General features: G+C 44.7%; 3 protein-coding genes across 9 annotated transcripts in view; 1 reads left to right on the top strand and 2 right to left on the bottom strand.

Annotated features, from left to right (window-relative positions):
• The first annotated feature begins 24,466 nt into the window (after window positions 1–24,466).
• Window positions 24,467–34,480, top strand: LOC129336479 (uncharacterized). 7 transcript variants are annotated; one of them, XM_054989604.1, is made up of 7 exons: window positions 24,467–24,612; window positions 25,498–25,573; window positions 28,118–28,342; window positions 28,529–28,667; window positions 29,105–29,247; window positions 29,572–29,624; window positions 31,607–34,480. In XM_054989604.1, the coding sequence occupies exons 3-7, from the start codon at window positions 28,131–28,133 to the stop codon at window positions 32,392–32,394; spliced, it is 1,335 nt and encodes a 444-aa protein (XP_054845579.1). In that variant the 5' UTR covers window positions 24,467–24,612; window positions 25,498–25,573; window positions 28,118–28,130; the 3' UTR covers window positions 32,395–34,480. The 7 variants fall into 7 exon arrangements, with proteins under 7 accessions (XP_054845579.1, XP_054845568.1, XP_054845601.1 ...); XM_054989626.1 differs by lacking the exon at window positions 24,467–24,612 and adding an exon at window positions 24,620–24,723; XM_054989620.1 differs by lacking the exon at window positions 24,467–24,612 and adding an exon at window positions 24,620–25,002.
• Window positions 34,481–36,432: 1,952 nt separating this feature from the next.
• On the bottom strand, window positions 36,433–37,455 carry LOC129325228 (lysophosphatidic acid receptor 6-like). The gene has a single exon (XM_054972849.1). It carries the CDS (start codon window positions 37,453–37,455, stop codon window positions 36,433–36,435), a length of 1,023 nt encoding a protein of 340 aa, XP_054828824.1.
• A 6,938-nt stretch (window positions 37,456–44,393) lies between these two features.
• Window positions 44,394–55,520, bottom strand: part of LOC129336472 (beta-galactoside alpha-2,6-sialyltransferase 1-like) — a 14,709-nt gene continuing 3,582 nt past the window's right edge. The window contains exons 3-6 of the mRNA XM_054989580.1: window positions 53,899–53,996; window positions 48,990–49,091; window positions 46,371–46,545; window positions 44,394–45,037 (exon numbers count right to left, since the gene is read on the bottom strand). Of these exons, the coding sequence (XP_054845555.1) occupies window positions 44,784–45,037; window positions 46,371–46,545; window positions 48,990–49,091; window positions 53,899–53,996 (629 nt within the window). The 3' untranslated portion in view covers window positions 44,394–44,783. The remainder of the gene's footprint in view (window positions 45,038–46,370; window positions 46,546–48,989; window positions 49,092–53,898; window positions 53,997–55,520) is intronic.

Raw genomic sequence — 55,520 nt, 5'->3', positions numbered from 1 at the left:
TTCACCACTGGCAAAGTTGCCAGTGGTGTCCCATCCAGGGCAGGGAGCTGGATCCCAACATCTGGCAGCCCCCATCCCAGCTGCAGGACCTCTGTCTTCACCAGGTTCAGTTTCAGCCTGCTCTGTTTCAACCATGCCGTCAGAGCCTCCAAAGCTCTGGCCAGATTGTCTGGGGCCGTGTCTGCCCGGCCATCCATCAACAGAAAAAGCTGGGTGTCATCCGCGTATTGATGACAGCCCAGCCCAAACCTCCGCACCAACTGGGCGAGGGGGCGCATGTAGATGTTAAATAACATCGGGGAGAGTATCGCCCCTTGCGGAACCCTGCACACCAAAGGGTGACGGGCGATAGATCTCCCCCGAGCGCCACCCTCTGTCCCTGACCCTGGAGAAAGGAGATCAGCCACTGTAAGGCTGTCCCCCTAATCCCCACGTCGGTGAGGCGGCTGGCCAACAAATCATAGTCGACCGTGTCAAACACTGCTGTGAGATCGAGTAACACAAGCAGCGCCAACCCACCTTGATCCAGATGCCTGCGAAGTGTGCAGTACTAGGCTTTGTACTGGACTTCTGCCATGTGGTACTCGATATCTCTGCACAGTCTGCTAAGTTGGAAATGCTGAACCATATTTTAAAAAGTCTTAGATGTGATAACCTAAAGCCTGGCTTTTGTGAGTGAGCCCTATCCTTGATGTGAATGTGTTGTAAAATGTCCTTATACATTCTGAATGGGGAATGCTCAGTAACAGAATGTTCATGAGCAGTGTAACTTCTGAGAAGACAGTGAAAGGTCATCTTGGTTAAGAGAATAATAATCATAATAACATTCGCTTTATATACTGCCCTTCAGGATGACTTAACACCCACTCAGAGCGGTTTACAAAGTATGTTATCATTATCCCCACAACAAAACACCCTGTGAGGTGGGTGGGGCTGAGAGAGGCTAAGAGCTGTGACTTAACCAAGGTCACCCAGGTGGCTTCAAGTGGAGGAGTGAGGAATCAAACCTGGTTCCCCAGATTAGAGTCCTGCGCTCTTAACCACTACACCAAACTGTACTAGTCTCTAGAAGAGGGAGCTGTATGCGTTTAAGAGCAAGATGGTAACATCCTGCAGCTTAGTGGCGGAGCATCCACTTTGCAGGCAAAAGGTTCCAAATTCAGTCTTCAGTATTTCCAGTTAAGACAGGATCAGGTAGCCAGTGATATGAAAGTCTTCCGCTTGAAAACACGGAGATCTGCTGATCATCAAAGTAAAACTAACCTCAATAGACCAGTGGTCAGACCAGAGTGTAAATGTAGGCCAGTAGTTTGAAATCTGAGTAGGAATCAGAAACAGAACACATCTGAGCAGAAATCACTTGATAGAGGGGGTAAGCTGAAGAAAAGGGCAGAGAGTAAACCAGTGGGGAATGAGGGTTAACAAAGTATGCACCTTTAAACCATTCTGGCTGGAAACGTGGAAAGTTCTTAATTTTGGACCAGGAGTTGTACAAGCCAGACACTCTACAAGGAAATTGTGGCAAAGTGAGGCTGACCATTCTTGACTTCATAACTCAGGTGAGAGTTCAGAATGTTGACTGCCTCTCCCACCTTATTGATGGAGACAATCGTGCTATCAGCCACATAAGGGCGTTATCACATTAGCCTCTTTTTGGCTCATGCAGCATTCTACCTTAAACCTCTGCAGAAGTTTGAGAAATTGCAGCCATGGTCAAGCATATAAAAGGATTAAAAAGTGCAACATCCCGTGGGGCCAATCTCTTTTTGTAACCTTTTGTAAAAGTAAAAAGCTAGACAGCAAATTTGCAAAAAGATAGCATGTTACTGAAATGCCTGTCTTTAACACTGGTATTTATTAATATTTAAAGTTCAATAATCTATTACTGTAGAAATGATTTTGCCTAGAACTTATGTACTATATGTACTGTTTACTTGTAAATTAAAAAAATTAAAACACTCCCATCCCCCTGGAGGAACCACGTTTATCATGCCCAGGATAAGTACACTGTTGTGTAAAAGCAGGGGTATCCAGTTGTCCACACAGAGCTTTTGCCGTCAGTGTCAGTAACCCTGTCAATGAGAGGTAACAATCTCTTAGCGAGTTGCATGGCAAAGCAAGGATTTGAACCCAAGTCCTAGTTTTAGACTGGGTCCATGAGAGCTAACAGACAGAGCTATTAAAGCTGGCAGAGCAAAAAGCAACTGTTTCAATAATTGGGAAAATAGGCCCAGTAGCTCAATCCTGCTGTGCTTGGCACTTTTCCATTATGGTTGTGAAGTCCAAGATTAGCAACAAAGCTTTGACTTTTTGATATCTGAACATTCACTTTTTCTTTGCAGAAGGAAAAAGGAAAAAGAAATGAGGGAGGACAGAAGCTTCGGGTTTGGGGACAGATCACAGTGGCTTCTTTAACTGGCTTGCCCAAAAATATTGAATCCTATTGTACACCCATCACATATAAAAGTATGTGCCTATCTTTCCATATTTTGTCAAATATGTGGACAGATATTGGCCACGAATGTGTTACAAGCTATTGGGGATTAGGTAAAATCATTCAAACAACTTAAAACAATAGTGCTCTAATGTTGATGCTGGATGGTGTGCAATGGAAGGAAAAATGTATTCGAGTCTTGTATTGTATCACATTCCTTATTTCACATACTTTGGGTCTGTTCAAGTGGGTAGCTGCGTTGGTCTGCAGTAGAAGAGCAAGATCTGAGTCCAGTAGCACCTTGAAGACCAACAAGATTTCCAGTGTATAAGCTTTCGAGAGTCAAACTCCCTCCATCAGTTATACTTCTCTAAGTCCACTGCTGGTCTCAAAACTTTCTCATATCTTGGGTCTTTCCCCCAAAAGGATAGATGTAAGATCATGTATCATACAGAAATCGCTCTATATAAATAAGAGATCTGGGTTTTGTCTTTTATTCATTGCGGTGTTCGCAAAATATTGTATTCATATCATGGTGTTTGATTATCTTTTTTTGATTGCACGGCATGTTTTAGTATAATAAACCCCTTTTTGATTATACCACATATCTGCTACCATCTCCAGCTTTGAGAAGTCCATTTAGAGTTGGCTGGAGGGAAGGGTTGTACTGGAGATAAGCCTGGAGCAACAATTTTAAGCCATCCCATTTTTTTAATGGTACCATCAAGAAGGGGCTATGATTTGGTCTTCTTGCTTCTATATGGTCTCCCTTAGCATGCAGAACTTGGTATACTACTTTATATAGTTATCTAGTGTTTCTAAGAAGATTTTTGCACATCAATTTATACATTGCATAATTGAGATGCCACATAATATATCTGGAGGGTCTGAGTTTCCCATTCCTCTTTTATCAGAAAGGTGTCTATTGGTACCATCGTAAGCAGAGTGGCATCTTTCTAAATCCACTGAAGTAGATGGATTTAGAAGGGAATAACTCTGCTTAGGATTGCACTGTAAGACTTGAGGAGAAGAATCTTAGGTCTAAAAATAATGTTCTATTATTGGCTGATTGCGCACACATTGGATAATGCACTTTCAATGCACATTATCAATCGTTTGAGATGGATTTTTTGTTCTGCACACAAAAAAATCCGTTCCAAATGATCTATAAAGAGGATTGGAAGTGCATTATCCAACGTGTGCGGAATCACTCATTGTCTGCCATTTTTTCCTATGGTGTGTAGTAATATTGGTATATTTTGAAAAGGAAACAATGTTTTTAGGAGAATCATTTTAATTATACAGATTATGGTTAGGTTGCTTTAACATGCATGTTTTACTCTGGTCTGACATCCAAAAGTGGAGAGGTGTTTTTTGTAGAGCAAGATTCAGGTCCAGTAGCAGCTTTTTTGGTAGCATCTCCACAACCTTGTCATCTACTTTCCGGGGTATCTACAGCTTTGCTCTGATCGTTCCTAAACCTTCTATGATACAATCTCTTTAGGAAGAGCGCAGCTTGAGTATGTTTGTACACCATGTGGATGGCATGGGGCACATGTCAAAGGACTTTCCCTTGCTGGTGCCGATTTCCTTCTTTAGCTCAAAACTGTATTTTCTCCCCATACCACCAGAGGGCTCTTTCAGACTTTAAAAAAGAAATTAGTAATTGCTAGATTGCCTTAGTGTTATATCAACAAATCAGTTCTCTTTTTTCTTACAAAAAGTTAAACCTCTAACCCTTTTCATTGGGCAGATTAGAATTCTCCAACTGTCATGCAGATTGTTGTTTCAGTAGTTTATCAAAGATCATTTTTCTCTTTTTTAATATACAGGTGATTTATAGTTTTATACTTTGCTGGATTAATCGCTAGATTGTTTTGTCTTCCCTGCATTTTCCAAAATGTTGCAGTGTGTTTTGTAGAAAAGCCAAGAGTTTCGCCATTTCCCCTTGATAAAAATATACCCACCATGTAGATTTGATCTGTGCCTGGCTACGGATGACCTTGGAGAAGTTTTTGGAGTGTAGAAGTGCCACTCTCCTGGCCTCCCCTGCTGCTGTGTTTTGCATCTTGTAGGACTTTGGGTTGAGATTTGCGTGGGATATGTGCCAATGATCCTGCAATAGAAGATTACTTGTGTATTCCTCTCAGATGGGTAGCCATCTTGGTCTGCACTGGGCAGGGGGTTGGACTAGATGGTCTGTATGGCCCCTTCCAACTCTATGATTCTATGAGTTCTATGAGCCTAGCCTACCTCACAGGGTTGTTGTGAGGATAAAATGAAGGAGAGGGGAATGGTGTAAGCTGCTTTGGGTCCCCATTGGGGAGGAAAGGTGGGGTATAAATGAAGTAAATAAATAAATAAATGCTTCCTTTTCAATCCCCTCCCCCATCAGTGAAGAAAGGCCTGCCCAATCTGGGTTCTGGATTCTGTCTACAGAAGCCTATCAGAATGCAATAGTCAATAGCTGGGTGTTTCTCACATCAGAGGGACTTCTTATTTTTCCCACAAGATGAGAAAACGTATTGATCAAGAAATAACAGGATTTTCCTAGCCTAGATGTCTTTACCAACAGCAGTTCATCTCCAAGAATGTCAGCCCTTCCTAAAATGAAACTGGGTTCTCCTGCACTCCTCCATAACAGAACACGACCCAGCTCAACTCAGCATTAACTAAACATCTTAAAAGTAGAAACCCCTCAAATCAATATTAATACATGAGAAGCACAGGAAAAAAAATTAGCACAAATATATCAACCTTGGGGAATCAGATTCCCTCAAAGACTTCTGGAAGATAGGTGTTGCAGGTCACTGGAAGACCATCAAATGTTAAGATGGAATTTCCTAGGAAAAGGAGTTCAATGACTGGGTGCCACCACAGAGAAGACTCTGCCCACAAGGCTCACCTCCTGCAGAGGTATAATGCAGAGAAGACCAATCCCAGAAAATCTAAAAGTATGAGTGGGTGGCTATGGGCCACCTGGGTAGGATAGTGATGATACTCTGAACCCCGCCCCCAACACATTATTCCTTGTTTATCAGTCAATCACAGAGAGGCTACTAACTCACCATATAAATTGGGATCAGTACAGTGCAGTTTGTTACAGCCCCCTCTGCAGCATAACTCATTCCCTGGGCAATCGAAGTGATTCTTACAGGTATCTCTGCAAAAACCCAGCAATGGAAATGCAGGATTCAATTCTGGGCAGGGATCAAAATCTATAAAGACAGAAGGACAGAGAATACACACATTAAAAAAAAACCCTGCACTACAGCTGCCAGTGTAATTGCAGAGGCATTTCAGGAGCAATATAGCAGCCACACAGCAGTGTTTCCCCTAATTTTCTCCCTCAGCCCCTGCAGCCACCATTCCCCCAACACACACAGCTTAAAGGGTTTTAAAAGAAAATCAGTAATTGGCAGATCACTATACCATTATGGCAATCTACTGCAAGATTTCCTTTTGTTTTAAAGTCTCTAGCCCTTGTCATTGCAGAGTTAAAAACAGAAATGTGCTTCCTATACCTTTCCCCTTACAGCTCTGGAATAAAAAGGGCTAGAGATGTACTTTAAGAAGAAGGAAGGAAGGAAGAAGCTTGGAACTGGTACATGGTTGCTGTAGCTCATTTAACACTATAAAATCCGTCAATTACTTTTTTTAAAAAGCACCCCCCCCAGCCCTGCTGTGGAGGCAGGAATGCTTTTCGCAGCGGCTGAGGTAAGGAAAATGGTGCTAATATGGGCAGGACTGCAAATGCACGTCTTCCCATTCTCAAAGTGTCCAAATTGTTGTTGTTGTTGTTTATTTATAGTCTTGTCGTTCTCACTGCAAGCGAATAAAATATAATCAATAGCTAGGACATTCACAGAGCAAACATACAATATGATCAACAGTTCGGACATTCAATGTAAACAAATACAACAGGGTTTGGTAGCTGCAAATTTAAAAACTAGCACATAGATGGCATTTTTACTGTGAACTTTCCAAAAAAGCTTATACTAAACCAGGTTTAGGGAAGATCTCAGCAAAGGAGGACGAAACACAGTAGCAGGATCAATAGAGGCCAATAGAAAATGACATCGTGGGGATTCTCCCCTAAACAGCACTGCTGTTTTAAAAGGCAGAAGAAAATAGTTACGTGGAAACAGTCCTGGTGAGTGGGCCCCTTGGAGTTCTGGTGGGACGAGGACTCGGGGGATTGAAAGCTAAGGTAAAGAACGTCTTCACCTTCTTCTTCACTGAGGTGGTGAATGCCCCAAAGGAACATCATACCCAGGGCTTTTTTTCTGGGAAAAGAGGTGGCGGAACTCAGTGGGTTGCCATCGGAGAAAATGGTCACATGGCTGGTGGCCCTGCCCCCTGATCTCCAGACAGAGGGGAGCTTAGATTGCCCTCCACACTAAACTCCCCTCTGTCTGGAGATCAGGGGGCGGGGCCACCAGCCATGTGACCATTTTCAAGCGGTTCCGGACCTCCGTTCCCCTGCGTTCCCCCTGAAAAAAAGCCCTGATCCTACCCATAGGTATACTGATGGGATCTAAGCAGACCGCAAGTGCCTTGGCATCACTGTGGAGTGTGGACATATGAAGGAAATCATCAATTTGTTAAATGGCAGGTCTTATCCTTGCTTTAATGTTCACGGCTGCCTGGAGTAACAGTGAACTGGGGATTGGACAGAGGTCATCTTGTGTGTGTGTGTGTGTGTGTGTGTGCGCGTGCGTGCGTGCGTGCGTGCGTGTGTGTGATGGACAGGTCCTTTATTAGACTCAAGGGGCCTCTTAATCTTTGCCGGGCTGGAGATCAGTTAAATCGCCCTTTCCAGTGGCTGACAAACCCCAAGAGTATCCTAACAGCCCTTGGAATGTTTCCTGGTTGGTACAAACTCCTGTTGAGTGATGGCCTGGATGGTAGGGTTGCCAGCTTCAAGTTGGGAAATTCCTGGAGATCTGGGGGGTGAAACCTGGAGAAAGTGGGGTATGGGGAGGGAAAGGACCTTGATATGGCATAATTCCATAGAGTCCACCCCCAAAGTAGCCATTTTCTCCAGGTGAACTGATCTCTGTGGCCTGGAGACCAGTTGTAATTCCAGGAGATCTCCAGCCACTACCTGGAGGCTGGTAACCCTACTGGATGGTGAGATGATCCCTCTCTAGTTTTCTCTACTTGGACTCCTTTTGGCTGCCTGGTTCACTGGGGAGTCTGGGACACCAAAGGAGAGACAGGGATGATGGCGAGAAGGGAAGGAAGACTCTTTACTGGCCAGAAAGGAGTAATTGGGTCTAGGCCAATGTTTTCTTGCAAGGTGTATGATAAAGTATGCTTTCAAGAACTGTCTGTCTTTAAAGCTCCCATAGCAGAACTCACAAGCATACTAGGAAATAGCCAGAAGTCTGAACACCCCAGAACAAAACCCATCTTCCTAAATGCAAAAACATGGTGAAACTATTTATACTTTTTGAACTTGAATTGCCAAGACTGATGCCTGATTCCTCTGAAAATACTGTAATAGAATGGGCTTCATAACACAGGGAATTTTAAATCTAGTGATTTTAAATCCAGCAGTTTATTGGAATTAGGTTAATTGATTGCCCCAGTTAAAAGGTGGGGTAATTTATGGGGTTGCCAACAGGCCCGGGGGAAAATGCCCAGTCCCTTTAATAGGGGCTTAAAAGGATGTTACTTATCATTTCCCCCCCGGCCTGTTGGCAACCCTACTAATTTTAGACTGGCCTCCGTGGTCTCCCGCCTTCACCTTTTATGGTGACGTATATGTCCAAATGCAAAGGCTTTGTGCCCCCTGCGAAGTCTATGGGCCCTGGGCCTGGACGCCTGCCCCGAAGTCTGGCCCTGACAAAACCACAGGACTGTACTCACTGTCAGGCTCACTGTCCGCTAAAGACAGCTCAGGGCAGAGGCTGAGAAGCCGCATAAGGAGGAAGGAGAACTCCAGACGCATTGCGCAGCCAGCCAGGAGGAGCCAAGGCTTAAAAACCTCGATATGTTGGGATTTAAACCAGTTGGGGTCAGGGCTACTTCCCACGCCTCCCATCTTGCAGTCCGTAAAGGCAGGTGCTGTTCTTGCCGGGAGCAACCAAATGTGCTTATGACTATTTTACCTGGAACAGTACATCCAGTCTGGAAAAGGGTATGGTGGGTGGGTGGACAGTGGGCGTGTTCGGTAGGTTATGTCTGAGAGACAGTGACTGACCCATGGTCAGCCAGCAAGCAGAATGCTTGCGCGTGCAGCCCCCACCCCCATGGGGCAAATAACACCCCCAAGGTTGTTTCAGGTTGAAGAAACGGTGCTGGGGGCAAGGCAGAATGCCTCCTCCCCATGCGCTGCAGTCCCAGCTGAACTGAGCCCTGCGGCTCAGTTTCCCACAGAGAACTCGCATCTGTCATCTTACTGCAAGTTCTCGCGGTGATCACATGATGGATGTAACCTGTAGTTTGGCCCTTCGTGTGCCCTCCCCGAGGAAGGGAATTCTATTGCACCTCTGTGCTGAGACTGAATAGTGTGTTTTCAGTCTGAAAACTGTTTCCCTATTCTATGATTGCATGCGCTGGCAGAGTTTTTTAATGCTGGGTTTCAATTAACAACTTTTGCAGTGAAATCCTAAGCAAAATAGTAAAGAGTCCAGTAGCATCGTTAAGAATAACCAACTTTATTGTAGCGTAAGCTTTTGAGAACCACAGCTTTCTGCGTCAGATGCATCTGACGAAGAGAGCTGTGGTTCTCAAAAGCTTGTGCCACAATAAAGTTGGTTAGTCTTAAAGGTGCTACTGGACTCTTTACTATTTTACAACTACATAATAACATGGCTAATTCCTCTGGATCCTAAGCAAAGTTACTCCAGTCTAAGCAACTCTGCTTAGAATTTCACAGTTAATGCGTGGTTTTTTATTATGTTTTATTTTGTATTCAGGCAGGTTTGTTTTGCTTTGGGCAGGTTCCCTGGAGAGACAGCATAAAAAAATTCTAAATAAATTAGAAATAATTCAATCACTTAGAAGAGGCGTTTAAAAGAAAACAAGCCATTTTTTGGAATTCTCTTGCCAGTAGGTACCACCTTTCCAAATTACCACTACATAGCCTCATGCCCAGTCTTCTGGCCCTGTTGCAGACATGACTTGTCCTGGTGACTCATGGTCACATGTGCTTCCCACTGGATAGGGTCTGACCCCCAGAGTGTGGCCTCTCATGCAACTGACTCACATCCCATAACCTGTACTGCCTGTCCCCAAAGCCTGGCATCTCTTCCATAGGGCCAGGCCATACTTCCCAGATCAGAACAGCATTAAAATGAGACCTTATGACAATACACAAAGCTTGTCTCACAGGGGTAGGGAGAATCAGATCAACCATCCTTTAGTACTTATGGACCTCTGAGTAATGACAATGAAAGAACCTGGATGAGGTGAAATCTGCTCTGGGTCAGCTGTACCATCAAGAATGGGGCTGAAGCAGTAACGTCAGTGGTCACAGCTGTGAAACAGAAGGAAGATTCTAGTTGTAAATGCCTGAGTGTATGTGAGTGAAAGAATGGAGAGCAAGAGATACATGCACTGTGATTCAAAACCAGCCAAAAGTTTCTCTTCAGGTCTCTTCCACATCAACAGTTTGGAAAGGAAAACAAAAGAACATTTACAGATGCTGGTTGTTGTGGATTTTCCGGGCTGTATAGCCGTGGTCTTGGCATTGTAGTTCCTGATGTTTCACCAGCAGCTGTGACTGGCATCTTCAGAGGTGTAGCACCCGTGCTACACCTCTGAAGGTGCCAGTCACAGCTGCTGGCGAAACGTCAGGAACTACAATGCCAAGACCACGGTTATACAGCCCGGAAAATCCACAACCACCATCGTTCTCTGGCCGTGAAAGCATTCGACAATACATTTACAGATGCTGTTGGACGGTAGCAAACAGCAATAGTGAAGAAGGGGGAAGGAACTGGGGAAAATCTGATCTTTTTTTGTCCACAAACAGACGTTTTGGTGCAAAGTCATGTTACCGTAAAAGTCCTTGATTGTTCCTGCACAGAGATTTCACTCCAGTTTAACATCCAAATTCAAGCAATTTTTTTTTTTGGAACCAACACTGCCCCCTAATTACTCTCCTTTCAGGTTTTCCTCATGTTTTGCTGTGATCTTTCTCAAACCTGATTTACTATTATCTTTTTGGAAAGATTGCTGAAAAAGTGCTTTGGTGTTCACACAAGATCTGATTGCTCTTCAAAATGGTAGGAGCCATCTATAGTCTACACAAGTGAAAAATGAAATAATCTGAAAATCTGTCCCATGGCACTCTTCACTCTGGTTTATGATAAAGAGGAAATGATTGAAAATAAAAATGGCCAATATTGTAATGACCATAGAATCATAGGGTTGTAAGGGTCCTCTAGGGTCATCTAGTCTAACCCCCTGCACAATGCAGGAAATTCACAACTACTCCCCCACTGACTGCCCCAGTGACCCCCTATTCCATGCCCAAAAGATGGCAAAACACCTCCACGATCCCTAGCCAAACTGGCCTGTGGAAAATTGCTACCTGACCCCAAGGTGGCGATCAGCATTACCCTGAGCATTTAAGAAGGCAAGAACTGAGCACTGATATTACCCATTCTGCCCTCCCCCTCATGATCTGCCCAGATTCACAGAATCAGCATTGCTGTCAGATGGCCATCTAGACTCTGCTTAAAAACCTCCAAAGAAGGAGAGCCCACCACCTCCTGAGGAAGCCTGTTCCACTAAGGGACTGCTCTGTCAGGAAGTTCTTCCTAATGTTTAACCAAAAGCTCTTTTGATTTAATTTCAACCCATTGGTTCTGGTCCAACCTTCTGGGGCAGTGGAAAACAACTCCACACCATCCTCTATATGACAGCCCTTCAAGTACTTGAAGATGGTTATCATATCACCTCTCAGTTGTTTCCTCTCCAGGCTAAACATTCCGAGCTCCTTCAACCTTTCCTCATAGGACTTGGTCTCCAGACCCCTCACCATCTTTGTTGTGCTCCTCTGGACATGTTCCAGCTTGTTTATATCCTTCTTAAATTGTTGTGCACAAAACTGAACACAATACTCTAGGTGAGGTCTAACCAGAGCAGAGTAGAGAGATACAATCACTTCTCGTGATCTGGACACTATTCTTCTGTTTATACAGCCCAAAACCACATTTGCCTTTTTAGCTACCATGTCACACAGCTGACTCATGTTCAGTGTATGGTCTACTAAGATCCATAGATCCATTTGGCACATAATACTGCCAAGACAAGTCTCCCCCATCCTATAATTATGCATTTGATTTTTCCTCCCTAAATGCAGAACTTTGCATTTATCTCTGTTGAAATTCATTTTATTTGTTTTAGCCCAGTTTTCCAGCCTGTCAAGATCATCCTGTATCCTTACTCTGTCTTTGACCGTATTTGCCACCCCTCCCAACTTAGTATCATCTGCACATTTAATAAGCATTCCCTATATTCCTTCATCCAAATCATTTATAAAAATGTTGAACAAAGTAGGTCCCAGGACTGATCCCTGAGGAACTCCACTTGTCACTCTTCTCCAAGAGGATGAGGAACCATTAACTAGCACTCTTTAGGTGCGATCTGTCAACCAGTTACAGATCCACCTAATAGTAATAGGATCCAAACCACATTTTACCAATTTGTTGACAAGGATATTATGTGGAACTTTATCAAAAGCCTTACTGAAATCGAGATAAACTATGTCTACAGCATTTCCCTGATCCAGCAAGGTAGTAACTTTCTCAAAAAAAAAGAGATCAGGTTAGTCTGACACGACCTGTTCTTGATAAACCCATGCTGGCTCTTAGTAATCACAGCCATCCATTCTAAACGCTCAAGGACTGAGTGTTTTTTTTTCAAATTGTATTTTATTTAAGTTTTTCAATTTTTTTATAATACAACATCTGGAAATTATTAACAGAAAATATTCAACTTCAATTTTAAACAAATTAATAGTGTACTTTTCAGTAACAGCCAACAACTATCAATGTTGACAAGAACATTAACATTAATTAAAACAAATAAAATGATGTAACAATTATTGAAAACACATCTCTGATTTGCAGTGACCAGGTTATAAATTGCCTAGTGGTGTAAGGGTCAGATAACGCTTTTGTAAATAAAACTGTGTAATATTTAAAGATAGGCCAAGGAATAGTATAAGTCTTGTTTCACCTTGTTGTTAGACCATTGTTCATCTTTGGTTAAATAATCAAGTACTGGTAGCCATTGCTCAAGAAAACAAGACTTATGTTTCGGGTTTTCTCTCTGTGCCAGCTGGTCAGAAATCTTCTGCATGACAAAATGATCCTATATGCGACTTCTCCAGTTATTTATGGATGGGATTGATTTTTGTTTCCAGAAGGAAGCTATTGATAATTTCGCTAGTGCCAGAAGTGAGAATACAATATTAAGGCTAGAAGTAGGAATCCCAGGATTTTCCCAATAGCTTAATAATATTACTTCTGGAGACTTAGGTATCACATAACTTGTTATGACCTCAATTTCCTTAATTATTTTATCCCAAAAAGAACTGATGTATTTACATTCCCACCAGCAATGAAAATATGTGCCCAGCTGGCCGCATTGCTTCCAACAGGTGGCTGACTGAGATTGATTGACATGATGGAGCTTGATTGGGGTCATATACCAATGTGAAATCAGTTTTATGGTTTGCATCTTGATGTTTATTATATTTGTACGGAAATTATTTGAGTTCCAAATCATGTTCCATGTATCATTTGAAGGGTCAATTTTGCATTCCTTGAACCAAATATTTTGATAAGACAAAATGTTGCATTCCGCCTCTCCTCCGGAAGAGGCGGAATGCAACTGCCCAATCTGAGACTTTACCATGATGCAATCTGCCTAGTTTGGTTGAAAGAGTGGATGACATTAAAGAATAAGAAACTATTAGCCCTAGAGGGATATAAAAAAATTTTTTGGATGGCACGCATACCTATGGCATGACAAAGTAAAGGTCAACTCGATGTTCCTGCACCATTTTGTACGGAGAAGTTTATATATAATCTGGAAGAAGTACAGAATTTACTTACAAGAAGGAACTCCCTTGTGGGTGGTTCCATATGAGGTGATAGATCCGAGAGCTGTTGATAATGAACAACAATGTTTAACGTATAAAGAAATAACTAAAACTGAAGCATCTAAACTTAGAATAAAGACGCAAGAGGAACTATCACCTAATTACGACTGGTTCCAGTATAGACAGATCAGAGACTTATAATTCGGACTCTGTAAAGGGAGGTATACGAATAGAGAATTCGGAACTAGAGCAGACCCTTCTTAAAGAAGACAAGAAAAGAATATCCAAGGTATACCAAGTACTGTTGAAATGGTATACCGAGGACGAGACAGTTAAAACACAGATGGTGAAATGGGCTATAAATTTTAATAAAGAAATAACAATGGAGGCATGGGAATACTTGTGGAAAACTACAATGAAGACAACGACATGTACTAATATTAAAGAGAACATTTACAAAATGATCTATCGTTGGTACATGACACCAAAGAAGATTGCGCTAGGGAATTTGAACACTTCTAATAAATGCTGGAAATGTAAGAAGCATGAGGGCTCCCTCTATCATATGTGGTGGTCATGTGAGGTAGCCAGGCAGTACTGGGGGGAAATAATAAGAGAAATGAGTGAAATTTTACAGTTTCAAATAAATAAGAACCCAGAACTCCTGCTACTAAACTTGGGAATGGAGGGAATTCCAGCCCATCATAGGACGTTAATATTTTATATGACAGCAGCAGCTAGACTTTTGTATGCGCAAAAATGGAAAGTACGAGAAGTGCCAACTATTGAAGATTGGATCTACAAATTGCTGTATATGGCAGAGATGGACAAGATGACAAGAAAACTGAGAAATCTGGACTCAGGGCAGTTTAACACAGATTGGGAGAAGCTGAAACAATATTTGGAGAAGAAATGGGAGGAAAACTGTGGCAGTTTGAGAACTACTGAAGTATAATAAAAGTATAATAGAGGGGGGTGACTTTACCGGGGGAGGAAGAGATAAATGTGAATTTATAAGCAGTTAGATTAACAGATTGATATATATATAGATATATATAGGTTAATAGATAGAATATTGACAGAAAATAATTAATGATAAGGTTTAAATATAAGGATTGAGTAACCAACAATATTTTCTTTCTTTGATAAGATTTATATAATGCACCAAACTGAATGTACAGAAGAGTCAAATTGATTGACTATGTGATGAGCTATATAGAATTACCACAAAAAGATAGAATGAGTAATATATAGAGAATAAGTCAAATTGTTTGATTTAAATGTAAGATTTTTATGGTTTATGATATATAGGTTTATGATATATAGAAATATTTAAAACTGGAAAATGGGATAAATTGTTTATCCAAGATGGAAACAAAGACTTACAGTTTGGGTATATAACAAGAAAAGTAGTTAAGGATGTACTGCTTAATATAATGGAGAATGTATATCTGTTTTAGATAGAGGAAGTTAATAGAAGTAAGGGAAAAGGGACAAAGGGTGGGAAAGCTGTTGGAAGTCAACAAAAGGGGGGGAAAGGGAGGGGGTTAGAAATGAAAATTTGGGGAAAATTGAATGTAAATGTAAAAATAACGGATTCTAACCCAATAAAAAATTTTTCAAAAAAAACCAAAAACAAAATGTTGCATTTTTGTTTTTCTTCCAATAGAATTGAATTGATCTTAGACAGGATACCCTTCTGTCTTACTGATCTTTCTTTTAAGATTCTTTCAAAGCTTGTTAGTGGCTGTTTGCCCCTTTTCCAGCCATGCCTTCGGCCTGTGGTGGCAGGGGGCAGCTGCATCCTGCACCGTGATATCATCATGCAGGCCTGGGAGCATGCGCATGCTTTGCATGCATGCGAGGGAGAGCAAAAAACTTTGCCGCAATACTTGACTTGCCCAGGGCACTCTCAACCCATGCTACGCCACTGGTGAGACGGGATGCGGCTGCCTCCCCAATCTTGCCACTCACCAATATGCTACTTACTGGTTTAACAAGGTTGAACTGTTAAGAGAATGTGTTACTCCAAGGTGATCCTATTCTTAACCATGGAGTTAATAAATCTTAAAAGGGATTCTAGATCCTGGAATGACCAAGGTCCACCGTGTGCTCTGTGTTTGTGTTCCAAAAGGTTACTCGTTACACAAGAAGATCTGACTGCTCTTTAAAAAGGTAGGGGTGGGAGTTCTGATGCTCAGGAGGAAACATGAGATTTGCTCATTCTGTCTTTCAGAAAGAGAAATGCTTCTGAGAATCAGGCACATTACTCCAGGTGTGTCCTACCTCCACATGGAGCTCTTGCCTGCCACCAAAAAACCCACATAGGTTTTTATTTTTTGCTTCCTGCATGGCATTGTTGTGCTTTTGCTAACTGTCCCTGTTTTCCATGGCTCTGCTGGGTTTCCCCCCAAACCTGCTTTGGTACAATCTTTCCTGAAAAATTGTTCCAGTTCTGATACCCCTTTCACAGACCATTCCCCCCTCCCCTCCACCTCTGCAGGCTTTTTGACATTTTTGAGAATTATGATCAGTAGAAAAGTGGGTACAGTGTCAAAACTAAAATTATTACATTTTTTAAACTGGCAAAAAGCCCACCAATAGTGGCGGTGGGTAGATGTCGGGCCCAAGAGGAATATGGAGTTTCGGCCCGTGCAGAGGCTCCACTGCAAATGAGAGCAAAATGGGAATCTCCTCTCTGCCATATCTATTTCAAGCCCTGCTTCGCTGTACTTCATCCCCTCCAAGCAGTGGTACCCAGCTAGGCCGCCAACTCACCACAGAGTTGGGGATCAATACAGTTTGCGTGGCCACAGCCAGTGTCACAGCATATTCCAACTCCTGGACAAACTGAGTGTGCACCATACAGGTTATTGCAAAAATCCAGTATTGGTTTCATCCAGAGCAAGCAGGGATCCAACTCTATAAAGGAAGAACGGCACAGCATGAGCAGAGAAGTTATTTACACCTTATGAGTGGACTCCTTGGAGGTCTTCTAGCGGAACAGAAGTTAGAGGAAACAGAAAATTAACCCCAAGGATCTCTCCCCAAAGGAAAACTGTACCCATGGATATATTAATGAGATCTGAGCAATCTACAACTGCCCAGGAAACAGACCATGCAGTCATAGTTAATAGTTCTTTTAAAACATTGATTTGATTATCAGCTACAGTGAAAAGGGTAAATTCAACGCTAGGAATCATTAGGGGAAGGAAATTGAAATGGCAAGCAGTGTCATGCTGCTATATCATTTCCTCTATTAAAAGCATAGATATCCTCTGTTCCGATTACTTAAGACAGCCAAACAGCATGCCAACTCCCAAGCATCCAGAAGGGAACCGTTTTCTCCCTCAAATGGGGAAAATGCACACAAAAATCAAGAAGACGGATGACTCTCCTTTAGTCTGAGGGAGACTGAGGACCCGACCCATCCCTGAAGGCGAGTAGGGATCTCTACAGCTTTGTGCTGAGTCTCAGGGCCAAACTAGAAGTGACAGCATCTCTGGATCTGACCTGAGGAGGTCACTGCCATTTTAAAGCCAAAAGCTGGCCATTAAAAATATTAAGGACCTGGTCCTGATCTGGCCTTCAGTACCATCACAGGACAAGATGCTCTTATTCTTTCCTTCTCTGCATGGGGCAGGGAGGCCATTTCAGCACTTGAAAAAGTGGGGAGAACAACAGTGTCTCAGGATCAGGCCTTCACAGTATTTTTAAGTGGCCAGAATTTGGGCCTGGGGACATATCTAGTGCAGCCCTCAGAGAGAGTTGAAAAGCAGAGATCCGGTCACTGGGCTAGAACACACGATGCTGCCTTACACTGAATCAGGCCATTGGTTCAAGGTCAGTATTGTCTACTCTAACTGGCAGCAACCCTCCAGGGTCTCAGATGGAGGTCTTTAATATCTCCTACTAATCTTTTCACCTAGAGGTGCCAAGGATCAAACTTGGGACCTTCTGCATTCAAAGCAGTTGCTCTACCACTGAGAAGGAACTTGGCCATGGTTTATACCACCCATATTTGGTTGGACAAGGCAGTGAGACCTGGCCCATCTCTGGATGCAGCCATCACAGCTGAGTCACAGCTCATTTTTTCAGTGAAGAAATGAAAAATGAGCTGTGAAGAAGTGAGCTGTGACTCACGAAAGCTCATACCCTGCCACAAATTTTGTTAGTCATAGGTGCTGCTGGACTGTTGCCCTTTTCTACTGCTACAGACAAACATGGCTACCCATCTTGAGATTCTCTAGTTTGTTTTAGACATCAGAACCTTAACTTCTTGTACATTAGGACTCTTCTCATAGCACTTGAGCACCTTGGAGTCTCTAAAGGAAACAGAATAGTGTAGTAGTTAGAGTGTCAGCCTGGGATCTTGGGGACCCACATCTGGGAGACCCATTTTTGAATCCCCATTCAGTCATGGAAGTGTGCTAAGTGACTGTGCCAAGTGACTCTCCCTCAGCCTAAGCTTATTTTACAAGGTTGTTGTAAAATTGAGAAGAGGAGAATGGTGTAAGTCACTCTGGCACTCCAGTGGGGGAAAAAATAAAGTACGGGGTAAATAAAGTAAATGAATAAAAAATAATTTATAGCACTTGTGACCGCACCTTTTCATAGCAAGCAAAGGACGAAACCTCAAGCATTAACTGTCAAAACTCTCTCAGTGCTGCTTAGAAATACCTTCCTGTAGCAAAGGCTGATAAAAGAAGCAAAATTATATTTCACCTTTTGAAGGCAGAACAAATGTTTTTAAAAGGTTACTCTCTGATCTTTTGCTGACCTCCTACACATCGTCTTGAAATGAGATGAAAAAGATCCGAACAAAACAGTGGGTGGGCCTGAGGCATCAAATTCTAAAGATATAACGGAAACCACTGAAACGATTTCTCTTTGTAACAGTATTAATTCCATTGCCAATTGTTTTACAATGAACTTCCATGTTCCAAGGCACTGTACTACTGAACACTAGATACATCGTTGTCTTAACTATCAAGTTTTTAACGCTGTCAGGCCTCAGGTGGGTCATGTAATAAAACAGATGGGAGCTTATTTTAAAAGATATGTCTTGGAAGCAAAAGCTACCATCCTCACCTTTATTGGAAATAAGTCCTTAAAAAATAAGAGCAACCACTGGGAATATTATCTTCCTTCAGATTCCAAGGGTCTTTATTTCTTCAACATTACCTTGGTTTAATTGCAGTTTAGTATCCCAGTTTGTATAAGAAAAACAAACTCCAATGTACCCAGGCACCTGAATTTAACTGTCACAAGGAACCAGCCTTTGTTTCAAGGCATGTCAAATCCTGCAAAAATCCGTGTCTCTCTACATGAGAAATCTTACACAGGACACTCAAGTTTAGGGAGACGTAATGTTAGCCAGGAAGTGTAGTTTAAAAAGACAGAGCCGGCTCTTCAGAGGGTTTGTTAATTTCATCTTCACCTCTCCTAAGGCTCTGTCGATTTCACCTCCCCTTGGGGAGACTCAGTTTAACAGCATTTTGTTACAATGTCCAAATGCTGTCACTGGTAAAAGTCATGTGCTTACATTTTTTTTTTCATCTGTGAGATCTTATCTAGTATGTCTGACCCTTAGTGAACCCTCAGTCGCCATCAGGAACCTAAACTGGCAGGTGGCTTGTTAGGCTCTGTCATGATTCTATAGCTTTTTATGGCCATACTAAAGAGTGGGAAGGAACAAAATTAGCTGTGGGTCAATTATGCCGTTAAAGGTCTTGATTGATTGATTGACTGACTGAGCTGTGGGTCATAAGAACATCCCTGCCGGATTGGATGATGGCCCATCAAGTTTAGCATCTCATTTCACACAATAGCCAATGCATTGCCCTGGAGGACCACCAAACCAATCATAAAGGCCTCCCTGGTGTTGCCTTGTGGCACTGGGTTTCAGAGGTTGGTGGGCCTCTTCTACATGAATCTGTCCAACCCCCTTTTAAAGTCATCCATGCTCATAAGCATCTCTACATCCATTGGAGGTGAATTTCACAAAAGAAAGTGTTTCTTTTGTCTGTTCTGAACCTATTGCCTATAAACTTAACCCCTCCCCCCAAGTTCTAGTATTATGGTGGGGGGGGAGATGCTCTCTCTATCCATTTTCTTCACCCCCATGCATAGTTTAATAAATAACTGGTATTTCCTCTTTAGTCATCTTTAAAAAAAAAAACTAAAGACCACAGGGTAACTTTTTTAAATAGAAAAAGTATATGAGCATCATGTCATGGGCAGATAATTTGAAAATGAAGTTATTCTATATGATCTCTCCAATCCAAAATATGCAGCTCAGATTATTTTTTTTCTGTTTAAAAAAGTTACCCTGTGGTCTTTTGTTGGCTTCCTGTGGTTCATCCTGAAACTAGTTCAAAAAGATCTCCTGAAAAGTATTGTGGGTAGCCCTGAGATGTTATTAACAGTACAATCTTATGTATTTATTCCAGTTTTAGCCCACTGAAATCAGTTGGTTTAGACGGTAATACATCTGCAAAGGATTGCAGTGAACAATGACCCTTCAAAGGTTTTACGTGCCTTGGTAACATCCCGATTAGATAGCTGTTATACACTATTACATCTGCATTTGAAGACTGCTTAAAAAGTAGTCAAGAGTTTTAATTGGAGTCTGTTGTGGGGACTATACAACCTCACTGGATCCCATTTTTTTCTCAGACCCAAATCCACGTGCTGGTCCTGACTTTTATAGCTTTAAGAAATTTGGGACTAGGGTACCTTGAAAAGCCTCCCTCTCCTATATCAATCTGCCCATGAGCTGAGATCAGTTTCTTGTGCCTTGCTCCTCATGTCTGCAGTCTCTAAACAAGTCTCCTAGCTATGCCGGTTATGACTCTTTGCTGCCCTCGAACTATAGACTTTTTTGTATTCAGACTCCTCACTTCTGGCATTACAAAAGCTTGTCATTTCTTTGTACATATTGTGTGTGGAATACATGTCATTTTAATCTGCACTGGTGCTTCTTTTCAAATATTTATGGCTGACTGCATAATTGCGAATGTTATTATCATTAATTCATTATTTCTGCCTTTCTTACAAGCTCTCACTTTTATCAAGTTTAATGTTTACTGCTGCTTACTGATCTTTAATTTGTATTTTTAGAAATTGCTGGCTGCTGTTCTGATTTATTATACATGATATGTAATTTAGTAGAATTTTTTTATCCAGTGATGTAAGTTGCCTGAAGTATTGCTTACAACAGAATTGGGAGATAGAAATTTCCTAAATAAATGAATAAATATGTCAAATGCCTGCTGGCTGCTTGGATTCTAGCAACCTGAATAATTCTGATGAGCCTGAGCTCATCAGACCTCAGATCCTACTGGTTAGTACTTGGATGGGAGACCACCAAGGAAGTCCAGGGTTGCTATGCAGAGGAAAGCAATAGCAAGACCACCTTTGCTCACCTCTTGCTTTGAAAACTCCCATGATGGGTTGCTATAAGTCAGTTCTGACTTGATGGCATTTAATTTGTTTGGATTCTTGCAAAAAAACATGGGACCAATATTGCTATCCAAAGCAGATTTCTAAGCCCATCGACCTCATCTTTAAGTCTCTCTACATGAGACATCTTACACAGGGACGCTCAAGTGTAGGGAGACTCAATGTTAGCCAGGAATTGTAGTTTAAAAATATCATTTCGCCTCTACAAGAGGGTAGTTTAAAAAGAGCCTGCAGAGATTGCTCCTCAGAGGGTTTGTTAATTTCATCTTTGCCTCCCCCCAAGGGGAGGTGAAATTAACAGCACTGGCTAACATTGCGTCTCCCTACACTTGAGCGTTACACAAGTAGGATCAAGTGAACGATCTTACGCTTGTTCTCTCAATGTGGATACAAGTGCACTGCTAGGGAGACAGAGTACACTTGAATATAACACCACGTTGAAAGTAAGTCACTTGAGTGTCCCCATGTAAGATGTCTTGTGTAGACTCTCAGAAGAGTGTAGCTTTCCTTAGGATGACGCTACAAGTGAACTTTGGTCTGATTCACCCAAGCACTTCATCTTAAGCTCTTAAACTGCGGGTCATTTTAATGGATAACTTATTCCTTAACTGTTAAGAAATCGCGGCTTGAATCCAGTCAAACATTTCTGTTGACTGAAGGATTCCTGTCAGAACATGGCTTCCTTGCCTCTTTCTTCCTGCTGCAGCCCCCAATCCCTCCCTCAATGCATCTCCTGGGGGGAATGAAGGACTCCCAGGTGGTCAAGAGGTATGCAGGTGGAGGAAGGAAATCAGCAAAAATCACGCCCCTTCCAGTCAGCAGAAATCCTCCATGGGATCCAACTTACACGTATCCATTTTTATTTTTATTTTACAAATTTAAATATACTGGCTGTCCTGAAGGAAAGCTAGCTATAAAAAGGGAAATGTAGACAATGCAAGGCTAAAGCCACCAGGCCTCCTGTTATGCAGCTTTAGACTGCTTCTACATTTGGAGGGTGGAGCCACCAAACCTCTCTGATTTCTTAATGGGGCCCTTTCCTGTACCCCAGCGGGTTACACACACAGGCATGGCAGGTGGCCTGAGGAAGTCTTCCTCAGGCCACCTGCCATTTGTTCCCCTCTGTCTCTCTCATCTTTGACAGATTGCCATTTTGTGCTGTGGGCAACTATGCAGGCTCGCCCATTTCTGTGGCCAATGTTCATGTCTTCTCTCCCTTTCATGTATTCCTAAAATGCTGAAATCCACTGGTGGATATTTGGATTCAGTTGGGGCAAACTTACAGTGGACTTTTCCCAGAATCCACTTTAGACCTCTCTGGATATGGAACGTACCCTCCACATAATCTGAAAGTATAGGAAGACTTTACTAGGCTATTAAGTGTGGCATGGGACACCACCAGTGTATGCCAAGCCTGTTGGGCATAGCAAAATACCTGCCTGCACTCAAGTGAGGGCAGGAAGTAAGAGTCTCTCTACACAAGACATCTTACACAGGGACGCTCAAGTGGAAGATCTTACACTTCTTCTCCCATTGTGGATACACATTCACTGCTAGGGAGACAGAGTACACTTGAATATAAGACCACACAGGAAGTAAGTCACTTGAGCGTCCCCATGTAAGATGTCTTGTGTAGAAAGAATGTCTGTTCTGTGGAGTTTAGGCTTCATACTCCACAGAGTGGTGATCCCTATGGTGGCTCACATGGGCACAATGCTTCTAGCCATTGTTTACCAGCTAGAACCATTGTTTCCTTCTTTCCAAAAGAAAATGGCAAGAGCTGACATTCCTCCAATTCACTGGAAGACAAGGCCCTTCAGAAGACCTCGGGAGACATTACTTTTACAAGGGAACACCTAGTTGTTCATGACAGGATGCTCGGCTTGGAACCTCCAACATTTTGTGCCTCTGATAGGGTTGCCAGCTCCAGGTTGGGAAATATCTGGAGATTGGTGGGTGGGGGGTGGAGCCTGGAGACTGTAGGGTTTGGAGAGACCTCAACGGGGTATAATACCACAGAGTTCACCCTCCAAAGCAGCCATTCTCTCCAGTTCTGCATCCGACAAAGAGAACTGTGATTCTCAAAAGCTTATGCTACAATAAAGTTGGTTAGTCTTAAAGGTGCTACTGGACTGTTTGCTTTTGCCACTACAGACTAACATGGCTAACTCCTCTGCATCTATTTTCTCCAGAGGAATTGATCTCTATCATCTGGAGATCAGTTATAATTCCAGATCTCCAGCCACCACTTGGACCCTCTAAGATGCAATCGCTTATTTATGAATATTTATGAACTTTTTTTGAATATATTCCAGATTGTACTGTCTTGTATCATTTACCTATTTTTCTAGAAACTAGTTTTGTATAATTGAGTGTATCTGATTGTTTATTGTGTATTCCTTGAAGGATTAGTAGGCACTGGCACTTTATTGAATGGAGATTCTCTTATGGTACATAAGAATTCTGAATGGTCACCTGCTCTGTTCATATGGCCTTGAATTTGTCCAGTCTGACCTTGTCACTGATTATATATAAGATCTATTAGAAGAATTGTTTGTTAAGTATAATAAACACAACCTCATATTTATAGAATGTGCCTTAATTTGCTCTAGGCTAGTTAAAGGAATGAATTACATTGCCTTAGTCGTCCCCCCATGGGTCAGTAATGACTCAGTGTTTGCACAGGGGACTACCTTTACCTTTACCTAGACTTTCCTTAATTGTTTTTCTAGTTAGTTTTCACAGCGTTTTGCTTTGTTCTTACTACATGTGTAGCAGTCATTTTCTGGTGGGGCCCGTTACCTGTTCTTAAAATTCCAAAAAAGTCTACAGCTCAACAAGTTTGAGGACCACTGCCATCAAGACTTGTTATCATCACCACACTTGGATGTGCAGGTCTGTGCAAAAGCTTGGCAAGGATCCTCAGGGCCGGTATCCCAATGGCTAGAAAACACCTTTTATGTCTATACGAAAGGATTCCGTTTGGATTTGGTGGAGACATCTGAATCAGTCCTCCGGCCTGGCTTGTCTCATTTGGGTGGCCTGCGTGGGAAAACCAAGCGCTTTGTTTCAGAATGGCTAGACGGGCCAAGACAGGAAGGCCGCGGTCCCCTGAAGGCTAAGCGGTAAGCCGACACAAGGCGAGAGTGTGTGTACTGCTTACACAGCACGGAAACCAAGCCGAGCGTGCCTTTGCTTACTGATCCCCCGCGTCTGGCTGAATGTACAAGGGCCTGAACAACCCCCTGAACCCCAAAGGCTTCCTGGCCCCAGGCAACCTTCTGCTGAAGAAGGGAGCTCTGCCTCTGGAAAGCTTCGCCCTGGAAATCTTGCTGGTCTCTAAGTGGACTCGAATCCCGCTGCTCTACTGCAGACCAGCCCGGCCACCCACCTAAAACTGTCTCCCTGGCCCCCAGGAGGTCAATAAGAAACCAGCACACAAATAAGGAACTTGGAGCCACAACGCCCAGCCTGACCTTTGCACCGGTTTGCGTGCAGAGGGAGGGGGCTGGGCTGGGCTTCCCTCTGGCAGGATTCGGCTGGCCGCCCCCATTCCACCCGACCCCTCCCGGGAGGGCTCCTCTTCCCCTCCACTGCTGCGCTGGGCCGAAAGCTTGGCCAGGGAAGAGCCTCTTCCGCTCCGGGCTAGGTGAGCTCCGTCCCAGCTCCCTGCACTTGAAGCGAGGGGGGCGGGCGCTACGTTGCAGGATCAAAACGGCTGCGAGGGCGGAAGAATGCGCCGAGAAGGACCGAGAGGGCGGTCAGTTCCTGCTCAGCCCCATGCATCCGGCCTCAAGGGCTCCCGAACCTATTACCAAAGCTAAGTTTCCACCCCAGGGCCGGTCGGGCGTCCGCAAAGGGCAGCCTCCTACGCCTACGGGGAAAGCACGAAAAGGCGGCCTGGGGCATCCCGGACGGAACCCGCAAGACGCACCGCCCTCCTGGAGCCAATACTGGCTGCCCCCCCCGCCCCCCAAAACCAGCCCTGAGAACTACAGGAATATTCCAGCACCCACAGAGAGCTTAAAAGCAGAGCCAGGTCTGGAGCTGAGACACTGGATGCAGAAGTGGGGGGGGGGAGTATTCCTGGGGATCTCCAGCCACCATCTGGAGGTTGGCAACCTTGGAGAAAGTAGCTAGCTCGCCATCTGGTAAAGGCTGTGGCTCCGTCTTGGCTTAGGCCAGAGGCTGTCCGGTAGTTCTTGAATATAGAGGAATCCCCTGCCTAGAGGAATAGCAAGTGCAGATCTTCTGGCCTGTCCCTTTCTTCTGTAGTATAGCCTACCTTGCATTCGTTCCACATTCTTCTTCCCCTCTTACCCTGATCCACACAGAGAGGAGTGACTAGGTAGGAAGGACTGTGCAACTACAAATTGCCACGGAAGGTTGCATTTTCAGATTGCTTTTGCACATTTTAAACTCCCTGCAACTAGTAGACTAGCACCATGCTAGTTTTGTGTTTGCATGCAACAGAATATGCGGAGCTCGGATCCAGTACTTGCAATATGACTCCTACCACCTTGTTCTCCTGCAGGGCTTTTCCCCCCTGGGGATACAAGCACCAGCACCTCTTTTAGCTGGCAGCCTTGGGCACCAAGGCAGCGAACATTGTGAGTACCGCACCTCTTGTAGGAAAAAGCCCCACTGTACGTAAGTGAATCAGGTCATACCGCAGTACACTTTCCTATAATTGGGTTGTAGCGATGCAAAATTAACGGAAAGAAACTGAAACAAACTGGTCCCCTGGGTGAGGGATTCTATTCTCTTCCTTGTTTTTGCGCTTTGAAAGGTATGGAATGGGTTAACCAGTGTATTGGTGCCTGTATAAAATGTCATTTTCCCCTATTCCAAACAGGGCCTGCTGTTTGTTTTTTTTAAATACCTTGAAAGATAAAATTACTGAGCTAGTTCATTTTTTTATAGAAGTCCCCAGGTTAACATCTTAGTCATCACTGTCGTATCTGCACCAGGGTTACCGGATGGATGGTTTTTTTAGCCGTTGCAGGAGAGGGGATTTTATCATGCACAGCTAGCTGCTGCATCTCCTGCAGTAAACTACACCTCCCAGGCTTCCCTGATCTGCACATACTGCAGGAGCTCTGCTGTACTCCTTTGTATTTTCTCCAGAGCAGAAGATTTGCTGGGGCTGCCTCTGATCATAGAGAAGAGAGCCTCTCTGGCATCAGGGACATTTTGTCTAACATACTTGGATCCCACCTTTCCTCTTAGGAGCTGAGAGCTTTGTGCTTATTTTCTCCTTGCAACAATCTTGTGTAGTGGGTTAGGAAACTGGCCAAAAATCACCTACAGTGCCACCCTATGCAAATCTATTCCAGTCTGAACCCAATTGGCTTTGATGGGAGTAACTCTTCATAGGATTATGTTTTAGTAAGTAGTAGTAGTAGTAGTAGTAGTAGTAGTAGAGTTTATTGTTTGTAGCCAAAGGCCATTACAATCCAGATACATAAAACAGTCTAACATATATAAAAGACTTGTATATACAAATCAGCAATTAATCATATGTACAGGTATTGACAGATTAAAATTATCTAGGCAGAAAATACCAATCAAATAAAAGCATTACTATCACTGGAAACAGCTCTAGCCCAAATTTTCTTGGCTGCTGAAGCAAAAAGAGAGGCTATAAGAAACAAATGCAGCAGTATCAAACAGGAGAAAAAGCAGCTTCTCGGAGTCTGAAGAGGAATTTAAACCAATTAAAAACTCTGCTAGGAATTTAGTCCTTGGCTCTGCATAGAGTGGGCAGGATAATAGGTAATGTGGTAAATCCTCCACAACATGGGCTCCACAAATACAGTAGCGAAGAGCTTGAGGTATTTTGGTGTAACAACCAGCTAACAGCCCTGTGGCATAGTTTGAAACCTAATTGAGGTAAAGGCTGTTCTAAGGTTGTAGGGAAGGATATTAACCAAGTAGGGGGCTCTAACACGATCCCTCTTGAATAGTTTAAACCATTGGGAGAATTTAGAATAGGAGTAAGCTTCATGGCAGAGTGGGGGATTCAAACCCAAGTAGCTTTGACTCAACGCTCTAAACACTTCACATACTGTTTTTTAGCCCTGCCTACTTTGCAAAAGCCTCTCATATTCTCCCACAAGTCACATTTCTGTTCTAAGCAGTGGTGTACACAACCCTAATTGGAACCGTACACAGAGATGGAGTGATGCTTTGCAGACTCTTGTGTGTCTTTGCAGTAGTTTGCTAAATTTTGTCCTCCTTTGGGGTGGGGGGCAGGCTACAAATGTAATCCGTTTTAGAATGTTCTTAGTTCAAACTCTGTTGCTCTTTGTGGCTTGACATAAAACATGCAGTCATCTCTTAACTTATGTGTTTACTTCATTTATACCCCACTTTTTTCCCCAATGAGGAGCTAAAGTGGCTTACCTCATTCTCTCTTCCATTTTCTCCTCACAGCCACCCTGTGAGGTAAGGCTGGGCTGAGAGAGAGTGAGTGGCCCAAGGTCACCCAACAAGTTTCCATGACTGAGTGGTGATTTGAACTTGGATCTCCCAGATCCTAATCCAACACACTAACAACTACACCACAGTGGCTGTGTTGATCGCAGGGGTCATTTAGAAAAAGAGCTGGAGGAACTCATTAGCATAAGTCATTAGCATATGCCATGCCTCTTGCCATCACCAGAAGTGTGTCATTAGTATAACTGATTTGCATATGCCATACCCCCTGACATCACCTATCCTGGCTGTTTTGGACCCAACCCTGGCCATTCAGGGCCGAAAGTGGGCCCAAAATGGCAAAAGGGGGCTGAAAATGGCTGAAAAGGGGCCCAAAATGGTCAGGATCAGGCCGCTGATGAGCGGGAGAGTGATCCACCACCCGTCAGAAGCCTGATCCAGGCCATTTCAGACCCAATTCAGGCCGAAATAGGCCCAAAATGGCTGAGAGTCAGGTGGGCGGGGCCACCTGACATGTGACCTCTTTGAGGAACTGCTGGAACTGCGTTCCTGTGCGTTCCCCCTCGAAATGAGCCCTGGTTGATAGACTTGGGACTGTTATTTGTCACTCTCTTCCTTGTGATGCCAAAGAGAAGTGGGTGCATTTTAGTGAGTGGGCAGAATCCAGGCCTCTGGAGGGCAATGGGGCCTTCATTTGTATACTTTCTTTCCTTCAGGCCCTGATGCAAGATGGCGTCAAAGAGGCTGCGCGTGGCTGTGATTGGAGCGGGAGCAGCAGGGCTGTGTGCTGCCCGCCACGTCCTCAACTACCCTGACACTTTCCTTCCTCCGGTGGTGTTTGAGGCGTCTGATCAACTGGGAGGCACCTGGGTTTATACTGAGCAGAGCGGGGAAGATGCTGAGGGATGGCCCATCCATTCCAGCATGTACCACGATCTCAGGTAGCAACTGAGGCTCTGTCTGTCAGTCTCTGAGGTAGAGTGTATGGAGCCTGTGCAGGCCGATGGGTGTGATGTTTCAGAGGGGGGAGTGGCCGCAATGCATTTTAAGTAGGCAAGGGATGGCACAGGGACCAGAGGCAGGTTGGTACTAATTGGGGGGTGGGATGTCTCTTCTTTGGCTCCCAGGACCAACCTTCCCAAAGAAGTCATGGCCTTTCCGGATTTCCCCTTCAACCCATCACTGCCATCATTTGTGCACCACTCAGATGTGCTGGCCTACCTGGAAAGCTACGCAGAGCACTTTGGCGTCCAGGACCATGTCCAGGTGAGACTGGGGGTGGGGGCACAGTAGGGGCCTTGGAAGGTATCCCTGGTGGGCTGAGCAGAAGCACATGCTTCTGTGAGAACTTGGGTGGAAGCTGTGTCGGGGTAGTATGCTGGACTAAGCCATGAAACCTGTATAATCTATGAGGTTATACAAAAGAGTGTCTTTGAGCATGCACAGAGTGCATTAATCTCACCACAGAATAACCACAGCCAGTCGCTAGCTGTAGAAACAGGCTTCAGTCTTTTGTTTAAGGGCAGGTCATGGCATATTCTGAGCAGCTCTTTCCACAGCTCTCCTGGCCTGGAGCAGTGGCTTGTCAGGACCCAAACCTCCTTATGCCAGATATCACTTTCTCTCCCTGCAGCTGAGTCTTAGCTGATTTCCTCCTGACCTTGATGACTCCTGTATCTGACTTCTTTTCCTCCCTACTCAAGTTCCGGTGGCAGGTGAATGACGTTAGGCCTGTGCTAGGGGACCAGGGCACTGCAAGTGGCTGGGATGTCAAGGCAACTGTGCGGGGGTCAGGATTGACACAGCATGTCTCGGAACATTTTGATGCCATCATGGTCTGTACTGGGTGAGTTCTGGCTAGTGGGGGATCATCTAGGTAATCAGTTGATCGTGCCTGAGCAGAGGGCAGAACTGGATAATAGGTTGTTATTTGCCAATGCTAGGATGCTAGGTTTTAAGAGGCACGTCTTGGGCCCAAGGAAGCTTGAATACACGGGTCCAGGACAGAGGACCACCACTGCCAACTAAACCAGGCAGAGGGATGGCCCAGCTGCATTCCCTGCATCTTTGCAAACCATTGAAGCAGAAGGGAGTTAACTGGCTCTGATGCTTGGCACACACATGTACACAAGTCCTCCAACTCACGTCCCTAACATTCTTGTTTCTGCAGTCATTACGCCATCCCATTCATACCACCCATTCCTGGTCTGGACAGCTTCCAAGGTAAGGCCTAAATCTTGTTCATTCTGTCTTGGACAAAAGAATTTCTGCTTCCCATAACCAAGCCTCTGATCAACTAGGCTGCATACACACACTGAAGATCCCCCATTGAGCAGCCATTGCCACGGAGAATACAGAGGCATTTTCAGCAGCAGCAAAGTGCCCACATCGGGCTATTTCCGTGGTCATTGCCATGGTGCCACTGGAGATCTTTTTTTTTTTAGTTTTTCTTTTTTATCTTTGTGGTTCCTATGTCTCTATAATGCTACATCAGTACAGCAAGAACTGATTTAAAAACAAAAAACCCTCCAGAGGCACAGGGGTGGTGGTGTTAGAATATTGCGGGCACAAGAGGGATGATGACAGTAAACTGGTGCCAATCTTGGTGGGAGGTTTAAAAATGTGTATGTTGCCATCCAGATGGTGTGCATTCTTTCAGAAAATATCATAGCAAGGCAGATTTGGGAAAGGTCAGAGGAAAACGGGAAACCGCCCAACATGGATGGTTGGTGGATGACATGTGGATCCTCCAAAAAAACACCAGTTTGTAAGCCAAGGCAGAGCAAAACAGCCATGTGGATTTAGCTCTAGTCCTATAAATCCTAGAATATATTTAAAATACACTGGACCCCTCTCATCATGTACTGGGACAACTGATGTCACCCTCATATTCGAAATAAATAAATAGATATGCTAATCTGTTGTCCCAATTTTTGCTAGAGTTCTTGGGTCATTTTTCTGAGCTCCTCTGATGTCTCCTGCAACTCTGCCACTACATTCTCACAAATCCCTGTATGCCAAATGAGGGAGAAACAGGGATCTACCCCATTAAAATAAGACACATTAAACTTCCTTAAAAAAAAAAAAAGCAAAAACCCCTCATCTGAGGGAATTGTGAGTTACTTGTGCAAATATGAAGGTCTTGGTTGGTGCTGGCTTTTCTACGATCCTGGTCCTGCGTTATTCACTGGATGTCTCATAGTGTTATGATTGCATTTTTTAAAAAATTCCGTCATCTGTCTTGAGTCTCAGTGAGAAAGGTGGGCTGTAAATAAATAAAATAAATATATTTATAGAGCTGGCCACTCTTTTCTGGAGGAAGAATGATCTGAAAGGAGAACCATTTCCTAGCAAGTGTAGAGAGCTTCTGATACCTGTAGGATATGGAAGAATTGTAACTCTAGGAGGAGGTTGCATCAGAATTTATTTATGTGTTTAGATATTTATACCTCACTTTTCTCCCGAATAGATATCCAAAGCTGCTTCTCCTCTCTTCCATTTTATCCATTGCTAGCCATTCCCTTTCCTGTCTTCTCTTGGTGGAGCTCTTTGGGAGAGCCACTAAGCAAAGTTCTCTTTGCCAGTAGCTTGGATGAGTACCAATAATGTACTCACACAGCACTGTACGAACATTCCAAGCTTCCTTAAATGGAGTCTAGTCCAGTTTTATCGGCTCTTACTGGCAGCAACTCTCCAAGGTCTCTGGCAGAGAAAGGCCTTTCCCAACAGGGTAGGGGTTGTGGCTCAGTTACAGAGCATCTGATTTGCATGCAGAAGGTACCAGGTTCAATCTCCATCATCTCTGGTTAAAAGAATCAGGTACTATGTGGTAGACTTTGACCTCAGACTTTGGGTCTTGATAGACTAGTGGTCTGACTTCATATAAGGTAGCTTCCTATGTTCGTACATGTTAACGGCTACTTGAGCTTCTTTAACTAGAGATGCTAGGGACTAAACCCACGTATGCCCTTCTTCATGCAAAGCCTGTGCTCTACCATTGAGCCATGGCTCCAGAAACTATAATAAGCTTCTGCAAAAGAACAGAAAGGAATGCTGGTCCTTGGGAACCTTTGTAAAGGGTAAAGAGAAGCAACTTGAACAATGGGTATGTGTCAGATGTGAGAATTGTATTCGCAAGAAGAGGATAGGAATGCCCAGCTTTCCCCTTGAGTTTCTGCCAACTCCATCTCTTTCCCCCTTTCTAGGCTGCCTCCTGCACAGTCACTCGTACCGGCGCCCAGAGCCCTTTGCAGGTTTGACTGTGGTGCTGGTGGGTGCGGGTGCATCAGGTGTTGACCTGGCAATGCAGCTGTCTCCCGTGGCTGCTCATGTGGCGCTCAGCCACCAGGGGCCTCCTGTGTGCGGCCTACCTGAAGATATCCTGCAGGTGCCCCGGCTCTTGAAGGTGGTGAAGGAGATGGTGGTGTTTGTGGATGGCTCAGTGCTGCAGCCTGATGTCTTGATTCTCTGCACTGGCTACCGGTACCGCTTTCCCTTCTTGACCTTGGCCCGGCTGGGCTTACAGGAGACAGAATATGGTGTGGGCCCCCTGTACCGGCACCTGCTTGCCCCCCAACACCCTTCGCTGTTCTTTATTGGCCTCTGCCAGCAAATCTGCCCCTTCCCACACTTCCACTGCCAGGTGCTGTTTGCGCTTGCAGTGCTCCGAGGCCACTGCCTCCTTCCTTCTGCGGCGGAGATGGAAGCTGATGCCCAAGGGCAGCTAGACCGGTATCTGAGGGAGGGGGGATTGGCTCGGCATTTTCTGAGGCTCAAGGCTCAACAGTGGAGCTATGCAAAGGAGCTGGCCAAACTTGCAGGCTTCCCACCTTTACCTCCTGCAGTCCAAGAGATCTATGAAGCAGTGCGTGCCAGACGGCTCCACAATGTGGGCACCTATCGCAATGTGAACTATCGCCTGTTAGGCCCTGATGCTTGGGAACAGGTGTGGGATTCTGGCAAAGCCCCGGAAGGTGATGGAAATGCAGAATGAAGGTAATCTGTTAAGGATTCTATACCCTCTGTAGAAGGGAGAGGACTCATTTGTGGCTTCCCACCAGTCATAAAAGGAGCTGGACTGAGAACAATAAAGTTGAGACAGAAAACAAGAATGAGCCCAGCGGCATCTTAACAACTGACGAATGCATTGTGACAGTGGGAGTTTGTGGGAGCAAAAGTGTGAAATAGACAATGCACATGGTGGATATATATAGCTGTGAGTGGGTGTATGGAGATCTGTTTTGCGAGGTGAGTTAAAAAGGTAAATGGATGGCTTCCAACAACAGCGTCATGTAGATCAAAATTAATAAGGTCCTGATTGTGAGTCCAGGCACAAGCGACCCAAGCAGTATTTAATTTGCACAACAGATAGGTGACGGTTCATAGCAATCTAGCCAACCCTACTCTGCTTGAGCCGGAAGAAATTGGGAGTCCTCCCAGATTAGTACAAGGGTCCATCTAATCTTGCTTTCTGCAGTGACCAGTCTGATGCCTTCAGGAAGCTCTCAAGACAGCATCCCTCTCCTAGTTATTTACACGTTCCCTTCTGTGACCAGCCTTGAGAGTATACAACTTCTGAACCTGGAGAGTCCATTTAGCTAGCCTGGCCTTTGATAGACCTATCCTCCAAACAATTGTCTAATCCCCCTTTAAAGCCCTTGGCCATCACCACATCTACTGGCTGAGCATTCCATGCATTAATTAGACATTCTGGGAAGAAGTACAGAGGCAGGATTTGAGTCCAGTGGCATCTTCAGGGTGTAAGCTTTCAAGAGTCAGAGCTCCCTTCAGACAGAAGAAGAAGGACTTTACTGTTGTCTGTCTTGAACCACTGGAGTAGCACCAAAAGCTAGTATTGTGGGAGGAAGTTTTATGTCCATCAAGGAAGTCTAATTCTACAGTCTTCTTTCCTGGTTGACTTCTTATGAGAACTGGTAACCTTGGAAGGCCAGAAACACTAGAAGGGTGCCACTAGGGCTTATGGGCTGTGGTATTTTCCACACAGGAATTGGCTGGTGTGCTTTCCTTGGGGCTGCTGTGGTTGCCAATATAGCACAGCGGCAACAGGGCTTCCATTAAAGTAGATGTCTCTACATTTTTGCTGCCCCTGCAATGTCTGTCTCCTCTCCTATACCATCAGGTGGGGGGGGGGCAGGGGCTTTTCACTTTTTAAAAAAATCAGCAGCTGACATCTCATTATAGCATTGTAACGGTCTATCAGGATATGCTAATTCTCAGCTTTCATTTAAAGAAAGATACAAGGGGAAGGCATATGTCTTCAACAAAAGGAACTATAGACTTGCTTTATTTTTAATGAAGCTGGGGATTCAGAGAACTTTATAAGCTAATTGTTATAATTCTGTAACAATATTAAGTTGGTGATTAGAGAAAAAAGCCCTCTGCGTTGTGAGGAAAAATGGCTGCTGCAGGGTACTGGGTCAGGGGAAATGATGTGAATGTGGGCAGGGTGGGTAAGGGTCGGATTTTCCTGCCCGCATGGGCACCGTTGCAGCTTTGTTGCAATCTTTCCCCAAAAAACTGCAGCAAATCAGGTTTGAGAAAGTTTGCTGGAAAACCTCAAGGTACAAAGAAGCACCAAGATGTGGGAAAGCGTGAAAATAATTTGTTTCACAATATCAAGGCCAGGACGAAAAAAAGTCTGTACGTAGCCTTTCTGAGAGTGGGGAGTCTCCAACCTATGCAGTGCTTTGAACATAAGAATCAAACCATGCCAGCCTAAGCAAGTCTCTTCGGACTCCTACTCAGGTCTATCTAGCGGGGCTCACATGCAGGAAACGGTTCTTAAGATTGCACTTAAGATTCTAGTCATCCTGTAAACATGATTATTCTTTGAGTGGATCTCCTTATGTTTTAATCCACTCTTATTGCAAAAGGGTTTAAGGTAAATACAGTGCTCTTTCTTCCAAAAAGAAAAAAAATAACAATAAGAACTAGTTCAGCCAAGTTTGTGAAAAAAATGGATCTTTATCAGTTTTTTTGAATAACAGATTTAATGAAATCCTATGTTATACTTACATGTTTAATAAACATTTTAAAAGGGCATACGCTCTTTGAGATTAGTGCTGCTCTGCATTTTTGTTTTGTTTAACTCACTGTAAAGACTGTGTTTTTGACGCAAAGATATCTGAAACACCCCCTTCCTCTTTGTTCCATAATTTCACACCATTTCTGTACACCTGTGTACAGAAGTCCCCTGTTGTGTGACTGCTTTGATGTTATCTTTTGAATTTGAAAGAACAGTTCTCACTTTTTTCCTCTCTAGCTGAGACCAGATGCATAACCCACAACAAAATACTCTTGTTAAAAAAATCCCTCACAGTGTTCTGATGTGCAGAAATGCTGGACTTTAAAAACAACTGCGGAGTTAAAAATATGCTCTTCAAAGTCCACTGCTATGCAATAATGCACATTCAAAGACTTTACTCCAGGGTGCTATGCACTGGTGTACATAAATGTCTGGAAGTGCACATCACTTGTGCTGCTAAATTTTGTGCGTTTGAAATATCTTATGAAAAACTTACTGAAAATGCTGCTACAAGGAATGTGACAACGTTTTTGAAATTTGTCCCAGCCAGTCTAGTGACTAGATCCCTAGGCCCTGTTAGATCCATCATGAGCAAATCTGGGCAAGAGGATCTGTAAATTACCTGTGTCTATCAACATGCCCTGACCTGGGTAGCCCAGGTGAGCCTGATCTTGTCAGATCTCAGAAGCTAAGCAGGATCGGTCTTGGTTAGTAATTGGATGGGAAACCTCCAACAAAGACCAGGGTTGCAGAGCCAGGTGGTGGCAAACGACTTCTGTTAGTCTTTTGCCATGAAAACCTTGCCAGGGGTTGCCATAAATCAGCTATGACTTGAGGGTTCTCTCCACCACCATCAACCCCCACAGTCTTCTTCCCTGGTGAGCACAGGCAGTACCTGTGCTGTCTGCTAGGGGTTTGCTCTTTTCCGTATACACTTAAATAATCAAACTACATATTATTCTGTAGCTCTATGATGAGACCTTCCAATATATCCTGCCATAATGAAATGCAGCTGCTGGGGTGGGAGGGCGTGGCCAATTTGATCCAAGCAGCAGTATTTTTCCACTCCCTGTTTTTCTGAACAAGATGGTGCTTCACCTCAGTGGTTCATTTGCCCCATGAAGGAAAACGACCGCTATCTACAGTTTCTCCTCACAGGGTGAACTGTAACCAGGGGAGTATGATTAAGAAAATGGGGTTGGGGCCTGTTTCAGTAAAACTACCAGCTTCGGTAGGTTCATGTTATTTTTAAACATGGATCCCTCAGATAATGTGCAATTCTTCTGTAAACCTGTGAGGCTTATGAGGCAAGGTGTAATCTTCCTGAAGAGGGAACCTGTCCCATTTCAAAAAACAGAGCAACCCTGTTGCCTGTGGTTGTGTGTGTGTGTCCTCAATTATTTTTGAAAGGAGAAGTTCTGGGGCTTAGGCCTGACGGGATGACATCGTCTGACTTGAAAACCTTGCCCTCAGCATATGTTCAGTGACACTTTACCATACCTGAGTATTCAAACATGTGCCAAACCTGGATCACTTGTGAACATTAGACTTTACACACATCAGGTTTTCTGCATCCCTAAAGTCAGCCAGTATTCCAGGCTGTTGAAATGGGGCCCAACACTGGGGCAAAAAACTTTGTGTGAGAGACAAAACCCCTTCCCCCCTGTAACTCCACAGAACAATATAAAAAGAAAAAATGAAAAAAATTAGGAAAGGGGGGGCTAAAAAGCCCTGGCAATAACTGCCATGTCTCTGCTTTCACTCAGGGTGCTGTACCATCTGAGCCTTTGATGGTAAACCTCAGGTCATTTTCCCCCAACCAATCCCCCACCCACCATGTTTAGCCACATTGTAAATCTCCCTCTTCTTCCATCCCTCCCTCCTGGTATGAGTAGTCTGAATACTTTAGTTCTTTTCTGAAATAAAGTCTGCCTCAACCTGAAGGACAGGGTCACCAACCTGTTAGCCTTAGAACATCGGATTGTGTTATAACTGGCCTGTAGCCTCTTTCACATCAAGTGCCTTGATGCAGGATGGCACATCAAAGACAGGAGTGGGCATGGTGGGCTGGTGATGTGTCCCCAGAGGCTGGGCAAGGTACTCCGTCTCCCCAGCATTGTTGGAATGGGTGCCCCTGCCCTGAAAGAGGTGGTCCGTTGTCACCAGGTGCTGGAAGGTCTCTGTGGCAAAGTAGTATGCCAAAGGATCCAGGGCGGCATTGGCACAGGCCAGGAGCAGGGCACAGCGGTATACCACATCCCAGTGCTCTTTGTTCAGCCCTTGCAATTGGTAGCAAAACACCACCAGGTGGTAGGGCAAGAAGCAGCCCAGGAAGATGGCCACGTTGATGACCACCATGTGCTGGATCTTGGTGCCATTGACCAGCTCCATCTGGACAGCTGTGCTCTGGTGCATGGCCCGCAGCAGGCCCCAAGAGGAAGTCACCATGATGACCAAGGGCACAGCAAAGGCAAGCACCATGGCACTGGAGACGCGAACGTCCATGATGTATCGAGGCCGGCTGTCAAAGCAGAGCGTGTCGTTTTTCTTCTCTGCCTTGTTTACAAAGTAGGAGGGAATGGTGCCCACGATGCTTAGGCCCCACATGGCTACACAGATGTACTTGGCTTGTCGGCGCAAGCCTTGGACCCAGGGTTGGAGTGGAAAGCACACCGCCATGCAGCGGTCCCAGCTGATGCAGGTCAGCAGGAAGATACTGCTATACATGTTGACCAGGAGCAGCAGCCCTGCAACTTCACAAACTGTCTGGGATAGCAAAGGCCTCTTGCTGTAATAATACACCCTCAGCGGCAACGATGCCAAAAGCAACAGGTCAGAGGCAGCCAGGTTCTTCATGTAGATGATTGTGTTGGACCGTAGGGTCCCTCTGAAAAAGAAGATCCACAGCGCAGCCACATTCAGGGGGAGGCCTACCACAAAGATCACTGAGTAGATGCTTACGAAGGCCATGTCAACCACACTGCTGCAGTTGGTGCAATTGGGGTTCATCTTTATACAGGGCACAGCTCGCTTGGGTGTATTGCTGGAAGCCTACAGCTCGTTGCCAGCACCAACCATCTGTTATCTGCTTCCTTGGGGAAAGAAGGACGAAGAGGAGTCAGATGCTTTGCTAAGCAAGGTTGCAGTTTCTGAGGTTAGGTGCTTCCTTTGACAAATATTTTCCGTCCCTGATAACATCGAATTTGGTTCATTATCTCTGCATTCTTGGGGCTTGATCAGCTCTTTCGAGCCAAGGTCCGTATGATGCCACGTTACAGAACCTGGACTCAATGCAAACAGAGCAAGAGTCCAGTAGCACCTATAAGACTAACAACATTTGTGGTAGGGTATGAGCTTTTGTGAGTGCTTCCTTCCTTCTATACGAAGAAGTGAGCTGTGACTCACGAAAGCTCATACCCTACCACAAATTTTGTTAGTCTTATAGGTGCTACTGGACTCTTGCTCTTTTCTACCGCTACAGAGAGACTAACACAGCTAGCCATGTTGATCCATCTCAATGCAAACAGTTTGTGCTCCTGGGGAAATTTCCCTCCTTCCCTGAAAGAAATGTGCAGGAACATTAGCAACCTGGCTGTCTTCTGAGCCACCTTTAAACCCTTTCTCTAAAGAATTCAGCACTGACAGCTATGCCTACAGATGGGACCATATGGCTTTGCTGGGCAAACACGGCAAACCGTAGTTGGTCTGTACATTAGTAACCACAGATGGTTAGTAGTAAATGAAACGCTGACAGCTAGGCATACATCTGCAAAGCAGCTACCTCTCTCAACCCTACTCCCACCCTGCTGAAGGACTTGCACAGTGGGGAGTGGGTAGAGGGAATGGAAAGAGGGCAGAGAAGCAAAGGGCTCAAAACTTGAGAATGGCAGCCTTTCTGCAGCCTCTTCAAGATGGCCTGACCTGCTGCATCATAAGCAGAATTCCCCCCTGGCTCTTTTGTACCTTGCCAAATGTCCAGAATAATTGGGGAGGGGGAGCTGTGATAGGCTGTCAGGAGGAATTCTGGGAGCAGGGGGCAAGACAGCTGCATGTCTGATAGATGACTGTTCTCCAAGGCTGCACACATACATTGTGTTAGTGTTGCACTATAGCAATTGGATTGATCCCTGTGTGCAAGATAATCTTGCAGATGATTGTTATGAAGAAATAGCCAACGAAGAAATAGCAATGGATGCCGCCCAGCACTGCCCCTTTTGTCAGACCCAAGCAGAGGATCAGCCACTACTGCGGTCACATTCTGGTCTCTTCCCAAACTTCTGCTCCTCCCCACCCCCATCAACAGACGTTGTTTATTCTTCTGTGATCATAGGGCAGGTTGTTTGCAGCCTTCTTGGAGCCCTCACAACCACTTGTAGGGCTTCTTGCGCCGTCTGAAACAGTCCTAAGGGGGTGCTATTTGTGTAAACGCCTGAGATATGTGAGGGTTTATCTGACAGGTCCAATAGCAACCCCCCCCCCCCGGGATTGTTTCAGGCTGGGAAAATTGAACAAGGGGGAAGGCCGAAGCCCCTTCTCCTACTCCGGGACACACAGGAATTGAGAATCCACAACTCACGTGTGATTGTGCTAACAACTGACATGGGGGGACAGATCCAACTCATGTACTCTATAATATGTGGAGTTAAACATGATGCTTTGCAAACAAGAAGGACTTACCCATGGCACATGGCCCAGCGTTATGTTGAAAATGTGCTTTGATGCATATAATATTGCTGCATATAATACTGGCATGCTAGCACAACACCCAGCCATGCTCTGCCACGAACAGCAGCAGAAAGCCCACTTGAACTGCCATGGGTGTGTGAAAGACTGCATGGCTAAGATCTTCTTGCCCACCAACATTAAATTTAAATCAGGCCTGAGTCAAAGGAACCTGGGCCCAGGAACAGGATGAATTCCTACTGGGGCCACTTGGCTCAGCTTGCTCCAGTGGAGTGGACCTCCAGGAACGTTCCCAGCAAATTAAAGGGACCATCTGCCTCTAGTATTCTATGTGGCTGACACCAGACATCAACTTGGCAACCACACTCTGGACAAGTTGAAGTTCCCAAATAATCTTTAAGGGCAGTCCTATGTGGAGACATTGCATATCTGACTTTGGCCATCTCATGTAGATGGGCACCAACGCATGCACGCACACACTTGCACATTCCCCTCTGATCCTTGGCTAGTAGCCCAGAAAAAACAACAACACAGATTTTGCTTTCATGAGTTGCTCCAGAAGCTGTGACTGGGGCAAAATTCCTGAAAATGCTCATCTGTTAAGGTGGGAGAGAGAGAACATGCTTTTATGCCAAATGCGGTGGCCAGACCTCTTCATGGCAATGATGTTGGCAAGGCCAGTCTTCCTCCCTCCCCACAACCTTCTATCCTATCCCCAGTTCACATGGCTAGAGACTTTAGGCAAAACGAGATGTGACAGTAGTTTGCTATGGGAACTGCCAGCCATACAGCAGCTGGGACTTCCTGATGGCACTTCATTTAGAAACAGTTCAGGGTTCCAATACAGACTGGAACCACGGCACAGGAGAAGGGCTCCTTGCCTCCCACCCCTATGCCCCCATGTTGTTTTCCCCAACTAGTAATGGCACCGGGGACAGGGTGGGGAGGGGGACTGCAGATGCAAGCATTCTGACTACAATTCCTGCACCCTCCCCTCCTCCCTTGCTAATTTTGTAATCCACATTGGGTTTCAGCAAGCATGGTGGACTATAAGAAAAGTAAAGTAAATAAATAAAAACACATAACTTACTTCACAGAAGAAAAGTTTTTTTTGTTCTGAGAATCCAGTAGAATGTAGAAACCACAAGGTTGCCGATTCACAAAGGGTAAAAATAAGCCTGCTCAGCTTCAGCCACTGAAATTTTGCTTCCTGACTTTTGAGATCTCAGTTTGAGAGAGCTCAGCCCTTTGCAGAAACCGCATGCATAGGAAGTAATCTCTGTAGCTACTGGGGGTGAGGAAGGAGACCCGTTTATTTCAATAAACTCTGTGAAGAGGTGGGTGGAACCAGCCTCAGCAGCAGAGAACTCAACTTCATGACCCACAAGCCAAGTGAGGGATGGATTGCAAGGCCCCAGGGAAGATTCTGAGGCCTCCTAACATTAACATTCAATTTATATACTACTCTCTAGGACAACTTAACACCCGCTCAAAGTGGTTTATAAAGTATGTCATTATTATCCCCACAACAAAACACCCTGTGAGGTGGGTGGGACTGAGAGAGCTCCGAGAAGCTGTGACTGACTCAAGGTCACTCAGCTGACTTCAAGCGGAAGAGTGGGGAATAAAACCCAGTTCTCCAGAATAGAATCCTGCCATTCTTAACCAGTACATCAAACTGGCTCATTGTAGGTATAAGCTCAGCATTGGCCTGATGCACGAGCCACAAGCATCTAGGGTTACCAATCTCAAGGTGAGGCCTGGTATTACTCCAGTATTACAGCAGATCTTGACCACAGAGATACATTTTTCCGGAGGAAGTGGCCACTTCACAGAGTGGACTCTGGCATCACATCCCCACAAGGTTCTCGCTCCATAATCTGGCCTCCTCATTCTCTGTCCCACCCTCTCACCCAGTCTCCAGCAATTTCCCAAATGAGAGTTGCATTGGCAACCCTAACAGCCTTGTCCATTTCTGTACTCCAGTTACCTCTGCTCATCCCTCCACCACACACTCCTTTTTTGCAGGAGAACCCAGGAGTCCTGTCCTGTTTCCTAATCCTATCCTTGATGTGGACCTAGAACTCTTCGGCTCTCTCTTCTGCTGATGAAAAGCATGGCTGACTGAGTGGCATTATCTGCCAGATCAGGCCAATGATTCGTCTCTTCCAGCACCACATTCCTCACTATAACCAACCAGAGGCCTTAAAAGCCCACAAGCAGGGGCAAACAAGCAAAAGCCTCCCTCTGTTGGTGTCCCCCTACAACTGGCATGCAGAGGTGTCCTGCCTCTGCACCATTACTAGCCATTGATGGACCTATCCTACATGAATATGTCTAATCTTTTATATTCTGTGGCTGTGAGTTCCATTATGCAGTATGAAGGATTGCTTCCTTTTGTCTGCCTTGAATACATTACCCATCACCTTCCTTGGGTGCCTTCAAGTTCTAGAATCATGGGAGAAAAAAGTTTTATCTACTTTCTGTAAACTGTGCATTGATGTATACAGGGCTTTTTTCTGGGAAAAGAGGTGGTGGAACTCAGTGGTGGAACTCAGGACCGCACAATGACATCACTTTGGGTCAGCTGGAACAAGGAGGGAGTTTTTTAAAGTTTAAATCATCCTAGGTGAAAATGGTCACATGGCTGGTGGCCCCACCCCCTGATCTCCAGACAGAGGGAAGTTTAAATTGCCAGTGGCGCAGAGGGCAATCTAAATTCCCCTCTGTCTGGAGATCAGGGGGTGGGGCCACCAGCCATGTGACCATCTTCAAGACGTGCTGGAACTCCGTTCCACTGTGTTCCAGCTGAAAAAAAGCCTTGGATGTATATCCTTAACCATTCTCCCTTAAACAGCTTCAAACTCTTTAGCTTTTCCTCATAAGGAAGCTGCTCCAATACATTGACAATTTTGTTTCCCCTTTTCTGTACCTTTCCTAGATCTATAACACCTTTAAAAATAATTAATTGATTATCTTTTTGCCCAACTAGATAATAATGATCTGATAATAACGATAAATAATCATGATTTGTTGATTTGTGGATTTATGGACTAAGGAATTTGGATGTTAAAAAAGTGAACTTTATTTATTTATTTAGAGTAAGTCTGGATTTGAAAATGCTACCGGTATTTATTGGGGAGAAAATTGGAAGCCTTTTTTGTTTAGATAGTCTGATCTTTCTTTTTCTGTTGTTTCTTTGTACGATTTGTATGTTTTGCTGTTTTTGTATGTTAGTTGTTTTGTTTGTTTTATTAGTTTTTGTGTAATTGTAGTTTTTCAGGCGTGTAATAAAAAAAGTAATTGGTTTAAATATTTATAGCTCATTTTCTCCCCAAAGGGGACCCTGTCAAAGCCTGAAAGACCCAAAGTAGCTTATATCAGTCTCCTCTGTTTTATCCTCACATCAAACCTGTGAGGTAGGTTAGGCTGAGACAGTGACAAGGTCACCCAGCAGGTTTCCATGGCAGACTGGGGATATGAACCTAATACTATAATATTGCAAATGGGGCTGTATCCGACAATAGATGCATACAGCCGAGCCCTAACCAAGCTTACTTCCAACTTTCCAAGGCAATTGATTCATATGTTATTTATTAAAATACGTATAAATATTTAATACATAATAAAATATTGATGTGTGTGTATTTACTGTTGAGTGAGTCTTTGAGGGCGGCCAGCTTTACCATCTGCTCTGCTGCACGGACTACCCCTACACAAAGGAGGGCTTGGTGCTTGTGACCTTGAGAGGTGCGTGGAAGAGAGAGAACTATCGTCATTTTGTCATCTGCCACACTTCCTGCTCTGACATCACTCGATGACATCACTGGCTACTCCTCCCCTATTGCATTTGCACACCTTGTCAATTAATCAGGAGGTGGTCCCACTATGATCAATGGGAATTACTTTTAAATAAGCATGTATGAGATGGCAGAAATAGGTTTATGACTGACATGTGGGCTTTGATCCTAAGCTCTGTTTCCAGTCATAGAAGAGCAGCAGGGTGGGTCTGGGGCTTTTCAGTTAAAAAAAAACAAAGAGCTATTTGATACGATTTTATAAAAGTATACATGAGATGGAGAAATGGATAGAGATATCCTTTTCTCCCTCTCCTATGATAATTCAGGGCACCAAAGAACTTAGATTCTAGATGGACAAAGGAAATAATTCTTTGGTCAATGAGTAATTAAATGGTGGCATTTTCTGCTGGAGGACATAGGGATTGCCACAAAGATAGGACCAAAGTACATGTTATAGAAGGTCACAGTGGGAACTGGCAGCTGTACCCCTGCTGCAGCCTGCAGCTAACAAGTGTCCTGTGGCAACTCCTTTTTAGATGCACCACAGGGGCCTGCATCTGACTGAGACTGCAGTTCGGGGTGGGGGGGATGTTATTTGCAAGCATTCAATGTACATGCAGCCCACCAGTGGGGCAAATAATGCCCCTAGGAGGTGTTTTGGGTTAGGAAAACAGTGCAGAGGGAAGGTAGGGGCCTGCACCCGAGACCCAGTCCAGATCAGTCCCCTGCAGTGCTTCTAAACTGAATTGCTAAAATTGAAATGTTAAAGTGAATCGCACAGGTAACTTGCAGCTGCACCTTTCTGTTCTTCATTTGTATTTTTCCTAGTTTGTGCTTTACTTTCTGTTGCCCAGGCTTGCCCAATCTCATCAGATCTTGGAAGCTAAGCAGGGTTGGCCCTGGTTAATACTAGGATGGGAGACCACCAAGGAAGTCTAGGGGGGCTACGCAGAGCACTTGCACAAAAACCTGGAATTAGCCCCTATATAATCATAGACATACGCATTTATGCATGAAGATAAAGGAATTCATGTTCTATTATCCCTGTGATCAAACCTTTTTTTAAAAAAAAAATTGTTTAGAAGTGAAATGAAACTTTTCTCATTGTGGCTTGAGAAACTGCACTTGTCAAAATTTCTTCTTCCGCTGTTTTAAAGGTTTATCAGCTCTCTCCCCCAAGTTTCCTTGCAGCTGTGCACTTCATAAACAGATCCAATCGACCTTGTTGACAGAATTTTGTTGTGGTTCTATGCTACACTGACTGCTGCGGGCTCTCCTCTGGCTGCCCTCCCCTCATGCCGCTTGCGCCAACTGAACGGTAGCTTTTTGGTGACAATCAGCATGGACCTCCTGCCTATTGATGGAAGGAGTGGGGCTGGTGTGTCATCAGCACCTTGAGGCTCCACACTGCAGGGAAAAAAGGAATTAATAATGTACCACAGTGGCTGATTTTTGTATGCGATTTATTCTTTTTTTAAAAAAAACCAGCTTTGATCTAGTCTTGGCCTAGCTGTGATGGAAAGCAGCATCCTAATGCTGGTCCAGGGAAGTTGCATTTGGTTGAAGTGGAGAGAGCACCAGAAGCTGATCCAGGGGTAGGGGAGACACCATGCGCTTGTCAACAGTCTCACCGAAGCTCTCTTCCTTCTAGTGCCCCTTGACCCCCTGCTGCTGGGAGGGGCTGCATTGTCTGAGGCCGCCACCTTTCCAGGCTTGTCTGCTCCTCTGAGACCATCCATATCATGATGACCTCTTCCTGCAATGAGGAGTGCCTGTGGCCCATCTACTCTTCCTGCTTCCTGGTGAACACACCACCCAGACTTTCCCATGCCTGTGGCTGTCTCTTTCCCTGCCTTACTCATCCTCTGAACAGTTCAAGGCCCGGAACCCTGGCAGAGTCACACGGCCACGTTGCGCCAGGTCTTCCTGAGAGCCACGGTTCATGCGCCGCACCAATTCCTTCTCAAAGAGCAGCGGGTGATAGGCACCAAGTGTGCAGGCGTCATCTGAGAAAGTCTGGTAGTAGTGGCACTGGTGTGTCTGGCGTCTTGATGGCAGGAACTCGTAGACATGAACTGTGTTGCAAAGTGACATCATCAGCACCGTCCCTAGTAGAATGGAGGCGGGGAACAGAACCCAGATTATTAATATAATGGCTAAGTTGTAATAAGCATGCAAGGTTGGGAAGCATGACATGGAGTTTAGAGGGTTAATTTCAGCCAGGATTTTACTCCCTAAATGGATGGTGCTAGTTCTCAGTCCTGGAATATTTAAAATCATAAAAAGACAAGAGCTCCCCCGGCCATGCGCAGAGTGCTTCGACTGTCACTACCTACAATCTGCAATGGTCACGGTGGAATTCTAACTCAAAATTCTAACTTTTGAGGCTGCTGTAGTCTATTTCATAAATGGTGTATATAAAGAAGAACAATTTTGATTAAAATGTTTTTACAACCCCAAAACTTAGTTTTCTAAATGTTTCTATTGTTTTTATGTTAAGCTAACACAAGTAAAAGGTTAAATAAGCCCCCAGAAAACAATAACTTGGACCATCCTTTAAAATAAACTACATAGGCCAGGGCTGCCTGAGCCTGCCCCAAATTCTACCCCAGATTAGGAGGGAAAGTTTCCAGGCACAAGTCTAGTTTTCCTGTTTTCAAGCAGTTTTCAGCCCCCGTGTCTCCCTTTCATGAGATACTTTAGCAATTCAGGGCACCCCAGAAGCAACACTTTTGGCTGGGTGGCCAACCTCCAGATGGGGCCTGGAGATCTCCCAGGATTACAACTGATCTCCAGACTACAGATTTTATTTTGTTTGTTTATTTACAGTCTGCCTTTCTCATTAAGACCAAAGGTGGATTACACAGTGCAAGTCAATATGATCAACAGCTAAACTATCCAATGAACAAATACAATAGAGTACAGATTGTGGAAATTTGAAAATAAGGTTAAATCTGAACACCGTCTTACATCTGTATATGAGACACTAGGCAAACAGCCTAGAAAATTTAATAGCACACACCTTTGAAACAACACTGATTTTCAAAAACCCAGAAACCTAAGAAAAATTTTAAATGCATACCTATATCCATAGAAGAGTAATCAGTTCCTTTGGAGGAAATGGCACCTTTGAAGGCTGGCCTCTATGGCCTTATACCCACTAAGGTCTCTCCCTTCCCCATACCCTGCCCTCCACAGGCCCCACCCCCAAATCTCCTGGAATTTCCCCATCCGGAGTTGGCAACCCTACTTGCTGCTTCCACAGAACGCTGTGGAGCCTTGAAGCAGGAAGTGGCTGCAAAGTCACCCAGCAGGAAAAGGAGCATGTGATGCCACCAGTTAGTGTTTGGGTGGGCCAGACTCTTCAGCAGGCAGCCCTCCAGGCAGGCAATTCAGGAAGGTACATGCACGGCTGGGGGTGCGGGGTGTGAGCGTCCTTACCAAGCAGCCCTGAGGATGGAGGGTTCCTCTGCACTTGCTCTCTTGCTCCTTCCTGCACCAGTTCCCAGAGCTGCCACTGCAGTCGTGGGTGCAACAGGTGAAAGAGCTGCCAAGGTCTGCGGGAGCGCACGGTGCGGAATGGGCCGAATAGGGGGTAATCAGGGGCCTCGTACCACTGGGGTGGGAGGAAAGAGAAAGGAACAGAGGAGTGGAGAGAAGAACACTTTGGCAGCCAAAGCCACCCCAAACACTCCCCTACCCAGGGCTTTTGCTACCTGTTGTGCTTTTCTGTATTACCTCAGAGCTTCCCTCACATACTCAAGACTCAAACATCGCCCGCAGTTCCCCAAACAGCAACAAAATGGATATTCTCAACAACCTAGGCCTTTCCTCAACCCCCACACTCCCCTTTATGTGCCTTGCCTCTACAAACTTGTTGACAAAATTCCTCCCTTATATTCCTCATATTAAAAAGTCAGTAAAAATGGCATTTGTTGAGGAGGGAGTTTAAAGCCCTTTGCCTGTTCACCATGGTCCTGATCCGAAGGGGTACCCATGTGCCTGAGAATCTAAGTTTCAGCCCAGAGCACATCTGTTTGACCTGGGGATGGACCCACGGGCAGTGTAACATGTAGCAAGACCCTCAGCATAGGGTGCCAATCTCTGGGTGGGGCCTGGAGTTCTTCTGGAATTATAACTGACCTTCAGACTACATAGAACAATTCCCCTGGAGGAAATGGCAGCTTCAAAGGGTGAACTCTTTGACATCACGTCACTGCTGAGTTCTCCACCATTATCAGGCTTGCCTTCTCCAGGGACCTCTCCAAAGTCTCCAGGAATTTCCCAAGCTGGAGTTGACAACCCTGCTCCAGTGAGACAGCTGATACTGTATCAGGTCTGTGTCTTTTAAAATGTTGTTGTTAGGTTTTTAACATTTATGGATTTTTAATGGTTTGTAAACTGCTTTTTTAAAAAAATGATGTATAAATGCCTAATTAAATCAATCAAATAACTGAAGAGCTGGCAAGAAGAAAGCTCAGCCCCAGTGAATGGGAATTTGTACTGAATGAAGGTTGATATTTCTTTTCTGTCAGTGCCAAGTGTGAGTGGTTACTTCCTAGCTGTACATTCCAAGCCCTAAACGCCACCTTGAGGAACCCTCGATTGCTAGCTAGAAGAAGAAGGGAATTAGCAGGGGGTGGGAGAGACTGTGATTGACTAAAAATTAAGGGCTGAATTCCATTTGCTGAATACAGAATGCGTGAATCTTTCCTTCTTTCCCCTGACAGTCCCTTGTGCCCTCCAGAAAATATCTGTTGTAATCCAGTTCTGAACAATATGCCGTGTGAAGGGAGGCTGCTGCAAAAAAAGGAGAATTGGATTGAATCCGTCCGATCTGTGGGCCTAAAGAGGGCGGCGGGTGAGGGGGACAATGCTTTAGTTCGCATTGGGCTGCCTTCCAATTTTAATTGGAAGTCGATAGATGCTCTATACAAGGCTAAGGAATCTAAATAAATTTTGTCTACCAGAGCTAGGTCTTCTTAGGTACCCCCTCATGCCTGTGAACTGAAGGGCCAACAGCCCCAATCTAGACTGCCTGAGCAAAGAGTATGTCACCAACTGCATTTACATGCTCATTTTGAGTCTCCTGGATAACCCTTGATCCCCTAGGGTGAAGATGTGTTGACTCACTCTATATGTGTGTGTGTGCAGAGGGATGAGTGGCTCAGTGACAGAGCATCTGCTTTGCATGCAGAAGGCAACTCCAGCTAACAGGATCCAGGAGTGGAGGTTGGGAAGACTTCTGCCTGAGACCTTGGAGGGCTGCTGCCAGTCAGAATAGACAACGCTGACCATGATGGATCAATGGCCTGACTCAGTATGACAGCTTCATACCCCCAGCTCGGCTGCTTTGTCAGTCTTCTACCACAAACACTGTGGTGCAGAGTGGTAAGCACTGCCGGTGCCAGGGTTTCTGGTGCCTGCGGCAACCCCCCGTGCGCGCCACAGACTGCGCAATGACATCATCGCGCAATGACATCATTGCACAGCGCAAGCTGGGGGCATTCGCTGGCGGATGGCTGGGGTGGCGGGCGGAGGCTGCTCCACGCTCCGCATGCCTCCCCGGCAGCGGCTCATGGCTGCTGCGCCAGGCTGGGGGCATGTGGCGGTGGCGGGCAGCAGCGGCACGGGGCTGGCTGGCTGCAGCAGCTGCGGGCCAGCCATGCCAGCTCCGCAGCGTGCGCCTCCACCCCCGACACCCCCTCCGGTGCCTCTCCAGTGCCCTCGCGCCCTGAGGCCTACCTGGCCTCAATAGGTGCACCAGCCCTGGTGGAAAGCTGCAGTACTACAGCCCAAACTCTGCTCACGACCTGAGTTCAATCCTGGCAGAAGCCAGGTTCAGGTAGCCAGCTCAAGGTTGACTTAGCCTTCCATCCTTCCAAGGTTGGTAAAATGAGTACCCAGTTTCCTGGGGGTAAAGTGTAGATGACTGGGGAAGGCAATGGCAAACCACCCTGTAACAAAAAGTCTGCCAAGAAAATGTCGTGATGTGACATCCCCCATGGGTTAGGGAACTTACCTTTACCTTTTTACCCCAAACCACACATCAAGGCTCACCTCCTGCAGGTCTCCTGGGTAAGGGGCTGGGTCCCAAGCAACTAAAGCTCCCTGGGCATAGAGAAGGCCATCCAGAAAATGCTGATCAGGGGAAGCCATCAGCTGTGGGAGAAAGGGTGAGTCAGAACTTGCCTGATTCCAAGTCAAAAGCAAACCACTTAGATGCAAGTAGATTCTGGTGGGTAGCCGTATTCGTCTGCAGTAGCAGAACAAAATTGGAGTCCAGTAGCACCTTCAAAGATCAACAACACTTCCCAGGGTATCATGAGTCAAAGCTCACTTTGTCAGCCTATGACTAAGTATCTGATGAATTATGCTTTGGCTCATGAAAGGGTATACGCTGGAAAATTTCATTGGTCTTTAAAGTGCTACTAGAATAGCCTTTAGATGCAAAAGGAAGAGGGGTGGAGCACAGAGCTGGCTCAAGTATACAGTCAAATTAAGTAGTGCCCTGCCGAGATCCCATGTCTCGGAGAAAGAACCACCATCTATGCTTTGGGAAGAGGCAGCCAAAACAAACATGGTGAGAAGAGCCTGCGTATAAGATGGATGTGTGTCTTGCCTTTGTCATCCAGCACTTAGGGACCACTGAATCCTGGTTTAAATGAGCCCTGCACCATTAATGACCCCAAAAGCCACTGCAGTCCAGACTGGCCTACCAAAAGTCTTTGCTGCCTAGGTTGGATTGCAAAAACAAGTTTGCAAACACTCTGCAAAGCACATTGCATATTTGGAGGGCTATGTAATGTTTGATGGATTATAAATTCTGCAAAGCTTAGTTTATGCTCATCAGCACCTCTGCAGGAGTGGTGGAACAGGTAGAATGGCCTGTCTTTGGAGGCTGGGGGATCCCAAAGGTCCCTGATGGCCCTTGGGGTGGTTTCCGAGTATGTGGTTTGAGCTTCTGTTTCTTTGGTTTTGGCAACTTTTGATTGTACTGTTATTTTTCATTTCTGTCACATTTCTACCCTGCCCATCCTCTAAGGAGCTACGGACAATGTTCAGTGCTTTCCCCTCCTTTGTTTTATCCTCACAACAATATTGTTAGGTAGAATAGGCTGAAGGGGGATGACTGGCGCAAGATCACCTAATAAGCTTCATAGCTGAGCACAGATTTTAACCCACGTCTCCTCACCCCTAGCCCGACATGGTCACCACAACACCACATGGCCCTCTATTACTCTTGTTTACCTAAAGACATTTCTATCCCAGATTTAGTATTATTGTATTTTTTGTTTTCTGTTTGGTAATTGAATTTGTATTGATTGGTTCATTATGTTTTAAACAACTGTGAACTGATCTGTGGGTTCAGATTGGCCAAAAGGTGGAATAGGGTTTTTTTGAAAGAAAGAAAGAAAGAAAGAAAGAAAGAAAGAAAGAAAGAAAGAAAGAAAGAAAGAAAGAAAGAAAGAAAGAAAGAAAGAAAGAAAGAAAGAAAGAAAGAAAGAAAGAAAGAAAGAAAGAAAGAAAGAAAGAAAGAAAGAAAGAAAGAAAGAAAGAAAGAAAGAAAGAAAGAAAGAAAGAAAGAAAGAAAGAAAGAAAGAAAGAAAGAACGAACGAACGAACGAACGAACGAACGAACGAACGAACGAACGAACGAACGAACGAACGAACGAACGAACGAACGAACGAACGAACGAACGAACGAACGAACGAACGAACGAACGAACGAACGAACGAACGAACGAACGAACGAACGAACGAACGAACGAACGAAAGAAAGAAAGAAAGAAAGAAAGAAAGAAAGAAAGAAAGAAAGAACGAACGAACGAACGAACGAACGAACGAACGAACGAACGAACGAACGAACGAACGAACGAACGAACGAACGAACGTACGTACTTAGGGTTGCCAGCTTCAGGTTGGGAAATTCCTGGAGATTTGGGGGGTGGAGCCTGGAGAGGATGGGATTTGTGGAGAGGAGGGACCTCAGTGGGGCATAATGTCATAGAGTCCACCCTCCAAAGCACTCATTTTCTCCAGGGGAATTGATCTCTCTGGCCTGGACATCAGTTGTAATTCTAAGAGATCTCCAGCCACCACCTGGAAGTTGGTAAACCTAGTCAAGGACTTGTTAGAAAGACTGGCACGGGACAGCCCTCACTCCTTTTGGATTCCCCTCCCATCTGGCCCAGACCAAGATTGTTCTCCTTCTGTCTACATTTCACCTGTGCTATCTTTTAAATTAGATGGGCCACCCTCCCCGCAAATCACACCATTATTGAATTTCACCCTTTATTGCCTTGAATCTGACCGTGTTCCCAGGCGCTGATTAATAATTTACAGTTTATTATCTCAAGTTGAAATTTGTATTTTGGCCTTTGCTTGGAGTTGCTACACTATAAACAGTGTGCATATATGCCACAGGGTTGGCTTTCAGTCATATACCAACCAACAGAGAAGCCCAAGGCATGAATGGTGGAAATGTGATAGCTGCCAACATCTGGAATGTACAAAGCAAGTTTTGCCCAGAATCTCCATTCCAGCTTCAATCAACTGGATGTGGGAGAGCACGTTGAATGTTTATTTGACCTGAAGCCAATACATTTAATACTTAAGTGGATAACTGTAAAGATGTTTACATGGGTGAAAACATTGTTAATATTTATGTTAATGATGCTTAATTTACATCCTGACCCAGAGTTAGGCATATTATGGCTCAATGAAGTCAAATTGTTATTTAATTCGGAGGGTTGCTTTTTTAAAAACTGCACTTCACAGCACTGCTTCTCAATCAGTTTACAAAAAGAAAACTGAACAACATACATATTTGAAAATATCCCACTCAAATAATAAAACATAAAACATACAAAGCCGTAATAAAAGCTTGAAGCCCAAAGTTAACATTTCAGTTCCAAGAACGAAAAGCTTTTTCTGAAACTGACATTCTTCAGGATCCTTAATGAATGGCAAAGAGCTGGTAAGATTAACCTTTCTGGGAGGTTCCACAGAACCGCATGCAAAGTGACAGCTATATGTTACAGAATACGCAGTTCAGATCTGGGGACCCCACCTGGGTCTTGACAGTGTATCATTCAGATGTAAGTTGCAGGTTCTCCTCAGTTTCCATACCCACAGGGTTCAGTCCAGATTGTAACTGGGACAAACATAGAGAAGGGGCTTTCGCCTGCCCCCCATGCTGTTTTCCTGACCTGAAACACTCATGGAGAGCACTGTTCGGCCTGTCGGGGCATCCCATGTGTACAATTGTGATGTTCTAGAACAGTTCAGATACTGTCCCTCCCGCTGGACTGTTTTAGGTGAGGAAAATGGCATGGCGGGGGGAGAGACTGCAATGACAGGTCAGACTAGGGGGAGACCTGGGTTCAAATCTCTACTCAGCAATGAAGGTCATTGGGTCACCATGGGCCAGACATTCCCTCTTCTCTGTCATGTATGTCTGTACCCATTCACCCATGCCAATTTTGATTCTAGTGCTCAGTGCTTGATGCTTCGTCCAATATTTGTAAACAGGATCTTGGTGTACTTTAATTTACTTTTTGCTAGTGTTCTGTTTCTAAGGCTTTCATGGGTTGGACTCTGGAGTCTGTTGGACTCTAATGTTTATGACCTTGTACTTCCTCTCAGACTATGATATGTCTTTCTCCCTAGCAATGCAGCGTGATAGCACAAATATGTAAAATGTTCTCACAAAGAAAGAGAGGCAAAAGTTTTTTATAATTGGGAGGGGGAGGAAAAGTGGACTAGAAAAGAAATGTCTCTCTCACACGTTGTCATTCCTGTCAATCTCTAGTCGAGCTGCTTAGATGTTTGTCTTACTCCTAAGTAGACCTATGGACCTGAATATGGAAATGACCTGATTTCTGAATAAACTCCATTTGACTAAGTAACTCAATTTGACTAAGTGTCTTACTGCAAATGGGACAGAGATCTGTCTGCTATATCCTGTCACCCATAGCCTGACATTCTCAACCTAGCCCACCTCACAGGGTTGTTAGAAGGATGAGAGTGGGAGGACCCTGTATACTACCCTGAGTTCCTTGGAGGAAGGGCAGGATAAAGATATAGATAGAACAGGAGGTCCAGACTCATCTAACCAGGACATTACAATGTACAGCTTCTTTTCCCTGGATAATTCCTGCTTTCTTGAACACTAGCAGGTGAGAATCAAAATCACCTGAAAGAGAAAAGGTAGTAGTGGAGGCCATCTCCCTATTTTCTTGGGGGTCTGAGATGGATTATGTCCTATGCATTGACAGCCAGCATGGTGTAGTTGTGCCAGACTAGAATTTGGGAGACCTAGATTCAAAGCCCCACTCTGCCATGAAGGTCTCAGGGTGCCCTGGGAACAGTCACTCTCAGTCTCACCGGCCTCACAGGATTGTTGTGAAGATAAAATGGGGAAGAGAGACCTAGACCACTGCAACAAGCTCCTTAGAGACAGATATGCTTATATATAGTGCTTTTTCCTAAATGCAGATAGGGCTTCACATGTGACTTCTTAGTCATCCCTACACCATCCCTGCTAGGTTGGCCAGTATTATCTCTATCATAAAAGTTTGGGCAGGAGACAAATTGAACTTTCTTAAGCAGTTCATCCTGAGATTCGAAACCACGGTCATTGAATTCATAATCCAGGCATATAATAATGATGACTCCACTGTAAATTCAGCAGTTTGTACAAAAAAATCGTGTAGGGGGTGGCGGTTTCCATTTGCTTGAAGATATAAAAATGAACACAAAACCCACAGCCCCGTACAGCTAGATCTAAGCTCTGAAAGCAATAAACCGAGCATCTCTAACTGTGGCCCCAGGATATTTCAATGCTAATGGAAGCCCCAACCCTGCTCTACAGCTCCCTGTCTCCCTCCCCCCCAGCAGGCTTTTCTTTTCATGTCCCCCCCACCCATAACTCTTCTGCCCCATGCCCCCATTCCTCATGATACACCTGCGAGTTCACAAGGCGGAGGGTGGTTTTCGTGCCCACGTCATGCTCGTAGCCCATGGTTGGCGCTCCGTTGAAGCGAAGAACAGCATCATGGGAGTCTGGAAGGGGAGGAAAATCAGGGAGACAGACTAAGCAGATCCCAGCTCAACCATCTCCTCAACCATGCGCCATTAAGAATACGTACCCCCAAATTCCCTTTTCTGGGAGGTGAAGGAAGGCAAAGTAACTGAGGGGTTGAGACTTTGCTAGCAGCCTTAGTGTCTGGTTAGGCGTGTTAAGAGCTCAGCTAGACAGAACTGATCCTCTTCAACCCCCACACATATACATATCAAACTAGACAGGACTTAATATGCCAACTCTGGGTTGGAAAATCCCTGAAGTTTTGGGGTGGAGCCTGGGGAGGGCGGGGTTTGGAGAGAGGAGGGACCTCAACTGCATATAATGCCACTCTCCAAAGCAGCCATTATCTCCAAGGGAACTGACCTCTGCTGTCTGGAGAGCACCTGAAATTCCGGGAGATCTCCAGGCTCCACCTGGAGGTTGGCAAGCCTACACACAGATAATTTTTAAAAAGAGTGGCTCTGAGGATATGCAAAATGCCTTACCCTCTATACTTTCACGCCTCAGGGAATAAAGGTTTGGGCAAAATCAAAAAGAGTCCAGTAGCACCTTTAAGACTAACCAATTTTATTGTAGCAGAAGCTTTCGAGAATCACAGTTCTCCATAGTTTCGTGCAGGGTTGGGTGAGGGGCCCAATTTGAGACTGGCGAATGAGCTAAAGGCAGGATTCTTAGCTACAGCTCAGGACTGTGTTGCCAACCCTGAGGTTCCTCCTCCCTAACATGTTATTTCTCCTTCCTCAGGCGTCACATGTACAAAACTTGTAAACAGAATTTATGTTCCTGTAGAGGCACCAGCAGCATTCTGTTTAAACAAGGAACCCAATCTGAGCAAAATCACAATAATTATTAGACTCGACTACTGTTAACACACTCGACATGGAGCTGCCTTTGAAAAGTTCTCAGAAACTTCAATTATTCTGAAATGCAGCTGCTCGGTTGTAGTCGGGCTTGCTGCCAGGATTACATTACACCTGATACATTTACAGTCCTGAGGGGTTTTTTTTATATTTAAAGCTTTTAAAAGTGTGTGGCCAAGTTACCTTTAAATAGTTTGGGACTTCCTTTTCTAATATAAACCTGCCAGATGCTGAGACCTTGTGATGAGTAGCAATAAGCAAGACTGGGCCTTTTTGGTGGTGGCACCAAAATTGTACAATGCTCTTCCTGAAAATGTTCAGCTGCCATCCTCCTTGTCTTTTAGAAGCTATTTCACTTAGCTTCCTCACTGCCTTAAAACTGTTTTGTGGCATCCTTTAAAAACTGTTTTGTGGCATCCTTTAAGAGTTCATTTTTACCCACTGGCTGGTTTTCATATCTTTTGTCATCTTATTGTAGCTGCTTTTTATTCTCCTGGATTGATATATTGACTCCCTATCTTTCTACCAAAAGAAGGGGCAGAAGTGTTTCAAATTCATCTCATAAAATAAAATACATACTATAGATTGAGATCTAGATCTGTTCACTGGCACGATAAACCCCCCAAGACCACCTAGCACTGC

This window comes from Eublepharis macularius, chromosome 1, assembly GCF_028583425.1.
Source record: "Eublepharis macularius isolate TG4126 chromosome 1, MPM_Emac_v1.0, whole genome shotgun sequence".
Lineage (NCBI taxonomy): Eukaryota > Metazoa > Chordata > Lepidosauria > Squamata > Eublepharidae > Eublepharis > Eublepharis macularius.
The sequence above is the reverse complement of the archived record's forward strand: the minus strand, read 5'-3'. Positions and strand labels throughout refer to the sequence as shown.

What these genes read in the sequence shown, in the direction of transcription:
- LOC129336479 (XM_054989593.1), top strand. Translation starts at nt 28,131, where the DNA reads ATGGCGTCAAAGAGGCTGCGCGTGGCTGTGATTGGAGCGGGAGCAGCA. An exon ending in AGCATGTACCACGATCTCAG is followed by an intron (nt 28,343 to 28,528) that starts GTAGCAACTGAG and finishes TTTGGCTCCCAG; the next exon opens with GACCAACCTTCCCAAAGAAG. An exon ending in GCCATCATGGTCTGTACTGG is followed by an intron (nt 29,248 to 29,571) that starts GTGAGTTCTGGC and finishes TTGTTTCTGCAG; the next exon opens with TCATTACGCCATCCCATTCA.
- LOC129325228 (XM_054972849.1), bottom strand. Translation starts at nt 37,455, where the DNA reads ATGAACCCCAATTGCACCAACTGCAGCAGTGTGGTTGACATGGCCTTC.